This window comes from Gadus morhua, chromosome 2 (assembly GCF_902167405.1).
Source record: "Gadus morhua chromosome 2, gadMor3.0, whole genome shotgun sequence".
Classification (NCBI taxonomy): domain Eukaryota; kingdom Metazoa; phylum Chordata; class Actinopteri; order Gadiformes; family Gadidae; genus Gadus; species Gadus morhua.
The window spans coordinates 25310302-25382390 of record NC_044049.1 but is presented as its reverse complement, the minus strand read 5'-3'; the positions used below and the strand labels follow the sequence as shown (position 1 = coordinate 25382390).

Genomic DNA, 72089 nt, shown 5'->3' with positions numbered 1-72089 from the left:
GTCCGGAGCAGCAGCACTTGGCAGAATATGTCCGCAGACACGGTAACTTGAGTTGGTTTTGTTGTTTGATACCGGAATTAATGAATGATAGGATACTGAAATGTGCTGTGCTCTCCCAAAAAAAAAAGTGCTTTTACAAAAGTTTCATGTTCTCTAATAGTTAACGTAGATCTTCTAGGTCGGAGTAGTTTTAGTTTAGTTTAGTGGAGTTAGTTTAGAGTTGGATTTCATGTCGGCGTCCAACTAGGCTACCACTGCCAGTCACTGACCTGTCAAACAATCATGTTCAACTCTGTCAATAACGGGAGGCAAACAACAAATAGACTACGTCAAATATTTTTTGGCTTTTCAAATAAGAAGAAATATCACTCTGGCATCGTTAATATTTATTTATCCATTTATTTACTTGGTCATCTTTACCTCAGACCCCGCGGCCTCCTCGGCCGACTCTATCGGATTTCCACGGAGTCTCAATGGTCCATTACTTCACAGACAACTGGGAGAAGGTCCAAAACTTTAAGGCCAGACCAGATGATATCCTCGTCGCAACATACCCAAAAGCAGGTTTGTGTAAAATAAATCCGAGGACGTAATGAGTTGGGTGATTAGGCCTCCATGGTTCAGTTCTGTGACCTAATTCTTATCCCCTTTATTCATTACAATGCCACCGTAAACTCATTAACGCCGTCTCTCCCTCTCCGTGTTTTTTTCAGGAACTACATGGGCCTCCTACATTCTTGACCTTTTGTATTTTTCTCTGAGACAGCCCGATCGTATGACATCCGCCCCTATTTATGAGAGAGTACCTTTCCTGGAGATGCAAATACCAAACTTCATGACCGGTGAGATTGTGATTATTTTGAGGATTAGTTATTTTAATAAAAACTAGATTGTATTTATACGTTTTCTCTATTTATGTTTTGATAACTCACATTAATTAAGGGGAAAGTGTGTGGCTCTGATAATAGGCCTAAATCTTAAAATATTCAGACGCAGATTATTCCTTTTGTTGTTCAATGTCTTGCAATAGTGTAATGTAATTTACAGTAGCATCAACCATGATTACTGTGAATAAGTTAAAGAGCAGTTGAGTTTTCATCTCTCCATGTAGGAACCGATTTTGCCGACAATCTGGACACTACTCCTCGTCTCATCAAAACACATCTACCTGTCCAGTTGGTTCCAAAGTCCTTTTGGGAACAGAAGTGCAGGGTACGATGTTTAATTTCAAATCTCAAAGGGCGCACATGGCACAATGTACTTTACACTGAAATCTGAAGCTCTGAGCTCATGGTGCCACAACATTTGACAAAAGGTTTTAAGTAGGGTCCAACCGATTCAACGACCTGCCGATTTAATCGGCCGATTATAGCCTTTTTGAAAATAATCAACATCTGCCAAAAAGACGCAGATTACAACCGATTTTTTTTATTTTTTTTTATTTAAATGTTATTGCGCTTAGTATCCTGCAGATTGCGCTCCTACTCGCCTTGCTAACTAACAACTTTAGCTGGAGTAAAAAAGAGAAGATTGAATTTTACCGTACAACATGAAAGCACGCTCACCTCACCAATGTACACAAGACGCGTTGTTTGAGCATGTTGTGCCTGTTTTTCTTTAGGTCCCAGGCCATGTTAATTTGTTATACTGTAGACTCTTAACGGTGAGACTGCTCAGCACGCATGTGTTAGTCACTGCTCACGAGCGCAGCACATTGGGAGTTAGTTATTTATTTTACATTACACTAATTTTTGACTGTATATGTATTCTAAAACACTCAAAGGTTCTGCCTTCAATTCACATATTCGTCACAAGTGTTTAAAGTATATTTAAGGTTCAAAAACTAAGTTTTATATGCTTTTTTTTGTTTTGTTTTTAATCGGCCGATTAAATCGTAATCGTAATTTTTCTCTGAAAATAATCGGCATCGGCACTCAAAAATCAATATCGGTCGGGCCCTAGTTTTAAGTAACTGTTAACTAAATTTCACCTCATTAAATTGACTATACCTTAGCAATACATTGTCAATCAAGTAAATACTTCAGCTTTATTGTGATCAAAGAAATTCAACATTTTACTGTAATAGTAGCTTCTTTTTTTGTGTGCATTGATTCATCTGTGTAGTTATTTACAAAAGATGCCTTCACCAATAAAGATCAAACACATATCGTTTCATGATGGCGAACTGAATGCAGAAACCCTAATGGGACCTCTCTCTACAGGTGGTGTATGTGGCCCGTAACGCTAAAGACAATGCTGTGTCTTATTTCCACTTCGACCGCATGAACTTCGCCCATCCAGAGCCAGGAGACTGGAACAGCTACCTCCAGAGATTCATGGATGGAAAGAGTCAGTGGAAAGCATATCAAAGCAAAGTCTACACACACAACCCAATATAAATAGGCTACATTCTCCTATGCTTCACCTTCCCTAGAAGTTGTTTGATGGATTCCTGTCGGTTTTCTAGTGGTGTTTGGATCGTGGTATGACCATGTGACCGGCTGGTGGGAGAGGAAGCAGTCATGTCCTGAAATCCACTACATGTTCTTTGAAGATATGGTCGAGGTAAGCAGTGCTTGTGTGAGAGCAGCACTTCTAAATCAGTAGAACCTAGAGGGTAAAGCATTCACGTGTGTGTGTGTGTGTGTGTGTGTGTGTGTGTGTGTGTGTGTGTGTGTGTGTGTGTGTGTGTGTGTGTGTGTGTGTGTGTGTGTGTGTGTGTGAGCGCACACGTGCGTGCGGTTCAACAGGACACTGGACGAGAGATAGAGAAGTTGTGCTCCTTTCTGGGTCTGGGTTCGACAGCCGAAGAGAAGCAACAGATCCGAGACCTGGTGCAGTTTGATACCATGAAGAAAGATGACATGGCCAACTACTCAACGGTGCCGGTGATGGACTTCAAGGTCTCTCCCTTCATGAGAAAAGGTAATAGAAGACGAATTTAAAGTTTGACGTTTATTTTGTCCTCACTCTTGACTCCTCCTCTTCATTTAACAGGGAAGGTTGGTGACTGGAAAAACCACTTCACTACGACCCAGAACGAACAGTTTGACGAAGACTACAAGAAGAAGATGAAGAATACCACCCTACAGTTCCGCACTGAAGTTTGAAGGCTGGCAAGGCTTCTCCCGCATCGGGATTCACCTGAAGGAGGAGGAGACATGTTGGAGCTACAACGACATAGAGAAACAGTGCCCAGCGGGCCTAGATAGATCGATCACTTTTTATAACGGCTTTATTCAGATTTGGAGAGCTTTTCAAACACATATGATCAACAGTCCCACGCGACAATAAACGATCTTATAAGAAATACAATTGACTGTCGAGTTTATTTTTTTTGTATGCTTAGAATCAATAACGTCGTATATTGGGGAAAGATAACAAGCGAACAAGTCTTGTTTACGTACAATTAATAAATAACTTAAAATGTTATATTAAAAGTAGACCAAAATCAACACATTTCTGAAGGTTCCCTTCCTATCTGCATACATTCACTGACCCTGACGGTCACTCATAGATTATGATAAATGTGTTAATTCCTTGTACACTTTGAACACTATTTTTGATGAATACAACTTATTTGTGACTTGGCCCCTTACTACATTGCACATGGCTGTATCATGTGCATTCTACTTAGTGTTTATATTATCATAATGTATACCTTTTATAGCTTTCAACCTCCCTGGAGATAAAGCGTTGGCCTTCTTTGGTCTAAAGAGAGTGGATATCAGTTTCTGCACTTACTCATCCTGTATCCAGAAAATGTTACTGAATTCTTGTCCCAAATTCACAACGTGTTGCCAGGAAAACAAATACCAATGAAGCACTTTGTTATTTACTACTCTCGACTCCTGATGGTTTACGGCCCACTTATTTACGTGAAGCGAAAAGGAAACGGTATTTTAAAAGATCGCACAGGTCGTCTACGACTACAATAGCATCGCAAAAACACCAGCCAGAAGATCAAACAAGGCAGTGCTTGGATGAATCAAACACAAGTTCAGCCAGATTACTGCAATGTGCAGAGTTGGTTTCATTGCCTGCACCCCCTGTTGCTATTGGCTCTGCCTTGCTGTCAAGACTTGGGCAGAGTCTTGGTAGATCGCATTGTCAAGCGACCTATAGAGTAGGCCTATACATTATAAGAACAAACATGTTGGCCATGAATGCTAAATGTAATGGATTGAACCAACACTGCAAAATGTGATATGTTGATTAATTTGTGCCAGCTGTGCTGTGCTGGCACTGTTGAGTTGTACACGTTTAAATTAATACCTAGTCCTATTTTCAGTTCAACTGTAAGTACAATGTTTGTCCTGCAGATGGCGCAGCCGTGCTAGTTTTAGAAATTGACAGTCCTCATTTATTTTGCTACCGCTATTACCTATACTGTTCCTAGGCTTACTCATCTATAGTGTCGATCACTACAAGACCAAATTATGAAACTGCAGCAGAGCTTAAATTATGCAGTTCAAAAATTGATATAATTCATCATAACCAATCGATTGGTCAAACCTCGATGGCTACCTCATGGTTGTCCCTTATTGCAGATTAATTTATCGGATTTGTGGATGTGTGTATAGAGTGGTTGGGCAACGTCAACCACAACCGTGCTATCCTATAACTATCCCTTCCTAGAGCGTTGATCCATTATGACAGGTGTTCTTCAATGTCTTGCAGTGTAACTTTTTTATTCTGTCTATTCATTGACAAAAAATGTAATGCCCAACATTTGTGTTTTGGGGTACTATCTTTCAAAAACAAAGTAAATTAGAGCTATCATGGAGGCAAAAGGTAAAAGGACCAATAAGCCTTGTGCTGGATGCACACACTGACACACAGACACGCACACGCACACACACACGCACACACACACACACACACACACACACACACACACACACACACACACACACACACACACACACACACACACACACACACACACACACACACACTGTGCACACGGGCAAACTCATTCTACTCTGCTACTTCTCCACCCGTTATATCCTCTACTCTCTTCTATGCCACGCCCCCTCGTCCCGCCCATTCTGTAAACCTTAAACCTCTTCGTCCCCCTCCTCATGTCCTCTCGCCAGCCGTGGACCCCTTCACCCGGGCCCCACAGCTTCCCTGTCCCCGCCTGACTGGAGCGGTTTAGCTGAGGACACATGACGCTTGCATAACAATCGTCTTTGACCGAGGCGGGGGAGGAGGGGGAATGAATGCATGCATGCATCCGCTGGCGGTTCAATACGAGTGTGTGTGTGTGAGTCATGTGGAGTGGATGATCCAGTGTGCGTGCAGGTAATAAAGAATGAGTCACGAGCGGGGATAGTATGTCACGTGTAATTACCGAGCGGATTAAGTGGCGGGCCGTGTCATCCTAGTGGATCGACCTCGAACGGCGAATAGGCATCCGTGTTGCAGGGCATTCAGGACACATAATGTTACGGCCTATGTCAGTTGTTTTTTGTTGTTTTTGTCAGAGATGAAGATACACGTTTTGGGCCGAAGACAGTGTTGCCAGATTGTGCCAAATTTCCCTATAATAACTCAGAATGCGTGATCACACGGTCCTCATCAGTAAGGCCATGAATCTTCTATAGGCCTACTGCTTTAACAGAAAGTCTGACACAAGGCGTGAATGAACCCGCTGTCACACGGAGTTAGCGTCCAGTGGCGGCGCTGGGCTATTTAAAGCCCTCCGCTCGAAGCCCCCATTCCCCTTTCTGAGCAGTAACGTCTCGAATGCGGCTCTCTGTCTGTCAACTGTCTGTCAATCGGTTTTGACTGTCACCCCGTCCACGTAGCACGCGCATGCAGTTCCTCGAATATGTTCATGCACTCTTGACATCTGCAGCATGTTTCCAGTCTGTCTGTCTGTCTGTCTGTCTGTCTGTCTGTCTGTGTGTGTGTGTGTGTGTGTGTGTGTGTGTGTGTGTGTGTGTGTGTGTGTGTGTGTGTGTGTGTGTGTGTGTGCATGCGTGTGTGTGTCTCTCTGACATCTGCATTAAACATCTGTTTAGATGAACTGAACTGGATGGGTGGGGTGGGGGGGGGGGGGGGCTTGGGGAGGATTTTGATTGGTGGAGAGCAAACCTGCTTGTTACATCATCTCCTACCCAACAACCAAAACAATTTAAATACAAAAAACAACTACATCCAGGCTTGCTGAACAATGGCCCCCACATAAAATAATCTGTAGTTTGCTTAGCAACTGTTTATTTGTGGCTAACCCCGCAGAAAAACAAGAAGACAGCATGCTTTTCATCAAAAACTCAAATGTTATGAAACCGCATGGAATCTAGTATAATCTATAGGTTAAAGTAGTGACATCTAGCGGTGAGTTTGCAGATTGCAACCAACCCGTTAGATGGCCTGCTCCCTTTGTATAAGTAAAGGGCTTAATAATAAGCAAACGACTTTTATCTTCATTGGATTTTGCAAAATTAAGTATGCTAAATCCTTCACACGATGATTTAAAGGTGCTTGCAAAATGGCCGTACCCCTAGGGTGTGTTTGTGGGCACAGGTTGGGTCTGTGTGCAAGTTATGCTAAACTGAAGCCTGTAGTTCCTCAGGTCTATCTCCTGGGTTCTTTGTGATCGGTGAGATGTTTGGGTTGATTTTCTGGGATCTCCTCCCCTTTGCAGAATGACCTCCGACTTTTTAAGCAACCCTATTTTACCTCCAGGTGTGATGAGTTGATTAGCCATTTCATAATGAACCCCGTAGTGACATCACACATGGACCCCCATATGATGGACAACAAGATTAGCCCTCCAGTTGGCACGGTCCATTTGGTAGGCAGGCAGGGGGATCTACTGCACAGGTGGGTGATCATACTGCCATGGATCAGGAAATGGCTAGTCAGCACTATGAAATAGGGGCCTAAAATGATTTCCATTCCTAATAATCAGTATTTTTATATATACAATTATCAATTGTATTTTCTTCTCTTCTCTTGTTTTGCTTTACCGTGTCCCTCATGCGTCTTTGCGTAGAGTCGGTAAACGTTGTCTGTGGCATGTTGCTTTAAATCTTGCCGCCGTAAAGGATTATGGGATACCACTATCTCCTTTCCTTTCAAAAAGGTTGCTCAGGAGTAACCTATGCTAAAGGAGGGTTAAAGGATGCAACAAGGCTCCTTTCCTAAGCATTTTTCCTAAGAATTCAAACCACCTTTCCTCCAAGTACTTCCGGGTCATTTCGTTATGAAAGGAAATTTCCTATGAAGAAAGAGAACTCATAGAGGCCCCGGGTTGACTTGTAACCCGTTGGTTGCTAGTTCGATCCCCGGCTCATCCTAGCGTCGAGGTGTCCCTGAGCAAGACACCTCACCCTAACTGCTCCCGACCTGCTTGCTGTCGCCTTGCATGGTTGACTCATCTACAGTGTGTGAATGTGTGCATGTACCGTTGTGAAGTCACTTTGCATGTCTGCTCTGTCTGCTAGTGTCTGCTAAATGCCCTGAATGTTTAACACATTAATGACATTATAGGCAGAAGGAGAAGGATTGATAAAAAAGATAGCGTGTTTTATCTGAAAATTAGTTTGTTACGAAAATTCATTTTCAAAACTAAAATTCACTCCGAGTATGAGTGGAGACTGATACTCTCTAGCATTCCCAGTGTCGAATCCACGTGTCCCGGAAAACCAAAAACTAAACCCATCGGTCATCCTAGACCTCTCCTCCACCATCACGCCCCTCCTCACAAGACGCAGCAGCTCACCCCGACTTCCAGTCAGCACGCTGCGCTCTGCCAGTGAACTCCCTCACGTGCGTCTAACCTCCCGCAGAAAGGAATCCAGCCACAAATACCCCAGACCTGGAACCACCCGTTTCTCCTTCCACTGGAAGACTAGCCTGAACTGAACCCTTTAACTCAGGTTTCAGCTTCAAAGTACAGCTTCAGTTATTTCCCTCACTCCTAATTAGTAGTGTCCATTAGGAGCAGAATAATAAGGAGGTTTATTCCATTACAGATTTTCTTGTATCTTTGTTTGAATATTATTTTCAAATGTGCTTAAAGCTGCAGTAATCTATCCTTGCTTGGCCCACTTTTGTTTTGTTTTGATTGAGTCTCATGGCTCTCATGCATTCCCTTGGCTATTTCTGTAGATCCGGATGTAGACTCAATACAAACATTGCAACTTAAATAAAGTAGGGCGAACAATAAACAGCCGAAAGCGACAATAACTCCATACACAGAAGGGTTTGTTTCTTAAAGAGTAACCTAACACTAAACTTTATCCAGCGGGCTTTGCAGCTAGCCAGTTATAGCCAATCAGACACAAAACCGTTCCTTCTTCAGAGATGGTGCTGTCTTTGGTGAGCTTAAAGTCGAACAACGATAGCCTATTGTTATCTGCACAGGCGGGCCGACGCATAAACATAAGCAGTTTTCAACACAAGTGGAGGATCCGTGAAAAAAAAAAAAAAAAAAAAAAAAAGGATTGAAAAAAAAGGAGGATTGACATTGATTTTATTCAGACAACTCTGGGTTTGGTCGCATTTGACTTGACATGGTTGAATTGCAGTGACGTATTCCTATGCCTTGCCTTTGCGTCGTCATTTCAGCCATTCACTATAGCCCCCCCATCGTCATTTCAGTAACAGAGTGTCATTTGCATATCACTAAATATAATCAACAGTGAACACCAAAGAGATGATGAACGTTTGAATAGTTGCGATGCGAGCCAGCGGGGGCTTCGGGGGGGGGGGGGGGGGGGGTGGAGTGGGGTAGCCAACGATGCACCGAGGGTGACCTGAAAGTGCATACACAGCCGTTTTGTCATTTACAAAGACATTGGGTTTTTTTTCTCCAATAAAGTGAGGCAACATTTTTAGAAAATGACGATAATAAAAATAAAAAAGCTTGACTTCTGTTTCCACCTTTCAACGACACAACCCCACATATTTTCGGTTTAGTTTTCTCCGTATGGCTGTAGAGTCCCGACGTCCATTTGAAAAAACATCATCCGCGCTTTTGATAAAAGGGTAACAAAAAACTAGGTTCAAAACATCGACATGTAAAAAAACAACAACAAACAAACCCCAAAAATAATTAACAAAACAGAACCCGATCACGTTATGGATCTTGGACTTCACGATGTTTCTTTAATAATACAATTTATTTATATATATATAGATATATATATATATATATGTATGCATACATATTTATATCTTTTTTTCTTTTACATTCCTCATGTGGACAGACCTCTCGGGGTCCGTCTCCTCTTGATTCCTCCACCACGCCTAAGTGCTAGGATGGGCCTAGGGCAGAGAGACCGTCGAGTGACTGGTGTGTCTGGATCAATATGGGGGTACGGCGTTTATGGAGATGGGGGGGGGGGGGGGGGGGCAGGAAGAGGAGGGTTGTGGGAGGGGGGTTCTGGCTACTAAACCACAAGACGAATCACAAACACCTAGGGGGAGGGTGGGGATGGAGAGGATGGACAGCGGTACAAGAGAGAGTCGTGGAAACGAAGAAGTGCATTCCCTGGGAAAGTGGCGTCAGTGACTCGGGTTTGGTTTGTTTTCAGCAAACGCAAGTTTGCATAAGAAGCTGTGTGTGGTTCTGCCTGCTGTGTGTGTGCGTGCGTGTGTGTGTGTATGGAGAGAGAGTGTGTGTGCCCGTCTGTGTGTGTGCGGTTGTTGTTTTGGCAAAAGAGGTAAGAGGCCGGGACCTTGCGAGGCCGGCCTCTGAACGCGATGCTCTGCGGTTCCTTGGTGACCGTCAGATCACTTTGCGTTCACATTACAGATCTGCACATTAATATCAGACATTTTACGTGTGCAATAGATCTGACCTACCGCCTGGACTGTTTACATTGCAGTGGCCTTGGCCAGAGATCAGTTGTTGTGTCGGATCTGGAACCACATATGGGGCTGTCCATGATAGTAGCGAGTGGACTGCGAGCGGATCACACGTGTGATGTGTCTCACTGCTCCTGTTTTGATTCTCCCCTGTAGCAAAAACAATAAGGAGCAATACAAACTGATTTCGGGTTGTGTGATCCCACGATTATTGTTATTTTTTCCTCTGTTGTGTTGTGTTGTGTACCACCAACCACCACCCCACGATGACTTGATTTAATGGCTTCTGCATGCGGATGGCCACTGAGATTCGTCTGTCCCTCGTTTTTGCTGGTGCGTCTGATCATGGCTTTGAAGGCAGTGCGCTCGGAGGTGCTGGTGCGATTATTCTAGTCTTAGTAGAAGTACAAGAAGAAAGAGGAGGAGTCAATAAGTGGCTGTGTTTGTCTGTGAGAGAGAGACACCCGGAGAAGCTGCGCAGCCCGCCCCGATCTGATCTCCTCTTCTGGAAGGGAACCCGAAATGTGCTGGAAAAAGGGACGATAAAAAAGACAACCGAAAGAGGAGGAAATAGAAAATGTTTTTTCGTATAAAACTCGGTTGGTGTAAGAAAGGTTAACTAGAATCCTCAGATTTGGCTTAACCGTGTCGTTGATTTTCGTTGACGTTTTTTTTTATACTTTTAACAAACATAAAAAGTACCTTGCGGGCGTCAAACCAAATGAGACGGATTATGGATCGATTTACAAATAGCTTTGATGCGTTAGCTTCGAGGCTAGCCCCAAGCCCAAGAGCTCCACGACCATATTCTCCCAAAGAAAACGGAACAGCCAATCAGATCGAAGCTGGGCGGCGCAGCGTGCATGTTGTACACCCGGGAACGTAAACCCTTTGTGAGGCACACAATGAAACAATACTGAGCAAATCGAGTCCCTCTGGTGGAGCCCGCCCTGGTCATTACAGCACGGCTTGTAGTCACAGTGATCGTGAGAGAGAGAGAGGAACAACGAAACAAGGTAGGTAGGTTGAGGTTAATAGCCGGCCAGGAGCGAAGGCGGGAGGGGGGGGTGGGGTTAGGGTTGGCGGTGGTACAGACCTGCAGTAGCTTAATCCACGGTGTGTGTGTGTGAGTGAATGTGTGCGTGTGTGTGTATGTTTCCCTGCATAGTGTTTGACGGAATCAACTCTCATACCCTGCATGACACACTGTGGTGGTGGCGTTGCCGTCGTCCTGGTGGGTCTCCAGAGATTAGAGACACACAAAAGGTGTGTGTGTGTGTGTGTGTGTGTGTGTGTGTGTGTGTGTGTGTGTGTGTGTGTGTGTGTGTGTGTGTGTGTGTGTGTGCTTGTGTGCCTGTGCACATGTGTGTGCATCTTTTAGCAAAGCAAAAGACAGACGGATAGGTTGGGGGTCCTGGACTTGGATTGAGCTTGGGTAGAAGAGTGTTAACAGTAGTGTTTGGGGGGGGGGGGGGGGGATGGGTTGGGGAGGGGGGAGGGGAGGGGGGGGGGGGGGGGAGGGGGTGGGTGCAACAAGGATACAGACATTGTGGTTTCCTTTTAGTGCAACAGAACAAACAACCGGCGAGTGGCCCCAGACCGCCCCCAGACCGGCCCTTGAGTGGCCCCTGAGCGGCCCCAGAGGGGGGAGAGTGTGTTGGACCCCCGCGTCCAGGGACAGTCCGTCAGAGCACCTCCCGGAGCTGCGGCCCACCACAGCCAAACAAAAATAATAAGGGATCTGCAATGGAACCCATCCACAGTTCAACTCTTTGAGTGAGTTCTTTGTCTTTGTCGTCGAGCTCCATCTCTGCGTCTCTTCGCTGCTTCCCAGAGTCAGTCCTTCCTCCTCCTCCTCCTCCTCTCGGAGGTTCTTTGGCCCCGCCCACTGAGCCACAGAGGGTGTCCGGTCCAAGGCCGTCTTTCCGCAAAAGTCCCCCCTTATCGTTCCCCCTTCGGATCCCTCGCCCTGCTGGCACAACACCCCGGGGTTCTTGTCCTTGTCACCCCGTCATCATCATCATCATCATCATCATCATCATCATCATCATCAGAACTGAACCAGAGCTGAAAAGGGACTCCAAAGTGACTCTTGGTCCAGTGAGGTGTGGTTATCAAACACATTGTTCCTCATGGTAGAAGCAATACAACACAGACACGGACAGGTGTGCGCCTATGAAACACACTGTCCCTGTCGTAGAAACGATAAAACACAGACTGAGAGGTGTGTGGTACAGCGACTGTTTTGTTGTTGAGCGGTTTGACACACGACCGTATTTACACTTGATTGAGAAGCACCTCACTTATCTGCTCTGCAAGGTTGGTTGGTTGTTTCTGAGTGAACTGTGTGTGTACTGTGTGTGTAATGTGGTGTGTGTGTGTGTGTGTGTGTGTGTGTGAGTGTGTGTGTGTGCGTTTGTGTGTGCATGCATGCATCATATACATTGGGGACAGCTGCACTGAGTTGAGAGGTGAGGTAGAATATGTTGGTTCGAGGTGGGATATGGAAACACAATGCAGCCAATGGGGAAAGCCCACAGAGGTACATGGGCGGAATCACTGTGTGACGGACAGGTCAGGGCGGCCAATGAGGACGACACAGGCATCCGGTGAACAGAAATAAAGAAAAAAAAATACACAAAAGTAGAGGTAACTTAAAAATAAAAAATAAAACCATAAAAAAACAAGAACCGCCGATGGAGTACGGCCAAACGTATCAGAGTATGGATTGTTTGAATATGTAAGGATGTGTATTTGTGAGGTAAAGAAAAAAAAAAGAGGTATGTCTGACAGGAGAGGTATACTTTATAAATACATAGTGTGTATACTCAGGTAAACGGTACTGTGGGGTGTGCGTCCGTCGAACGGCACTATCTCCTTCTTCATTTTTTTTGTTGTTGCCCCCAGGCCCTTGCACAACAAAGACAATCCGAAAGCACCGAAAGTACTCGTTAAAAAAATACTTTGAAAAACGGAAACGGCCTTAACCAGTTGTGAGGTATTAGTCTGTGTAGTTCGGCATGTTCCACTGAGTGGGCGGTGTGTGTGTGTGTGTGTGTGTGTGTGTGTGTGTGTGTGTGTGTGTGTGTGTGTGTGTGTGTGTGTGTGTGTGTGTGTGTGTGTGTGTGTGTGTGTGTGTGTGTGTGGGGTGGGGGGGGTGTGTGTGCGGAGGAGGGATGTCGAACAGCTTGAAAAAGCTCCGTTGGTGGATATCCTTTATGTAATGACTTCTCTGCATAATGCTCAGTATGCACAATGCAGTGTATGTTCTTCTAGTTTACTTGTGTTTCTCTGTGTGTGTGTGTGTGTGTGTGTGTGTGTGTGTGTAAATGAATGTGTGTGTGTATGTGTGTGTGTGTACAAATGCGAGTGTGCGCACGTGTGTGTTGCTCTGAATGCTGCCCTTCCGTAAACGTACATGTTTCAGCCTCAATACTGTGTAGCACGCACCACACGCACACGCGCACGCACACACACACATCTTGACATGGAACTGTTTTTCACAGTGTCAGCTAGGACCAGCAGTGAACACAATGGAAACAGAGGGCAGAGCGTTCCCCTCTGCGGACAGACGCGCGGACACTGTAACACGTATTTACAAAAGAAGTCACCAGAAAATCGAACGACCAAAAGAAAAAAAAAAATCTCACAAGCAAGATTGTCAGTGTGTCTCTTGGGGGACAGTGCGAGTGTGTGTGTGTGTGTGGTGATTACATCTGAGGGCCTCGGAGAGAGTGTGTGTGGGGGGGGGGGGGGGGGGGGGCACGGCTTATTGTGCAACCCCCCCAGAGACAAACACACGGTTTCTTTTAGAATCCACCCCCCCGACGACAAACAGCCCCCCCCGTCTCCCTCTCCTCTCCTCCAAGTCCAATCCTCCTCGGATCGGATCGGAGGGGAGGGGGGTTCCTCCGTCGTGGTCTCCGCCGTCACACCTCCTGGTCCTCGAACACCTCCAGGAAGAGGGGCGGGAAGAGCTCGTTGGGGCACTCGACCTTCATGTGGAGGAAGCGGCTGGCGTGACACGCGCCGATCATGCGCAGGTCCGTCACCTTCATCAGCAGCTTGGGCCAGAAGTGGGGGATGCTGTGCTTGCGGCTGTTGATGTAGTGCTCGAAGGCCAGCAGGTAGGTCTCCTGGCACTGCTCGATCTTCTCCACGCTGGTCAGGCCCGAGCGGTCTGGAGGGGGGGGGGGGGGGGGGAGAAAGAAGTTGGTTTTAGTAAAAAAAAAAGAAAAGAAAAAAAAACTGTGTGTTTGTGCTCATTATTATCATTTATTTTTCTAATTAAAAGAATTTATTCCGAAGGTTTCATCCGTGTTGTTGTAGAGGCAGGAAGGTGCAGGCGAGAGGGAGGGGAGAACATGCAGGAAAGGACCGCGGGCTGGGAAATCGAACCCGGGTCAGTGGGGTCGGGCCTAAAGGGCTGATTGTGGTTCCACGTTGACGCAACGCAATGACCACGCAGACCCGTCGATGCAGTCGCGAACCGCCGTGAGCGGACCAATCACAGCCCTTGTGACGTAAGGACAAAATGGGTCCGTAAACCCCCTTGCGTTGCGTAAATGTGGGACCATAATCAACCCTTAAGCCTTAATGGTACACTCTCTGCCCGGTGAAACACCAGGGCAGCCCTGTTCTTAGTATTTTTATCACTTTTTGAGACGTTTTATTTTTTCTTCGTTCACAGCTGTTCCTGCACTTAGCCTCTTTTCGTTTCCCCTCCAAGTGGCTTTATGTTTTGACCCCTGCCGTGTACAAACACACTCCGTTTAAGGGTCTAGCCGGGAGATATTTTTAGCACAGAAAGGCTATGTTTGAGGAAAGAAGGGATTAGAGGCTAATTTGAGATTAGCGATAGATTACATTGGGCCGCCGACATTTTATACGGTCAGTCGGGTCAAGTTCTCTCAAACACCAACTGACGTTTACCGGCCCCATCAAATACAAATATGCTCATGTTAATAACCGCAGAGTTCTAGTTAAAGAGCCGGTGAGCCCACTGTCAAAGCTCGAACTCAAACACGATCAGATCGACACAAGGCGTTATACGTTAAAGGGCTGAAAAGCTAAACTAGGACCTTACCCCTTTTCTTTTCTAAATTCGGGACTTATTTCAGTAACATTGATAAAACTGCATCGATTACTACGACGACGGTCATATAAGACGAAATGACCACGTTTAGAACAACAACATAAAACCTGTTTTGGGTTGATTGTATGCGAAGTAGGCTAACTTTTTTTACCAAGTGTCGGTTGATCCCCTGCTGTCGTGAGGACCAACAGAGGTGGAGCCCGGATGAGCCGGCGTGGCGGGTGTGGTGTGGTGTCCACTGTCAGAATCACCGACACTGTTTCACTCCGGTATTTGTTGAGGAGGAGACAAGGCCTTCGTGTTCTGAGAGGCCCTGTTGTTTGTGTTTAACCACGCGCCAATTTCACGCCTCGTTTACCATGCAAATCATCCCTGCGCACACAGCCTTGTTTTTTCCACTGTGGGCTCGGTCCCCCCCCCCACCCAGTCGGCTCAGGGGGGCCGCACACCTCCCACAGGCCCCCCCCCCCCCCCCCCAGATGTGGGGAGGGGGGCTTTGGGAGGCGTGGGGAACACCGTTGCCAACATTGGCCGGACAGAGGATAATAAAACAAAAAAAAATTAAGACTCCCTATTAAGCCTCATTACAATTTTATAGACTAATTGATAGTATTAATCCATATTATGTTAGTAATCCAAGATGTAGTGGTCGTAGTATAGATATAGATATCTATATTTATCATAATGTCGTCTAGATGTTTACATAATGCATGCTTGGCCGTTAGGGAACAACATAAAAATAAAATAATAAAAGGAGTTCTCCCACGATGACAATCCCCACCACAAAGACGGACGTGTCTCTATGTGTGTGTGCGCGTGCGTGTGTGCGTGCGTGCGTGTGTGCGCGTGCTTCCAGGCGCCTGCGTTCACGTGCGGGCCCCCCCCCCCCCCCCCCTCACCGGAGCTCATGAGCAGCACGGCCTGCATCAGCGCCACCTCCGTGTCGTCCAGGTTGAACTGCGCCAGGCTCTTGCCCAGGTCGAAGATGGCGTCCGAGACCACGCCCAGCCCGCCGTTCTTCAGCTGCTCGCGCTTCACCGCCATCTCGCCGCTGAGCGTCAGCGTCTCGCTCTCGGGGTCGTAGCGCACGGCGGCGCGCAGCGACATGATCTCCATGCAGCAGCCCTTCAGCAGGATGATCTGGTCCTCGCAGGGCAGCTGGGGGGGGGAGCACACTGTTAGCTTCAGCTAGCACGAGGAGGTTAGCACGACGCTTAGCATCAGCTAGCAGGAGGAGGTCAGCACAACGCTTAGCTTCAGCTAGCATGAGGAGGTCAGCACAACGCTTAGCATCAGCTAGCAATGAGGAGGTCAGCACACTGTTAGCTTCAGCTAGCATGAAGAGGTTACCACAAGGCTTAGCATCAGCAAGCAATGAGGAGTTCAGCACAACGCTTAGCATCAGCTAGCAATGAGGAGGTTAGCACAACGCTTAGCATCAGCTAGCATGAGGAGGTTAGCACAACGCTTAGCATCAGGTAGCATGAGGAGGTTAGCGCAAGGCTTAGCTTCAGGTAGCATGAGGAGGTTAGCACAAGGCTTAGCTTCAGGTAGCATGAGGAGGTTAGCACAACGCTTAGCATCAGGTAGCATGAGGAGGTTAGCACAAAGCTTAGCATCAGGTAGCATGGGTAAGCACACCGCTTAGCATCAGGTGGTTAGAACAATGCTTAGCATGAGGAGGTTAGCACAACGCTTGGCATGAGGAGGTTAGCACAACGCTTAGCATGAGGAGGTTAGCACAATGCTTAGCATGAGGAGGTAAGCAGAAAGCTTAGCATTAGGACGTTAGCACAACGCTTAGAATGAGGAGGTTAGCACAACGCTTAGCATGAGGAGGTTACAACGCTTAGCATGAGGAGGTTAGCATAATGGTTAAAATGTGGTAGCCCGAAGGAGTATAGCACAAGGCTTAGCATCAGGTCACCATGAGGAAGTATGGTTTCATTAGGGCGGGGGAGATCTTAAATGAAAAGGGCAGAGTAGAATATAGTGGATAGATAACACTGCAGTTTCATGGATTGATTCTCGTCCAAATCTCAACCTGAATCCATAATGATCCAAAAATAAATGTCTATGTCAAACACATGCGCGTCAAATGTTCACTGGAGAAGATCGATTTAAAGACGTTTAATAACCTTGGATCCCAATTTCATGGCGTTCAAACTGAGTATGAGGTAACAACAGAGTACGTACGGATAATGATTGTTTTACTCATCACATTAGTAGGTAGAGCAAGTTTCACCCACCCTCCCCCATAACGATGAGACTGGAGAAACCGCCTTACATTAATTACCCCGAATACTGAAAAGCTCTGAATACGTCTGCCACTCAGAAGCAGTCAGAAGCACCCAAGGGCTGAGAACCAATAGGAATAAAGCGCTGGTGATGGCAATGACCTTCGTTGCGAGGCGCTGGGATGATTTGAGTGTTTTGCAGAAACAAAGGATAACATGTCATTATGGACTTAAAGGGCTCTTGCACGCATGGATGGTTACAACAGCCAGTTTTGGTATGCCAAGCAACGCTAATCAACTCTACAGACCACAGTGCGCCCCGAATCGTATCGTAGCGAGGGGGGAGGAGCCTAAACACCAAGGTAGCCCCGCCCATCAGAAGACGAGCTCCACCAGCCTGTTTGGTTTTAGTTTTAAGCCAACAGAGATCTGTGGAGAGGTTGGTTTAGCTCCGTAGGTAGAGGGCACTTTTAACCGGAAGGTTGCTAGTTCGATCCCCGGCTCCTCCAAGCTGAGTGTCAATGTGTCCCTGAGCAAGACACCTCACCCTAACTTCTCCCTACGAGCTAGAGCTCGCCTGGTATGGTTGACTCCGCCGTCGGTGTGCGAATGTGTGTTTGAGCCGTTGTTAGTCACTTCCGTTAAAAGCATCTGCTAAATGCAAGCAGTGTGTTACAAACTTGACCCTTTGTTTGATCAAAGGTTCCTCCTACCCAAAACCCTAAATAGACACGTATCTTTTATGCGGTTTATCCGTTACTAATAACGCCGAAGGGAGAAACACAGGAACAAGAACTTCCCCTAAAAATGAGTCATAATCCAGGGCAGTTCATTAAGTATTCATGTGTAGTCAGAGGAACACTGACACATTACATTTTCAGGACTTTAAAAAACGTACCTATTCTGAGAGAGAGGGATTCAATTGTTCATTTATGGAAGATATTTCAAGTATAACAAGTTTTCTGTACCAACTAAAATGTTTTCAGATGGTTGGGAAAGGATGATTGTTTGTTATGGGGTTTATCCCGTGCCATCGGTTATGTAACCAGACACCTCCTGCAATATGCATGATCACTGCTCTCAGCTATAGTCTACCCACACCGTCATGTCTGCACACACACACACATACGAACGCACACACACGCACACAGATACGCACGAGGAACACACACACCCGCACACGGAACACACACAGACACCCACACAGACAGACAAACACACACGCACACACACACACACATGCAACCAGAAAGACACACACACACACACACACACAGACACACACACACACACACACACACAGACACACACACCACACCCGGACACGGCACACAAACACACAACCAAAGATAAACACGCACCCACGCACGCACACACACACACACACAGACACCCCCACAAACACGCAAGCGCACACACACGCACGCACGCACACACACACAGACACACACACACACACACACTCCACTCCATTAAAACCCTCCTCTAACCAGACATGCTCTTCCTCTGAGGTACCGTCTGGCTCTCGCTCCTCGCCGGCCGTTACACGGCTCAGACGGAACAAAGAAACGGGGCAGAAGACGTCCCGACGACCCACGTTTCTGCTTCTAATCGCGCGAGAAGCATTGATCAAAACTGGTCTTGACAATCAGAGCAAAACACAAATCCGGTTTGGGGGACACACCCCCTACGTGGGCACACCCCCATCCTGGAAAATGGGGACCAGGCCTATGAGAGCAAAGGCAGACAACACTTTTATCCGGTTTGGTGGACACGCCCCCGTACGCGGGCACACCCCCACCCCGGAACAGGGGGAACCAGGGCCTTGTTCCCGATAACGATGGATCTTCGCTCGTACGATCATTCTCACGGTGATTCTTGCGAACCATCGTGAAGTTTCCCGAAACTCCTCTTAACATGAACGCGCGTTCGCTGCACTCACGACGTTCGTAGAATTGTACCTGTCCACTGATAGGTGCTGAAACGGGCTATGATGCAGGGGGAGACGCAGGAATGTCGCAGGAAAATGAGGTTTAAAAGGGTTAAAATATCTCCCCATCGAGGCCAAGAGCAGAGTAGCCTACAAAAATAATAGACTACAATAATAGGAATGCTAATGATATTAGCAAACAAATTGATTAGGCCTAGGCCGACATATGCTATATCAGTCCTAATCCTGAACGCACTGTGCATAAATCTTTTTCACGGTATTCCCCTTCTCCCGAAATAATTAAATATTACACAAATCCAAAGTAGCTTGTGTGACAACTACATTTATCTTAATGTGCTGATTTCTGAAACCTACTTTGCGCGGCAAAGAGAGCCGACTTCATCTGATTCCGCATAAGGTTTCATTGATTGGCCCTCTAGTCTAGAAAATGTGTAGACATTAAAAATGCAACGTTCCATTCATTCATTATCATTCAAACGCAGAGGCTAGGCATTGACACACGGCTATTGCTGACCCGATTAGGAGAGCTTGGTCTAGATCCTGCCCATATTGTTGGGCAGTATGTAGTAGGCTATAGGTAGGGTTCGGGTTATGATTCCATCTCTGCGGGGGTCTCTTAAAGTTGTTGAGGAGGGGGGGGGACGTAAACAGGGGCTATTATGACACGGCTCTTCTCCGTGCCGTGGAACGCTCCGTTCACTTGCATGGGCCCTTCACGCCAACGCCAACGTCTTCGGTTGCTTAGCGACGTCAACGTCTTTGGCTAACTATTTCTCTGCTGATCAACAATACGAATGGTAACAAATACATTTATTTTCCCGATAATGACCTGCGTTTTATTTTCCCTTACTTAACGTCAATATTACTCTGCATGTGGAAGGGAAAATAGCTTTATTTGTAATTACAATATTATGCTGCTGTTCTCAGAGACCCCCACAGATACTTGAGTTTGCTGCTTTCATGGGAGCCAGACCTCTCTCTATGGGAGCTCAGCTCCCACCTAACTCGAACCCTGGCTATAGGTCTTTTTACACTGCCAAGACGTTTCCTGTGTAAAACTGAGGGGGTCAACCCCCGGTCGTCTCGTCACGGTGTGGGCTTTCTTGGTTCACTGGAGAAGGCGGGGCTGCACACTGAGTCTCTGACCTCTTTAGAATAATTTGTATTATTGCATGCTCCCGATTGTTTTCATTTTCTTTATGAATGACGACACCCGCATGCAATAATGAGTTCACGTCTGAGTGTAGACTACAAACGCGGTGATCTATGGTTAGGGATGTTCATTACTGTCTAGACACGGCCCAATAAATAGTGAACTTCAACACAGCCTCACCGAAGCGCCTACAGTGCTTAATGCAAACCATCGCAACAAAAAACGCCTGCAGAAAAGTAGCCTTAGCCTTCAGTCATTGATCAATATGAGGACATTTTAACCACGATGGTTGAATTAAAATCAGAGGGAGACGGCAACTGCAGCTCGAAAGCGACCTCCCACACAAGAGCAATGGAATCATTTGATTTTATTACATGCCTTGTGACGTGGCGTTTGACATTTCGGCTGCGCATGTATTTTTTGAATTTTAAATTGCTGCAATAAATTATGTTGTTGTTGACTTCTAACATGTCTCTATCTTTGCTGTTTAAATCTAACACTAGTCTATGAGTAATATATCGGTGGTAACCACTGTTTTTGGTTGCGAAATTGTGCCAGCTGGGCATTCCGTGGTATTGGATGTGTTTATACATGGAATGTCCGCTGGTGACGCCACTGAGGCTATAGTAGGCTAACGATGCTCTTAGCGTCCTACGCGTACCCCTGGAGTCCTCGTTAGCTACGAGCGTTTTCAAGACGTTCGTTACCAACGATGCCTTCGGGGAAACGGTGTCAAAACTGTACGATGCTCGTACGACGCACTTCACGATCCACTTAGGGTAACGATGCTTTCGGGAAACTGGGCCCAGGCCTATGAGAGCAAAGGCAGACAAAACAAGTAGCACACACCACCCGCTACGCTACCATTGGGGCCGGGTGGGCCTGGGCCCACCCATTTTAGTTCCGGGCCCGCCCATTTTGACCCAGGCCTATAGTGAGTAGTGAGGGATTTTCATTCTAGCTGTTCATCCAATAAGCAGCCTGAGGAAAGCGTTCAGTAAAAGCTTCTCAGCCAATCAGCGGCTTCTACTCCCACGTGTGGACTGCCTGCCCACAGGCTGCAATACGCACGTTGATTCTACTGGGCAAATCATCACCTGTACAGCAGAACTCGGACCTACAGAAATTATGGAATGACGTAATGGACAAGCAGATGATGGAGCCAAACACTTTTCCATTCCGGTGGAAGACGCAGAGCACCCTGTGTTTGTGCAGCAGCTTAAAAGAAAGGCAAAGGCCAACAAGACCGTGAACGAGAAAAAAGAAACACTCGTAGAAGTGCCCGACGCATGCCTCCCCGTGATATTTCCCCCAACAAGAACAGCCTCCTCACATTGCCCATGGCGACAAGTATTGTCTTTTCAGACTCTTTTCAGCTGTCAATCGGATAAATACAGGCACCAGGGCAGGAATGTTGACGGATAGACTGAACTCGTTGTCCCTGCTTTCATTTGAAAGGGAATTGACAGATTCACTGGAATATCAAGAAATCCTTGCTGTGTTCAGCACGAAACCCCGGCGTCTCCTGCTGTAACAAGCCCCAAGTCCCACAAGCAAGTTTTAATGATTTGTGTTCATTTGTGGTTATTTATCAGTTTTCTCGGATTGTTATGCTGTTGTTTATATTGTTAGCTATGTTATTCATCAAATTATTAATAAGCTACAGGGGAGAAATAATTTTGGATCGTTTTCCTGCTGTTTGTGTTTAGCAACTGTGTCAGATTCAATGCTGCTGTTATTTCATGTCCATGCAAATAATTGTGGACAGTTCCCTGCCCGCTGTGCTGGGTCAATAAATGGAAAGAGAAAGAGACCCTCCAAAGATATAATTCAATTTCAGTCTCTTTGTGTAATGAACGTTCAAAAAAGATACATGAAGTTAGGCTTACAGCCAAGGTGTATGTTTTTTTTATCCGCTTCAGCTCTGAGCCGAGAACAGTGACACAAGAGCCACACAGGTACTAGTCTACTGAGTCGCTTTCCTCAGTGCCGCAGAGAAGCGCTGAAACGGAGACGAAGGGGAACCCGTTTTTATTTTATTTTAACTGGCCCATCCAGTTTTCTGGAGGCCCGCCCACAATCAACATCCTGGCGCCGCTAATTGTACGCGCACAATGACAACTGAAAGGCCAGTGTGGCCTTCACAGCGGCCAATCAGCAGCCGGCCGGGGGTGGTGACGAGCCAAGCCTCCTGCGCTCATTAGCACCTCGTCCCTCAGCTGGGGCGAGAACTAAAGAGAGCGGGAGAAGTTGGAGAGCCCGTCCAATCGGCTGCCTGCAGTCCCACTAACGAGCCTTCGTTAGCGGAGCACAATGGAAGCCCTGGAGTTCCAGGCGGGACGCTTGGCAACACGCTGACGGAGGACACCGGCCGACACCAGCTCCTCCACCCTGGTTAACACACCGAGCTGACGGAGGACACCGGCGGACACCAGCTCATCTGTCCTAGCTAGAACACCCATCGGATGAGTACACCACCCACCACCCACCACCCACCGTTTCATCCTAATTTACACCACCAGCTGATGGAGGACGACGCCTGACGCCAGCGCGTCGATCCTGGCTAGTTCAGCCTGACGTAGGACTCCACCTCAGCCCCTCCTAGGGAACACACCCAGAGGATGTAGTACACCACCTAACACCACCCCATCCATCCTAATGATGGCAGAGGCGCACCTAATTGGGGCCCGGGCCCCTGGTGAGAGGGGTGGCTGCTCCAGATTTAAAGCCGAGCGGTTTCATTTGATGCTCGCGGGGAGGACGACAGACGGAACGAGAGGGACGGAAATAACCCTGACACGCACGCTCCCGACACACACGCCCACAGACGTGCCCCCCACACACACTCTGACACACACACGCCCTCTACACACACACTGACACACACGCTTCCGACACACACTCCTGACACAACCACGTTCCTAACACACACACTGATACATCACTCACACACACGCTCCTGACACACACGCTCCTGACACACACGCTCTTCACATACACGCTGATGCACACACTCCACACACACGCGCTCCTGACACACACACGCTCACACGCTCCGCGGCCCCCGGGCGGGGCCGGGGGAGCGTTCACACCGGCCCCCCGAGGGCTCCAGCGGGGGAGGAGGTTCGGAGAGGACAGGGGCGCTGGCGGGCGCCCGGATGACGCACACAGGTCATGAACATCGCGGTTAAAGACAGAGGGTCGCGTCTTGACCTCCGCAAGTAATTAGACCGCGCTATAGTACAACGCAATGCAACACGAGACACCTGAACACACACAAGACACGCTGAAACGAGATTGATTGATGAAGAAGGCGGTGGGACGATTGAACGCACGGAGGGCAGAAGGGACGAGGCTTTGGCTAAAGCATACAATTGTAATTGTTTCATTGGGATGACGCATACAGAGATGTACTCAAACCCACAGAGCCCACCCCCCCCCTTCCCAAGCCCCCCAACACAGAGCCCCCCCTCACAGCCTACCTCGGAGAACATGGGCAGCTTCTTGGCGAAGTCGACCACGCGGGTGATGGCGGGGGTGATGATCTTGGTGAACTCGCTGAAGGCCTCCAGGTCCACCTTGTCCCCGTCCGGCGTGGGCACCATGGGGCCCTGGCCGATGTCCTCCGGCTGGACGCACACACACGCGCACACACACACACACACACACACACACACACACACACACACACACGCACACACACGCACACACACGCACACACACACACACACACACACACACACACACAGAACACACACACACACACAGAACACACATTCACATACAAACACAAAGATACATGCACAAACACACATACACACATACACATATACACACACACACCGAGACACACACACACACACACACACACGCAAACACACGTGGACACAGAACACACATTCACATACAAACACAAAGATACATGCACAAACACACACACAAACACACACACACACACACACACGGACACATAACACACACACACACACACAGAGACACACACAGAACACACACTCACATACAAACACAAAGATACATGCACAAACACACATATACATGCACACACACACAGAGACACACACACACACACATAAAAAAACAAACACAAACACACACACAGTAAACGTCAAAGGGTTTCATTTATCAAATGCAGTGTAGCAAAGGCTCATTCTCGATACCTACAGTAAAGTTGTAAGACATTTTGACAACCCAAATAAATAATAAAATGGAAATATGAAATTCAGCCTCATTATAAATCAAAGCAGTACACATCAAACTGGGTGCCATATGAGGGCACACTAGGTATTCACACCATAACTAGGTTATATAACATTACCATTAGTTGGGTTTCGCACCATTACCTCATCAACTATGAATCCATTCTAATGTTGAAAGCTGTTGGCAGTGACTTTGATATCCTTCTGCTATTCAATATTAACACTACTACGATTAATAATCCAGCGAAAAGTAGAGACAGCTGATGTGCCCTTATACCTTCACGCATCTCAATATTTTCACTCAGTAATTTGAGATGACGTTAACTATCTGAACTTTATGAATGGATTAAAGAGATTTAATACACAGCTTTGTTGAATGCTTGATTGTGATTGGTTTATGGTTTACTTGGAATATCAGACTGCTGCTATGAATAACAGACTGTTGCTATGGACGCAGGCCAGTCAACTTTTTTAGCAGATTATTTTGGCGGAAGTAATTCAATTACTTGTAAGTCAATAAAAAGAGTTATATTTCTGTCAAATGTTATATGTATTTAATAAGTAGCTGGATAATAAGCATGATAATGTTCAGTGAGCCAAATAAACCCCTTCAAGGTGATTCAATACCCCTCAGATTGGCCTCGTGGACCTGCATTGTGAAACCCCAGTGATCCCGATAATCCCAATAAACTAAATTATCCATAACTAACATCCGCGACTGTACTTTAAAAGGCAGATCAGCTGCAAAAGCACACACGGATTCACAGTGTGCTCAGACCGTGATTCGGCTCCTCGCAACGAATAGCAGGAGGCAATAGGTATGGCACCCTACCCTTAAACGATGAAACCGGAGCAACCGCCTCAGGTTAAGGACATACCGACGACCCGCACAGCCCAGAAAATGTCTGCAGCTCAAAGGCAGACAGAAACACCTCAGGGCTCAGAGTTCAGAACCAATCAGAGTCAAGGGCTGCAGGTGATGTGGTAATCACCCCCAACATCACCTCAGCCCCCCCCTCCCCCACCCCCACCCCCACCCTGCGAGTTTCTGGGATGTCTTCAGAGAAGAGCAACATGTGATTCACATGCCTTTGTGCAGCAATGGTTGCCAGGCAACTGTCATTGACCTTTGTGGCAAGGTAACTGCCGTCGCCGGGAGGCGGAGCCAACGGGTAGCCTCGTGGACCGCGCGCGATTGGTCGAAAGGGAAAACAGTTTTGTAAGAGGTTTTTCATGTTGTCGTTTCATTTTTTCTCTCCTCAAACCCATTACGGCGGTCTTCTTCCCCGCTGTGAATTATTAATGTTGCCAGTGTTGTAATGCTGCAATCATGAATAACCCTCATTCTGAAGCCGCTGTTGACAAATACGTACATTTCCAATTCATCTTGCCTACACGTGAATGCAAAGGCATCTGGGCGGTTGCCATAGCAACTTGGCGTCCTGCAGCGAAAAAGTTCAGTCGTCCGTGGTAACTACGACAGTTTCCTTCATCTTGTGAAAGGAGGAGGGGATCTGTCCTCCCTCCTACCAATCAGCCACAGAGTTCCACACAAAACCACAAGGCACCACAACGCTGATGCATATTTAAAGAAGTGCAATGGAAGTAGGGTTCAGCAGTGTAGACAACGGAGGAACGCATTTTAGAAATGAATATTATATCACTAAAACCCGTAGGCTTGGTGGTCGGCCCTTGGGGGTCCGTCTGATCCACGGTGTGGGTGTATAGGGGAGACGATCCGATTGATTCCCCAGTGTCATCACATTAATGTGGAGCTGGTCATTCCAGATGAACTCCCACTGGGGGAGAGACAGTGAGGGCTTTATAACACGATAATGACCGGCTCGCTGTGCATTTATCTCCCTCATTGCACGGCTCCTTACTAAATTAATCAATAATACAACGTTGTTTTTTTTAATTTAATTGTTTTTGTATTGCTTCCGCAAAAAAATAAAAGTTTGTTTGATTCTAAATACACATAGCAACCACCTCTTATTTATAGCAGCGGTCTGCGATTTCATATTTTATGATATATAATTTTGGGTGTTTAGCAGACTCTTTTAATCAAAGCGACTTTCAACGGATTATACACACAATCCAAGGCCATACAACGCCACAGTCAGGAGCAGCCAGGGACAACTCGATACTCGATATAGCTAAGAGGAGACAGGGATCCTCCATCATTAGACATACCCCAGTTGCTATTCAGAAATAACAGTTCGTAGGATGCAGTTGCAGGTCGACTTTTAACCGGGAGGTTGCTAGTTCAATCCCCGGCTCCTCCCAGCTGTGAGCGTCGAGATGTCCCTGAGCGAGACGCCTCGCCAGAGATGTCCCTGAGCGAGACGCCTCGCCAGAGATGTCCCGGAGCGAGACGCCTCGCCAGAGATGTCCCGGAGCGAGACGCCTCGCCCAAACCTGCTCCTGACGAGCTGGCTGTCGCCTTCCAAGGCTGACTCTGCTGGCGGTGAGTCAATGTGTGTGTGAGTGGGTCGCTTTGCATAAAAGCGCCTGAATGCGAACGTAAAGAAAACGCATGGAGAGGAAAGGAGCGGCATTGGTTACCAGGAACTTGCGCTTCTGCTTCCAGCTGGCGCCCTGGGCGTTGGTGTGGCGATGGGCCTCCGTCACCATGTGGATCAGGTCCCACTCGCCGTCGCTGGGCTCGGGACGGCTCTGCAGCGTCTTCACCAGCTCCTCCTTCTTCCTCTTCTCCCGGTTGGCCTCGATCAGGCGGCGCTTGGCCACGCGCTTCGAGTCGTCCAGCACCACTGTGTGGCGGCGGCGGAGGAGGAAGAGCAGGACAGGGTTAATAATAAGGGGGGGGGGGGGGGGCAGCGACCCGCGTTCGACTCCTGCCTGTGGTCATTTGCTGCATGTCCTCCCCTATATCCCCCATACCTTCCGAACTGTCTCACTCTATTATAAAGCATAAAAAATATAGATATCTTATGAAAAGAACAACCCTGAAACTCGGCACAGAGTTTCCGTGTGACGAAATGTGGTTGAAAACAAGTGCTTTTAAAGTGGAAATGGCGGTGGAAACTATTCAGCGTGAGCATCGAGGCTCCAGCGGTTGATCTTACCCAGATAGTGTTTTGCTAGGAACAAAAGCGTGCTCCGGTTTTATGTTCAAGACGCTAATTAATAATTACAGCTCTGAGTAATGACCGGTGAAAGTTGCCTCGGAGCAAATTTGGGCCGGGGACAGCAACCAGTTTTCTGATGCCTCGAGACTCGTGAGCAGACACGAGATGCAAAAGGACGTCGATGTCCTCTTCCTGACTGCGTACGCACAATCTAATGAATTATATTGAGCTAATTTGGTATTGTGGGAGAGGGTTTGTGGCCGACAAAAGGGTTTCAAATCTCACAAAGATGAAAATTGGCACGTGACTTGGCCCTGTACCAGAGAAATCTATCAGAAAAGGCCCTCCTGGGATAAAGATCATAAACCATAAAAAAATGCTGTACTGTGTATTCTTGTGACTATAGTTACGAGAAAAATTTACGAGAAAAGTTACGAGACAAAGTTGCGAGACAAGTGAGCGTGACGTGTTTCGCTACTCATTTAGGAGCACAGCACTATGTTGACTAGCGTCACAAGAGGGCAAGCTAGCAAGCCTTTAAAATTGAAAAGCATGCATGCATATGCGTACATAATTATCATAAATATGGATCATGTTTGACCACATTTTGCTTTATAGGAATGCGTGACTAATCTCTGCTTTGGAAAAAAACAACACAAAACGTATGTTTTGAAAAAGTGGGGTTTGGCTTCAGAAGACTTAAGAAGCTGGGAATGAAACCCTGCAGTTGGCCACGAGGCTGTGTTTCCACACTTAATTCTGCTCTAGGAAGGGGGCTCAGACGCTGCTATGAAGTCAACTACAAAGCCTCGAGTGTAAAACTTTATCATCGGTGTTAAGATAGTTTCTGGGCTCATGCTTATGAAAGGCATTGCACCTGCCAATGTCCACAACCCATCCATCCCCTGTGCGGAGCACACGAGATCCCAGTTTCCCTGTGCACTGTGCCGCTGCTCTTCCAGTGCAGCCCCCCCCGCCCCCCCTGGTCTACTAGCCCCGATAGTGAGGTTAAAGCCTGTGGAATTAGCCAAGCACCGCCAAAGCCTCGTGTGGCGAGCTCACACAAGTGGCGGTTGCAGTGATCCACCTTTTGGGCGGTGGGGGTGTGGGTGTTGGGGGCAGGGTGCTTCCTACTGGCTGGCGGGTGTTGGTCGCTGGGTGCAGGGTGCTGCAGTGACTCACGGTCCATGGCCATGCCCACGGCGATGCACTTCTTGAAGCGGCACAGCTGGCACTGGTTGCGGGTGATCTTGTCGATGACGCAGCAGGCCTCGTACTTGCAGGAGTAGGCCGGGTGGAGGTTCTTCTGGATGGTCCGGCGGAAGAAGCCCTGAGGGGGGACGGACGGACGGACAGACCGTCGGACGGGGAGGAGGGACGGTGGGGAAAAAACGACAGCGGACTCTAACTCATCCGTTTCACCCCCCCCCCCCCCCCCCCGCGACAATCACAAGCTGATTCGATTTCTGGACCTGATTCGATTGCGGATTAAAGAGGAACACAGGGTTATTAATTAGCAATTGGCCGAGCCATCAAATGTTCCAGATCACATGTCACATGACGGCTGATAACGTCTCGCCTGCCCCCCCCAAGCCGGTCCAACGGCCCGTCGGCCCCCGGGGGCTGGCGGTGTTCCTCTGAGAACGCACGCCAACCGCAGGCAACACTTCCTGCTAAACCCAGACAGTCACCACCGCCGACGTCGTAAATTAAAGGGTTTGTTTTGAGGAAAACGTAAAGGAATACTTTTGAGAGATCTTTTCCGATTACTGACACAGATACTACAATACTATACTACAAAAAATAATAATGGCTTGCATTTATTCAGTGCTTTTCAGACACCCAAAGCACTTAGATAACGTGTGTGTGTTTGTGTGTGTGTCTGTCTGTATTTGTGTGTGCGTCTGTGAGCGTGCATGTGAGTGTGCGTTTGCATGTGCGGACTCTCCGTCTAGAAACCTTTGGGACTTCTCTCCCGCTACAATGTCGGACTCGGACTTTGCGACTTGGACGAACTGGAAGCGCTTTCTACTCGCGCTGGCTCACCCAACCCCTCAGAGGGACGCAGATCTCTCTGAGGGGTGCAGATCAGGGCCTCGGGGAGTGTGCGTCTCACGAAATTGAGGGCTTGGAACCCTTCATTTTAATTCCATACGTTGTGGCTTCGGGCAAAAGGAACGCTGCGCCTATATTTAGACACGCATGTACAACTCACACAGAAGAACAAAATGTTTATTTTCCCCGCTGGAAACGCCCACGTTACATCGTGTGTTCTCTCCGTGCTCCGCTGACAGGCTCTGGTACCTTTCCACGCGGCGCTGGGGAGCGTGTTCGGGCCCCTGGGCTGTCCCGGGGCGTCTCGAGGTCACCTCCTGATCTAAGAGGAGCAGCTTCTGCTCCACAACGAGCACTGGCTGCTGAGCGCTAACGAGGCGTGGAGAGAGGTAACCTCTCAGCCACATGCATTAGCTTGTTTGACGTGGAATGTTTGCGTACACACCCTCGACACCTTTCCAACCTCAAACAATAATAAGAAAATTCCTACCTACACATAGGTACGCATACACTAGGTGCACGATTGGGGGCGTGCACGCGCCCTTTCTCTCTGCTTCAGTGTCGGAGTCTTTCTCTAAGAAAGGCGTACGGTGTGTCCCGTCCAAAGGCGAGGCAGGACCCGACACGTTCCCCGTCCGTTGTACCCTCCCGGTAGTACCCGCCCCCAAGGGGGCGGGGCTTACCTTGCATCCCTCGCAGGTGATGCAGCGGTAGTGGTAGCCTGTGGCCTTGTCCCCGCACACCACGCAGGGCTCGTCCTTCTCCAGGTAGCTGGGGATGTACCCTGGGACCGAGGCGCTCAGGGCTGGGGGGCGGGAGAGGAGAACAGCATTAGGAGACGGGAGAGAGGGAGGGAGGGAGAAGAACAAGGCATTCGGAGATGGGAGAGAGGGACGGAGGCATTAGGGGAGGAAGGGAGGGAGGGAGGGAGATCAGAAGGGAGGGAGAAGAAGGAGATGGGAGGGAGGGACATCAGAAGGAGGGGGAGAAGAACAAGACATTATGAAAGGGAGGGAGGAAGCCATTAGGAGATGGGAGGGAGGGAGGGGGATCAGAAGTGTGGGGAGGGTGATGGAAAGAGTAAGACCAGAAGGGGAGGAAGAGGATGAGGAAAAACAACAATGTGTGTGTGTGTGTGTGTGTGTGTGCGCGTGCGCGTGCGCGTGCGTGTGTGTGTGTGTGTGTGTGTGTGTGTGTGTGTGTGTGTGTGCGTGCGTGCGCGTGTGCGTGTGTGTGTGTGTGTGCGTGCGGGGGCAGAAAGGGCTCAAGGGAGGGAGACGGATAAGGACGATTACAGCGACAAAGAAGAAGAAGAGTCGGAGACAGCCAGCCGAGAGAAAGGGAGAATGCCTCAGCAGGGGGGAGGGAGAGAGAGAGAGGGAGGGGGAGAGAGAGAGAGAGATAGAGGGAGAGAGAGAGAGAGAGAGAGAGAGAGAGAGAGAGAGAGAGAGAGAGGGAGGGAGAGAGAGAGAGAGAGAGAGAGAGGGAGAGAGAGAGAGAGAGAGAGAGAGAGAGAGAGAGAGAGAGAGAGAGAGAGAGAGAGAGAGAGAGAGAGAGAGAGAGGGAGAGGGAGAGAGAGAGAGAGAGAGAGAGAGAGAGAGAGAGAGAGAGAGAGAGAGAGAGAGAGAGAAGGGCTGAGACAAGGAAATAGGGAACAGGAACCGAAGAAGCAAAGTAAGGAGGAAGGCGGAGTGTTGTCACAAGGACCCCGCGCCCGCACAAAGACCCCTTTGTGCGGGCCGACGCACAAACGCTCTTAATGCTACACTCTTTTGTGCGTGAGCCGTTCCCGAGGCGAACGAGGCCGCGGCAACACACATAATTGTCATCGTGAAGCGAATCCAAGCGCACACAACCTGTAGTCGCCAAACCGGGATGAGCAGGCCGGACTACCAGGGGGTAAGAACACGGAGGATTAACGTACGGAGTGGACAGAGGGAGGGATGAGGTCGGGGAACCTTCTGATGGGTCAGGGAGGACCTGACTACAGGTGACGACAAGTGATATCTTGTGATTTAATAATTGCATTCATAACGATCATCCATCCACTCGACCGCACCCCATTAGCAATTTGTTCCACGGCCGTGAAAGTGATTTTATGAACACAAATCATAAATGTAAAAAATATAAATAAAATGTGTGTACACTCCCCCCCCCCCCTACCCTCCGAATCAATAAAACATCAACCCTCCGGTATCAATCAACTTTCCTATAACGCCAAAAAGTCAGATCTTGCTTAAGTTATCAAGGCCTGCTGTTCATTTAGGCCGAGCTTCCCTCCCGCTCCTCCTAAAAGTCTCTTAATCAGAGACACATGTTGCTACGGCGTCCGGGGAGAGTTGGATAGACCCCTCGAACACAATCGGCCCCAAACACGAGACGACCGCCGCGTTCGTGTCCAAAAGAGTCGACTTGTTGTGCCGCGAAGTTCGAGAAAAACACGTAAAACGATTTTATTTTGGTGTAAACCTGAGGTTCACAGCAGAACCAAAGGGATTACGGCACGGACAACGTTCTTCAGAGAAACCTGGGACAGGGCAGAATGGGACAGAGGGGGGGAGCTCGGACCGATTGTTCTGTCCCCCGCTGGGGTCGGGAGAGCTCCGAGCCTACCTGACATACTCTTCACCGAACACTGGCTGTTCTTCCTCTTTCTCTTCGGTCCATCTGGCCACCTGCAGGGCGGGCGAGAGGCGGTGAGAGAGTGGGGGAGAGGGAGAGGAGGTGAGAGAGAGAAAGGGGGAGAGGGAGAGGAGGTGAGAGAGAGAGAGGGGGAGAGGGAGAGGAGGTGAGAGAGAGAGGGGGAGAGAGAGAGAGCGAGAGAGGAGGGAAAGGGAGGGAGGTTGGTTAACAGAGAGAGACAACAACAAAATGCTAACTCGTCCTATATCTTGTAAATCACACTTGTTTAGACACACTTGTTTAGACATCCATCATCTATCCAAGGGGGGGGCATTTAGGGTAAAAGTGTGTAGATCCTAACAAGACTCGCATGACAGTGCTTTCTCCCTCTCTCTCTCTCTCTCTCTCTCTCTCTCTCTCTCTCTCTCTCTCTCTCTCTCTCTCTCTCTCTCTCTCTCTCTCTCTCTCTCTCTCTTTCTCAGTCTCTCCATCCCTCGCCTCGCTCTCTGCCACCACCGGGGGAAATCAAACCATCTGTTCTCAGAGCAGAGACCCCGGCAACACGACCGAGGCAAGCCCAGAGGAACGGAGCCGACCAAGCCACAGTTCAGATCGTATGGGAGTCCCGAACACACACACACACACACACACACACACACACACACACACACACACACACACACACACACACACACACACACACACACACACACACACACACACACACACACACTTCAGAGCCCCTTTAAAGAACTATGTGTGTGTGTGTGCATGTTTATTTAGGCAGCAGTAGTTCTAGAAATAATGGGGATTTACATCATATATATAAATATATATATATTTGAACTCACAGACATGATTCATATTTCAGCATTCATTTCATCTTTCATGCCCCTGGTAGACACACACACACACACACACACACACACACACACACACACACACACACACACACACACACACACACACACACACACACACACACACACACACACACACAGACACACACACACACACACACACACACTCCTACAATGTACACACAGCCAAACACACACACACACAAACAAACCCAAAAAGGTTCAGAATAGTTTCACATGGATCCAAGTGCCGGAAAAAACACACACATGCTCACACACACGCACACGTGCGCACACACAGTCACACACACACACACAGACACACACCAACCTGTTGATGCAGTAGGGCTGTAGGATATGCATGACTGCGGTCGTCTGCAGCCGTTCAAACAGGTATCAAAGAGGCTCTCCGAGAGCCTGTGTGCTTCCCTCCTCCCGCCCCAGCAGCAGCAGCGGCAGCGGCAGCGGCAGCGACGGTCGGCCTCCGAGTCTAGCTTCCTACCCTCGAGCGGCTCCGTGCAAAAAAACTATTCTCAGTCGCGGAGGGATCAAGGTGGTGGTAAGACACAGCCTCAGTCTCGACCCCCGGCCCACAGCCCCGGGGTCACCCACTCTGCCGGAGCGTGAAGAAGTGCCCGGGAGCGAAGGGTGCCAGCCCTGAGATGCCCACCGTGCGGGCCGGCGGAGAACGCTTCGGGCTGTGTCCGCGCAGGGAGTCGCGTGCGGGAGAGAGACGTTGTTGTGACAGCGAGAGAGTTGAGCTGGCGGGCTGCGCTCTGACGCGATCTCTCTGAGCACTGTTTTATTCCCTCCCCCTCGCCCCCTCTCTCCGGCTCCTGCACCTCTCTCTCCCTCTCTGTTTCTCTCCCTCTACGTTTCGCTCTGTCTCTTGGTTTGCTCTCTCTCCGTTTCTCTCCCCCCCCTCTCTGTTTCTGCCTCTCTCTCTGTTTCTGTCTCTGTCTCTCGCTCTGTTTCACTCTCTCTGTTTTTTACTCAGTTCTCTCTCTCTCTCTCTCTCTCTCTCTCTCTCTCTCTCTCTCTCTCTCTCTCTCTCTCTCTCTCTCTCTCTCTCTCTCTCTCTCTCTCTCTCTCTCTCTCTCTCTCTCTCTCTCTCTCTCCTCTCATAATAAGTCATTTAAGGTGAGTGCCGGCAAAGTATCAAGTACACTTGCCTCAAGACTCGATTATAGACATAAGGATGACCTTTCTGAGAAAACAACGAAGCAAATCCAAAATTATGACTCATCCTCTCCAGAGACACGTGTGTGTGTGTGTGTGTGTGTGTGTGTGTGTGTGTGTGTGTGTGTGTGTGTGTGTGTATGTCTTTGTGTATGTGTGCGTGTAGCACGCCAGGATATTCCAAATCCACAGCAATCTATCATAACACGCTACACTGAGGCTCCATAAGACCCAGTTTGATCTTCATTCACCAAATTGCTGAAAGTGGTGTCACTTTGCAAGCCGAGTCGTCGAACGCTCCAGTCAATTATTCGAGTGCTCCGCTTCCTTATGTCCTCTCATTCCCCCCCGACAACACAAACACCCACGCACTGAGTCCACACTTTGCTTTTTTTCCTCGTCTTTCCCTCATCAGATCAAGCACCCAAGAGAGCGGGGAGGTGGAGAGAGGGAGGGGGAGAGAGAGGGAGGGGGAGAGAGAGGGAGGGGGAGAGGGAGGGGGAGGGGGAGAGGGAGAGGGGGGGGGGGTTGGGAGGGAGAGGGAGGGAGTGGGAGAGGGAGAGGGGGAGAGGGAGGTGGAGAGAGAGGGAGGGAGAGGGGGAGAGAGAGGGAGGGGGAGAGGGAGGGAGGGGGATGGGTAGAGGGAGGGGGAGGGGGAGAGAGAGGGAGGGGGAGAGGGAGGGGGAGAGGGAGAGGGAGTGGGAGAGGGAGAGGGAGAGGGAGAGGGAGGGGGAGGGAGAGGGAGAGGGAGGGGGAGAGGGAGGGAGAGAGAGGGAGGGGGAGAGGGAGAGGGAGGGGGAGGGAGAGGGAGGGGGAGGGAGGGAGAGGGAGGGGGAGAGGGAGAGGGAGGGGGAGAGGGAGGGGGAGAGGGAGAGGGAGGGGGAGAGGGAGAGAGGGAGGGAGAGAGGGAGGGAGGGGGAGGGGGGGGAGGGAGGGGGAGGGGGAGGGAGGGGGAGGGGGAGAGAGGGAGGTGAGGGGGAGAGGGAGAGAGGGAGGGAGGGGGAGAGGGGGAGAGGAGGGAGGGAGCGGAGGGGAGGATAATGCAGCCGGGCTGCGCCCCTCCTCCTCCTCCTCTTCGTCTCAGCCCCCTCTAACGCCGTTACGTAACGCGGCCGGTCTGCGCGGCCCCTCCCCCAGCATGCAGCGGGGCGGTCGGCACGGGCGTGACTGTACACGCGGGTCTTCTGAGGACACGCCGACTGGAAGCAGCCAGACCCCTCTCTAATCAACCCCATCCCTCCCGTCTCCTGAGAGCCGGCGCTCGCAGTGAGTGCGGTGGGACGAAGGGGGTCTTGAATGAGGGGGGGGGGGGGGGGGGTCTCTGAAGAGGGTGGATGGGGGCTGTTAATTGGAAAATGGACTGCTTTTATACAGCTCATTATTGTAACCAGTGGCCACCCAAAGTGCTTTACAATATTGCCCGACGTTAACCCGTTCATGCACACTTAAACAGACCGACGGCGACGCAAAAGCTCGCCGGAGGCAGTCAGGGGGGAGACGCCTCGCTCAGAGACTCCTCGACACTCAGCTAGGAGGAGGAGCCGGGGATCCAACTAGCAACCTCGACGGTGACCAGCCGACCCGCTCTACCTCCTGAGCGCCTGCCGCCCGGCTCGTGACACGTGAGCTTCACTCACAGCAGCAGCGCACCAGTCACGCCACGGCGCCCAACCGGCCACGCCCCTCCTGTCACGTACCGCTCAACCCCCGTCAACCCCGTTCCACCACTTCCTAGGAAGCGTGCGTGCGTTGGGGTGTGTGTGTGTGTGTGTGTTTGTGTTTGGTTCAGCGCTTTGATCAGATGGTGGGAGGCGATGGCAGATGTAGTAGACACCTCATGGGAGGCGTCTTGTTTGACACAGGCCATTCCTCCCCGGACGAGCTTCTGTGAGAAACTCGAGTAAACCTGCGTTACGCAGGCGCCATTTCGACAGGGACCTGAGAGTCCCTGCTGTCCCGGGGCATTGAGGAACACCCAAAAAGAGAGGGGGGGAGCCTACTGGCCCCCCCAACACCTCTACAAGCACCACCTGGTCACGCATCCAAAGACGGAGCAGACCGGCCTAGCTCCAAAATAACCCTTCAGAGTGAGGTAGATAGCCCAAGGGATGGCTTTATAATCCTAATAGGTATCATTGTGCTGGGCGAAAGTTTAGGACCTCAAATTGTGAAGCCATCTGGAGAAAACAAACCCATCCATACTTTTGGGTTTTTCAAAGCCGTCTTTAATCGGTAAGCTGACGGGGCAAAGACCATATGACTGCCGCTCCGGGGGCCTTCTGCCGCCGTTGGCGTCGCGGCTGTCAAAGCTACATCTTTGTTGTTGCGTTGGTGTCGTTACGAGTTCAGCTAAACCGTGGCTCAATGTTTCTTTCTTTTCCATGGCTTTAGGGATGGCTCGATTTTAAAATCCTTCAGATAAAGTTATCGCTGGGAACAAAGTTTTGCGCCGTAAACACGGTACCCAGTGAGACTTCTCAGTCGGATTAGGGGTCCTTGTTTTCTTGGCAGGGCCAGTGTTGGGGGTAACGCGTTACAGTAACGATATTACTTTTTTGGGTAACGAAGTGAAGTAACGCATTTCATTAACTATTGTAACGCGCTTTCCTGCGTTACCCAAGTCGTGTTTGCCTGTGTGTAAAGTTCTGTTCTGTTGTGGTGCGAGCGTGCGTGCTGTCTCTGTGTCTGCAGCTCCTGCTTGCCTCGGCACGTTGCCATAGCGGTCGATTTGAGTGACGTAGCTGCTTGTGCGAAGGCGTGTTCAAGGGTTGGAGTGCAGAAGCAGGTGACACGGAAAGACCGGCTGGTTGCAGGGTTCATTGTAGAAGACATGCTTCCCCTGTCGACTATTGAATCGCCCAGATTTAGAAAAATACTAGATAAAATACCCGGACTCGCAAGCCTACATCTGACCTAATGGGAAAACATTATCCCATTAGCCTACTGACCTGGAATCGAAGCTCAAAATTATTTTTGAGTCCTTCCTGGATCATGTGTCCACCACCGCGGACATTTGGTCCACCAACAACAAAAGTTACTTCGGAATAGGGTTGAGCACCGAAACTCGGTTTCAATAGGGGAACCGGTTCCGACGTAAACGGTTTCTAACAAGATCGAATAAGAACGCAAATTTCGGTGCCTCATAAGGAATGACGGTGCACTGGATAGACAGCATTACTTTAAAACTTGCCTGCAATAGGGTGAGAGGAAGACACATTTACGATGTCCTAGCTTGCGAAATAGATCAGGTTTGTGGATTTTACAGTGATGCATTTCTTTGTGCAGACAGGGATATTGTTCTTTCATATGGTTTTATATGCTATTCTGTATAGATGTATACAATAAACACTAAGTGATGATAGGGTTATGATGTTTGTCCATGTGTCTACACTAAATTAAGAAACGGGAAAGTAAAGTAATAAGTAGTGAAGTTACTTTTCAAATGCTCATTTCAGTTTACAGAAGTAACTAGTAATAAGTAACTAATTACTTTTTTTGAGTAACTACCCCAACATTGGGCAGGGCTGAAGACAAACATGCTCTACTGGTGACACTAACTCTTTCATTCGGTAGCAACCGCACACGTTTGGTCGCATCCTTTTTTTCAACGCTTTGTCACATGAATTTGCATGTTCTTTGTAAATGAACATCCGTCTGTGTACAATCCTTTTAAAGAATCACTCACTGTATATGAACTTTAAACAAATATATTGCATAGTTTGTCCTCTCCTCCCCATCCTTTGCCTTCACATCTCTGTCCTAACGAACCAACTCTTGGCTCTCCAACTCCCATATCAAATATCTCTACCTGCTAATTAGAACAGGCTGCTAATTAGGTAATATACTGCAAATCTATCCATCTCTTTCTTCGAATGCCCTTGAATAGCGCTAGTGCTGCGTTGCAATTTAAATGAAACTTTGCACAACGTACAAACCCCCTTTTAAGTTTTACGGTCATTTGAAGTACCACCTCACAGTGCAGTTTGTCCTCATTGGCTCATAAGTGGGTCTCGTTTTCCAACGAGAGCTCTCGCACTGGCTGCACTTTAGCTTCCAGCGCTGCTCAAACTCTTGGTGCGCATCCCGGCTCCATCCTTACCCCTCATTAAATCAAACACAGAACAAGCCCTCCACGCCGCTGCCAGATGCGACGCTCCTCGGCTCGTCTGGTGACCCGCTTTACATCGGGGCTCTGCTGTAACCCAGTCACTCGGGCCGAGAGTGGGTACAAACTGAGCCACTGAATTCCGGCACACTGCACTTGCAGGATATTACAGTTTGGCCTTTGATTCCTTTCTCCACTAAGCTATGTTATTGGGATTGTTTTTAACCAATGGGACCGTTTCAGAAATGACATGTCTTTCATTTAAGTATTTTTTACACAGAGGCGCAGAGCCCTTATTACGTTACGTTATAACATCCACCACAACAAGCACTCTGTGATTCGGAAATCCGCGAGAGGGAGGGAGGGAGGGAGGGAGGGAGGGAGGGAGGGAGGGAGGGCGGTGGGAGGCGGGGCTGAAGGCATTGGGCGCCGTTCGGCGGGACACGTGCTCGCTCGCTGCTCAGTAACATGACCACACACAATCCACAGTTTGCGTCACATATATCGAATCGTCCTGAGCTGTGCCTCTGCTCTCTGTGACCCCCCCCCATCTGCCTAATCTCCCTCTCCCTCTCCCTCCCCCTCCCCCTCCCCCTCTCCCCCTGCCCCACCCCCCCCCTCTCTCTCATGACTACCGATGGCTACTCCAATCCCGATTAAGTCCCTGCTCCTCGTCTCAAGTGCAGCGAACATCCCAGGTTTTCCTGCTTCCAGGACGCGGTTCGACCGCTCTCCCCGGCCCGCACGCTACACCCCTGGACTGACAAGCGGGCCCTTACCCCCTCACTAGGAGGAGGCCCCCCCCTATTGAGGGGTTCCTGGCTCCCTAACGGTGGAACGACACCCCCCCTCCGCCTGGCATAAGAGAGCCTGCTCGTCTCCCCGTCGTAGCCGCCGGAAAACTCGTCTGCTTAGATGGCGACCTCGGCCCGTTAAATACCCTGTGAGGCCGTCCTCCATCGCAGCTCAACTCCTCCCCCCCCCCCCCCCCCCCCCCCCCCCCTCCCCCACACTCATCCATTCATGCGCTCCTCAGCCTTTCGTGAGCTCCTCATCTAATTTTTATTTTTCCATCTGCTCATGCCCGCCATCCTTCGCCTGCAGACTGCAGCTGTCGATATCGGCTGAGTACACCATTACGTCCCGGCTGCCCCCTTTAATGTCTAGATCAAACATGGACACTTGTAGACGCACGCGCACACTCTGGCACACAGTCAAATTCTCTCACGCACACACACACACACACACAAATGCATGCATCTACACACTCACAGGTACCCACACACGTTTCATAACACCTTTCTCTCTCGATTCGCTCTCTCTCTATCTCTCTCTCTCTCTCTCTCTCTCTCTCACCGTTTCTCATCTCCCTCTGATGAGTTGGTGTCCTGCTCATTGGACATTGGCTCCATTCGGCGTCAGTCCCATTCAGCGGCCAATCACAGGATACCGAGGCGGGCCACAACCTCGCCTGCCGGCCTAGCATTCGCAGGCGGCCGCGTCAGTCGATGGCCATCTCCATGGCGTCAGGCAGTGATTGGCCGGCAGTAACGCGGCGGGCTCAGGCATACGCAGCGACCGGATGATTGGCTGAGAGAGAGAGAGAGAGAGAGAGAGACAGGGAGAGACAGGTCAGAAATCGTGTTGATCGATAGTGCACTTTTCCATGTTATGATGAACACTGACACATATGTTAGGGTGACGTGCCAGAAGAAAATCAAAGCCACTATTCTTATTATCATCCAGCCGTTCTCTTCCTGCCCCCACAAAGGACAGGAAAATACAGAGCTTTGCCATTGGTCCTTTTTGCTGTACCGAACCGCGGCGCGTTAGTTTGCGTTTTCACGACCAGTCTAGGCCGTACCGTGCCGTGCCGTACCGTACCGTACCGTACCGTACCGTACCGCACCCGAGATGGACCAGCTCCGAGGTCGGGCCAGAATGACCCCGCCCCGCCTCAGAGAGCCCTGCGCTGACGTCAGCAGTAGCTGTGTCTCAGAGTGTGGGGGCATAGACCGATAAAAGTATAATAAACTGTATGGTCTCGTGTGTGAGATGGATCCCCCTGGATGAAGAGTATGGCTGCTGGAGTCCCCAACAGCTTGATTCTTTATTATTCGTTCATTCCTATAACTAAATACGCCTTATTAAGAAGGGTGATGAAGGTTTAATAGAACAGCGATGATGTCAGTCTGACGGTATCCTCTTGCAAAACAAAATCACATGTTAAAGATTTGGTTCAGATTAGCCTTGGTGTAAGGAATGGACAATGGACTTTATTTCACACTATAAGATCGCTGATTGATATCAATGCATTTTTCCCAAATAGGACTTATATTAAGGAAACAAAACCTTCACTCATTCCTTACTCTGTTTCAAGGGGGCAACAGATTTTACAATCAACAAAGGGGAACCGTCTTAACTTAAATCCTCAATGCCTCCTTAGAGCTTCTCAGAAGTCATGTGTGCTGTTATTGCCCTTTTTATGATTACCACAGCCAAACATTTAATGAATTAAACCAGTGTGTCCCAAGATGGGCTACACGCAGACAGACGCATCCCTTTGGAAATGCAGGGGTTTGGGGGGGGGGGGGCACTTTGAGGTGGGACGGGAGAGAGAATTAAATGTATTGTAGCGAGGGGGAAAAGCTCAATTCCACTGAAGTAAAGCACAGGAAAAACAAACTATCGGTAATGTGTTGCACACAACGACAGTAAATATAGGCTGCCCTACCCGAGTGCCGACAACAGTGCCAAACTCTTATTGAGCCGCTGTGCATGGAACGCCCAAGCCAGCCGATGTGACCTAGTGTTAACCAGAGATGATGTAATCAATGCCCTCGTCCAGGGGTCAGAAGGTCATTGGACGAATGCCACGCGTGTCTGACATGTCACAGCGCCGCAAGAACAGTGAGGGGGCGGGGTGTGTGGTTATGAAAGTGCCTTGAGCGGTCACCGGATACACAAGCGCTCTATAAACGGAGTCCATTTAATTTCCTTTTAACCAAAGGAAATGAAACAACTTGAAATAATTGAAAGAAATAAGATAGAAGAGATTCAGATTTGACTAAAACGTCCATCCACAGTGTTGGATGAAGGGACCGGGACAATCTCTGAAAGGGTTGTCCCCACAGTGATTCATTACAGGCATTGAAGCGTCTTCATTAGCATCGGCGGCGCCTGAGTACGGTTCACGCGCACGGACCACTCAAACAGAGCAGTGCCCATCGGTGAGGCAGCTACAACACCCCCCACCGCACAGCAGTGTACGGGCCCGTGTCTAATGAAGAATGGATGCGAGCCTGCAGACAGCCACATCACAGACCTGGACGTAAATAGACGTGTGCACTTAGGTTGAACCTCTTGGCAGAACTCTGTGTGATTATGTGGGCCTCGGTTGAACTGTAGGAGCAGAAGCTCCAGGCGCCACTGCATCTGACTCGGTCTCATCTCATTTATCTATTTTTTTATCCCCACAATTGCTCATCTGATATAAACTTCCCTAATCGTGAGCCACTACCAGCCCCAGTGGTTGAATTAGGAACTGATTTTAGGCAGTTGCCAAAATCGTTATATTTGCATAAACATACATGTTTGTCTAGCGTTTGAGGCTACTCTGTTATTCACATATTTATGAGGATTGTTTAATGTAAATGGTTCATTTGAATTAAATATACGAAACGCAACAGGAGTTTGTTAATAGGCTTTAATAAGAGAGTTGTATTAGCATGGGCAAAGACGGGTATAATTACGGGTCAGTAATACTGTGTCCACAGTCCACACACTGCTCTCACAATCAAAAGCAAAGGGGGGTGGGGGAGAGAGGGGAGTAGTGCTTGGACAGTGTGTATCTGGCTTGTTTGTTATCTACACAGCTATGGAAACGCATACTCGTTGCCTTTTCCTATAAAGCGAATTTCAGAACTCCAACTGGAGTGGACAAACAGCGCGGACCTCGTAAAGAAAACCACATGCAACATTCCTCCGGGTCCAAATCGGTTGCAGCAGAGCCTCGATGTAGCCTTATAAAAATAGGACAGACAGCCTGCCTCCCAGTGGCGTAACTATCGGTAAGCAGGGTATGCGGGTGCGTACGGGCCCGGGGCCAATCACCGGGCCCGTACGCACCCCCCCCCCCCCCCCCCCCGGCAACAATCGTAACGGGGGGGGGCCCGCCTTGAACATCCTGCATATACGGGCCCGTCGTTGCCTTGTTACGCCACTGCTGCCTCCATAGCATGAGCACCAATAAGGTTCGTCAACATCCTGCAAACCTGGCAGGGACCAGCGCTATTCACCTCCAGAGGAATCCCGCCGGCGCAATTCACGAATCTGGGGGAGCGGTTCTCCCTTGCTCCGACAAAAACGTGTTCACTGGTTTTTGAACGCCCTCATAACGTTAAGATCCCATCCACACACACGGTACAGTCATCAGCAGCTCAGGGCCGTTGCCTGACGTCGTCAGCGTCAGACGGACCCAGCGACCCGTTGCGGGTGATCCCATACAGCCTGATCCGGGATCCCGCCCTCTCCCTCGAACCCTCGTACCCGCCAAGCTGTCAAAGCCTCTTTCTACCACCTTTTGCATTATTGCAAAGAACAGGCCCTCCCCTTCACGTGCAGCTGAGACGATGACCCAAGCCTTAATTTCCTCGCGATCTTGACTATTGCAGCACACTCCTCTAAGGCATCTGCGCTGGTTGCATCGATAATAAACCCCAATGGGTCCGGGAAGGCATCCGACTGACACACACAGAGTCCTGGCACCACCTCATCCCTCTCCTCAAGAACCTCCACTGGCTGCCTGTCCCCCGCCGAATCCACTTCAAAAGACCTCCCTTACAAAGCCCCCCCCCCCCCCAAGACATCAGCGACTCAGCGTCCCTCCAGGGTTTCAAACCCAGCCTCAAAACCCATCTTTTCTCTACTGCCTTGTCTCAGCCCCCCCCCGTCCACCTCTGTGTTCGGTCCGTCTGCCCGTTGTCTGTTTCACCGCCGCCGCCCCCCCCCCACCTGTAAAGGGTCTGGGAGACTATAAAAGGGCTATTTCAGTCCCGTCGATTATTATCCCCCCAAGGTGCAGGGCTTATCAGAGAGGGCGCTTTGCAGGCCTTTCGTTTTGCATACAGTCACCGTGCCGCACAACAGCGCCTGAGACCCCCGGCTGAGGCCAGAGGCCCCTGGCTGAGGCCAGAGGCCCCCAGCCGAGGCCTGGTCCCTGGGGGCCACCGTCACACTACCTCCCTTCCCCAACACTGATTTCATTTATATACACGCGCTTTAAATAACGACTTATATACTTCGTCCGGACACATTGTAACTTCTTCCTTACTTACTTTGGACACGTCAGATATAGCTAAGTACACTTTTTTTGATTTGTAAACCACACAAATCAAAAAAAATCTCCTCTTATTTTAGTTGGTCTGCTCCTTTTATGTCACAGGGGCCGGGCTGGTAGGTTAATAGTAAACTAGTGAAGATAGCACACATACAGCATGGGACACATCTAGAGATGTCCGATATTATCGGCCCACCGATATTATCGGCCCACCGATATTATCGGCCCACCGATATTATCGGCCCGATATTAGCATAAAAATGTAATATCGGTCAATATCGGTATCGGATTTTTTTTGCCTTAAAACCGATTTTTTTTTTTTTTTTTTTTTTTAAATAGCTCAAATAAATGTTTTCAAAATTGTGCAGTACAGTGCACATTGTAATTGACTCATATTTGTGCATTTATTCAATTAAGGTTATTGAGTTTTAGTTAAAGAAACATACTGCTATGTTGTACATAGTTGTTCAGGTACAATGTTTTATCATTTGTGAAGTCAAGTTTGCCCTATTTGTTGTGGGCATTGTCAAGATTACCTCAGGGAGAGTGTAATCCAAACTGTTGTCTGAGACCATTAAAAAAATAAAAATAAACATGGCACTTTTCCCTTAAATTAAGTTGAAGTATTTTTCTTATTTTGCAATGTTAACATTTGGAAAGCCTTGTTGCATTCAAGAATGCATCCAGTGGGGCATCACAATAACATTAAGCATGTTGTGTTAATTCCACAACAGGAGATATGTAATGTTACCTAAATTAGGTTTGAGGAAAAATAAATAACCCAAATATCGACATCGGTATCGGCTGATATCGGAATCGAAAATTTAGAGTTGGACAATATCGCATATCGGATATCGGCAAAAAAGCCAATATCGGACATCCCTAGACACATCCCCTGGTTCATAAAACCAGCATACCCCTATTCAGTGTCATGAGCAAAACCTGTGTTGTAACTACGGCAACACCTCCCTGAAGGGGGCCTATTCTGGAGCAAATGATGCTTGGCTGCTAGATGCAGTGACCTGTGGGAGTTGTAGTGTACAGTCTTAGTGCCGGTGCCTGTGAGCACACGACCCCGCCACAGGAGGGCGCTAAGCTCCCCAAAACAGCCGTGAACCCAGAGTTGACGTGAGCTGACATGAGCTGGCCTCGCTAATCCATGGTTACACCTGGAAGACTTTGACCATGACTCCTGGGTTATTTCCGAAATAAGCTCATTGTATAGGTTTAGCATACTTTGTATAATGAAGTATATCTTATCCATATTTAAAGCATGTTGGATTATTTCATATGGTTAGATTGCTAGATGTGACATTACTCCAGACCAAGGTATCGTTGTGTAATATATCTATAGAATATATATAGAGAGCTTGACGAAGAGTTAGCTAGTCCTCAATCGATCATGTATCTTCAAAATATATTTAATTTTGCCTCATTCATCCAAGATGGGTAATGAGGTTCACAGCAGAAAGTATAGGACTGATATAGCTTACACTTACTGAATGTGTTGAATGCACTAAATAAAATTGATCTTTATACTTAATATCTGGTAGTACAATGTAAAAAGGAAATGTACACATTATAGACATCAAATTCAAACATCTTTATGATTGTCTATACGGTATGATACAAGTGTCTAAAGTGTCTTATGTGATTATAATGTAGTCCTGTACTCCGTGACTGTACTGGACTGGTGCTATTACTTGACCCTGAGAGCGTATAGCCCTCGAATCCTTCAGCGATAAAGGGAAATAATGTTGGTATTTCAAGTGCATCACTTCAAAATAAGCATAACAAACCAGAACTATCTTTAGAAAGATACCAAATGCCAGTGTTATGAATTAGGTGGAAAAAAACAAGCAAATTAAAAACGTGTAGAATATAGCATCTGATAAGCTGTAGTTATAAAGGTTCACCAGCAGAGGGAGTGAGAGAGTGGCGGCTGGGATATTGTTTCATGAACCTTGAACATAAGACGGTTGGCAGTATTATGAAAGCAGACAGACCAGTATCCAATCAATGGGAAGACATGTGACTTCATTCTTTTAAGACAATAATCGTTTCCTTGATTGTGTTAGGATCTCAGTGGCTAGTTCGAAGTCTTGGTTGATGTATAAACCGGGACCATGGATCGATCTTATATTTCATTTATTAACTATTAAGGTTTGAATATTAGTTAGTTAATCAATGAGAATATTAATGTCCATGTTTTATCTATGGTTGTGGACTCTTTGGCTATCTCTGAGTATCTATTCTTCTGTCATTAGAATCAGCCTAGCCTGTTTATAGAGATGTCATAGCCAGTAAATAGCAGACTGAATGCTGCTAGCCTGTGACTAGCAGACTGAATGCTGCTAGCCTGTGACTAGCAGACTGAATGCTGCTAGCCTGCTGTGACTAGCAGACTGAAAACTGCTAGCCTGTGACTAGAAGACTGAATGCTGCTAGCCTGTGACTAGCAGACTGCAGGTGGCTAGCCGTGACTATCAGACTCAATACTGCTAGCCTGTGACTAGCAGACTGAATGCCGATAGCCTGCGACTAGCAGACTGCATGCTGCTCCCTGCTAGCCCACGTTCCTGCTATACAGGACTTTTTGGCATCCCCTAAGTTTTAGCCACTGTGATTAATAGCAATTGATCTATCAACATAATCGTATATGTCTTTGACTTCTTTTGACTGTGAAAACACTTAATTATAACCGTTGCCTTGTGTTCTACATGTGTGAAAGGTTAATTAATTATAATTCTTTAATTGAAGGATAGGGCGGTACACCAACTTATCGTCACCTGTGTGATGGTGTGCCATGACATGCATTTTGCAACACCGTCATAACCGAGACAAAACGACAATAGCCTAACCCTTCTGTAATTGTCCTAATTTGTTACACTTTAATTACTTGAAGTCATTATAAAGCAGTGGTCACCAAACTGTCTATGGAATTTCAAGTAGATCACAGACATGACGCAGAAACAAAACAAACGTACCATGAGAAAACCGGTTTTGACAAAAGCAAGACAATTAACTTGAGAAACGTCCATGTGACACTTCTAACTGTGGTCAAAATATAACGGCTGCTTTGTGGTCCATTGGGACACTGTTCACAAATGTTCCTTTCTCATAGAACACATAAAGTGTTTCTGCACATCATATGTTCCCTGAATAACATGACCAATTTAATAACTAGCACTGAACTAAAGATACAACAAGAAGGTCTGTCTGAATGATCGTTTTAGTCATCATTTCATTACTTTTATCCTCTTTAATTTCATTCATCCAATCATTTTAAATAGGTTTTTTGCTTTGTTCCTGATTTGACTTCATGTTCCTTTCTGCTCACTAAAACATTGGCAAACTTAATAGAATATTTTCGTCAGAGTTCTAGTTAGCTTTTGTGAACAGTTCTGGTGTGGGAACCTTGCCAATTTTTGCTTTGTTGTACACCTTTAATTTCAAGTTGACAATAGATACTTTTAAGAATGCATAATACTCTCCCTGGTCTCTGGACACATACCATTTACTTTATATATTATCGAAATAGTACATTTAATGACCAAATGTCCAAAAGTACAGTGAAATAAATCTTATTTACTCATGCATAAAAGCCATGTAATTCATCAAAGGGTCAGGAATAACAGGAACATGTACAGATTACTGTCTAATAAGGTACCACTGAGTATCAACTTTATCACAGCGGATTTTATGGAGATTAATACTAAAATTGGTTTATCTTCCACCCCTACTTTTGAAAAAAAATTTGCTCATCGAACACCATTCGAGGAGCACCATTCAGTACTATTCACTCACTGTCCTGCCTGTCCTTATAACGCATCCTTTTACATGATTAATGATGGGTACACACAGAGGTCTTCAATAGGGGGTCCGCGACCCCTACGGGGTCCGCAGAGGTACTGCAGGGGGGGTCGCGAAAGTTTTGGTTGATTCGACATTATTTTTATATTCCCCCCCTGCAAATTTTTCCACAAATCGAAATGTCTTTAAATACACATTAACATGAATCCAACACACAAGCTGCGTTTACATGGACACTTCTGAACCGATTTCTAATCGGAATAGATCTATTCCTATCATGCGATCCGAATGTACTGTATATACGGCATTTCCAAAAGCGGTAAGTGTACGTTTGTGTGTCTCTCGCGCACAACTGACGCATCTGGACCGGCGGCGACATTTTTATGCATTTGATTTTAATGAAAGCCCAGCAGGGGATAGCTTTTCTCTGCCTGCTCCTTCAATTAAGAAGAACAGCACAGCGACGTCAGTTTCTCATCTGGTCTTTATATATACCCCCCTCCTCCACCGCAAACATGACGTATTTGGATGACAGTGCGCAGCCAAGACTGTTGGGATAATGTACAGAACGCCGGTCATTATCGGAAAAATAAGCGATCAGCAGAGAAATAGTTTGCCAAAGACGTTGACGTCGCTTAGCAACCGGACACGGTGGGGTTGAGGTTACTGGACTACTTGTAGAGGAGTAAGAAAGACGTGAATCAGGCAAAAAGATAACAGTAACTAGCATCACTAATTTTCGTCTCCACATTTATGTTTGAAAAATGTCAATTTGAATAGCTTTTATGCATGATTACATGCAATTGACAGACATTGTTGATCTTGGCAGGTATCCGTTTATTATGTTATGTTATGTTTATGAATGGCAGTGGCATGGCCACCCTACTCACTGTACCTCGCACATGTTTAAAATAAAAACATGGATATATGAACCTGTGTATTATTTGAATATCTTATTATTGAATGCAAAATAACAAAGTACATTTATACATGGCACTATAGGACCAGTTTAAAATAAAGCACAATTTTATACAATATATAAGTAGGGGGTCCCTGCTCCATCTTTCCATCAGTTCGGGGGTCCTTGGCCTGGAAAACGTTGAAGATCCCTGCACTAGATGAATTTTCAAATTAAGAAAACTCGAGAGACCATACACATTACGATAGATTAAGATACATTTCATCGGTTTGGTCTTTTAGTGTGTGGAGGAAACGATTTCTGCCAACAAACACTAAACGACTCCATTCTCAAACAATCCGATTCCCAACTCTGGAAATCTCAGGGGAAATTCTAGCTATTCTAGCTTTCCAAAAGTTTTTGTCAGAAATGTATAGAGGTAAAAACGTTGTTGCCACAACTACAAGCAGTTCCTCCATTCCGGCAGACCACCTCACTTTTGCTTTTGCTGCCATGGCTTCTGTTATGATAACCTGAGGAATTGTTGGTATTACGTTAAGTCAGCTTGGCTCCCAATTGGCTAACGTCTTTCCAACATGACAATAAATTGCCTCCATACTCTTTTGTCTCCGGGGTTCCCCCCCCGCTACAGGGTATCGGATTGTAAACAATGAACACGTTTAATATTTGTGGATTCGAATCAGTGAGGGCCCGATCGCTAAAAAAGACACTCTTAACATCTCCCACACCACAGTATAATCCGCGAAAAAATTGGGAACTTTGCTGCGGAGCTGGAAGGAGGAAATCAGGCCCAGAATCTGGCTAAATATCCTGCAGTGTGTGTACCCAGCATTAGCCGTTCTTGTTCTTTATCCTCGTCTCATTTTCCTCAATGCAAATCGCCCACATCTACTGCGGATGTCTGTCTTCTGCTAGCTGTGTGTGTGTGTGTGTGTGTGTGTGTGTGTGTGTGTGTGTGTGTGTGTGTGTGTGTGTGTGTGTTTATGCGTGCGTTCGAATGGTGGTGCAGCCTAGAGAATGTGTAGTGTGTAGAAAGAGAACGAGAGTGAGTCAGAGTATGACAGTATTGAAACGCACACAATTCATATGACCCCTGCGCTTATTAAAATCCCGAAGCTCAAATTCACAGAGTTTAGTAGGAGTATAGTAATGTCTGAACGAGGTGTCTATATGGAGTAAGTAGGTGTGTGTGTACACACACACACACACACACACACACACACACACACATACACATACACATACACACACGCACACACACACACACTATACTCACTCACACACACAGCTTATCTCCTTGCTATGATTAATTTCTTTCTCTTCTGGAGCCAAATAATGGCTTCCATTTTTCTCAGGCTCCTCAGCCCGATCTCTTTCGCAGTTTTTTTTTTTCCTTTCTTCCTCATCTCTCATGCCATCGAAAACCAATCCAAAGAACAGTTGGTAAAAAAAATAAAAAGACTTTCTCAAAGTTTCTAAAGCCATGAAGCCACACATTCAGACGGGGGGGGGACGGGGGGGGACAGGGGGCGTGTTCGCAAAGCTGGAACAGATTTCCATCCTCACGCAACACTGCAGGCTTTTAGTTTGTGGCTTTATCATTGGCCGGGATTTGCATGAGAAAGACGGGGCTGTCAGGGGAAGCCTTGCTCAATGGCACTCAGCCCCGGCACTGCCTCTCACCTGACGAGACTGACGGGGGTGTCAAGTCTTTAAGTACAGCAACCAGGTTTCCCTCGCCCCCATCTCTCTCTCTCTCTCTCTCTCTCTCTCTCTCTCTCTCTCTCTCTCTCTCTCTCTCTCTCTCTCTCTCTCTCTCTCTCTCTCTCTCTCTCTCTCTCTCTCTCTCTCTCTCTCTCTCTCTCTCCAAGAATCCTTCACACCTTAGACTGCAAGTTGTGTTTTAAGGACATGTCAGGAATGAAATAAACAATGACAACAATCACACAACCGACCACAATAGGTAGGATACGATATGAGATTGCATTGGCAAAACATTGATCTTGAAGTCTCAACATCTACAAAGCCTTCACTTCCCATTTGGGAGGAAAATTCATAATGACCTGTTATTTAATTCATTTCTGATATAATTAAAAATATATAGGAATAGAGAAAAACTGGGATGTGTGTAATTAAAACATCTCGTTCTCTCTTAAGGACAATAGCAACATGATTAAAATGTTCAGACTATATGCTTTTTATTTTTCTGCACCGGAGACTCTTCCCTCTGGATGATTCTGCCTCAGTGCCGTGGCATGAATAATACATGATAATTACATTCAATTATTCATGAGCAATGAGTGATTTCACAGTTACTGTTATTAATCGTCCATGCAAAAAGTACTGCACATAAATACATGTAATGGCTTATGCTACAAGCATTTAAAAGTAACACACACAGAATAGATTTTTTAAATCTGCATAGATGAACGAATCCCACGCATTATGAAAAGGCACATCCAAAACAAAGCATCTCTCAAATCGCATTTTTAACGAGGTAACAAAAACCGACCCAAACTCTTCAAAGTCCACATCAGAATTGTATTATTCAGACTCCCGACTGAAGCTCCCTAATTATGGGATGTGTGGTGATGCTGCCTGCTCTCTTCCAGAGTACATCATCTGCACGTCACGTGCGCTAACAGTAATCTGCTGCATTGGAAGCGCTTGGCGCGCTACCCAGTTTCAATTGTTGTATTTCATATTGACAGCTATTTGCTAATGTATTCGAAGATATAGAGATGCACGCACGCGCACACACACACACACACACACACACACACACACACACACACAAATGCATGCATCTACACACACACACACACATACACACACACACACACACACACACACACACACACACACACACACACACACACACACACACACATGCATGCATCTACACACTCACACACACACACACACACACACATACACACACAAACACAAACCCACACACACAGATTGAACGTTCATAGTATATTGACGTGATTTTGAATAACGTCTCCCTCTTATCCATAATAGAAAATATCCAATTGAATTGTGCTGTATTGCACAGGAGAACTCTATTGGGGTTTGCTCATGTCAAACAAAGTCTCGTAAATCACGAGCCCTGTTAAGTGGTGGATATTGCATCGGTTCCTGCGAACACGCAGACACGCACACCCGAATCACATTGACCTTCAGAAATCCACAAATTTAGCCATCTCCAAGCCCCACTTCTGCTCACTTTTCCTTTCCTGTTTTTCACAGTCTGTCTCTCAGGCCGGCTCTCGCCCTCCTCTGCTCTCAATTGGCTCGATTCGTTTGGAGGAAAGGGAGGAAGCGGTGCAGGAGAAAAGCCGCAGAGACTATTATAGCATCTCTCTCTCTCTCTCTCTCTCTCTCTCTCTCTCTCTCTCTCTCTCTCTCTCTCTCTCTCTCTCTCTCTCTCTCTCTCTCTCTCTCTCTCTCTCTCTCTCTCTCTCTCTCTCTCTCTCTCTCTCTCTCTCTCTCTCTCTCTCTCTCTCTCTCTCTCTCTCTCTCTCTCTCTCTCTCTCTCTCTCTCGGCTGGGCCGTGCAGTATAGGGTAGCCCGGATCGATGCCTCCGCCTGCTGACAGGGCATTCAATCTGCCATCTTTGTTCAGCAATCGCTTTTTCCTCAGTTCAGAGGAAGAGGAAATAATCAAAAGTGCCCCGGCTCCGTGTTCAGAAATCCATCGCTCAAACACCACGGCCCCGCCCTCTCCTCTCGCTCGGTGTGGACGTGCTGGGAATGACGGCTGAGAGATTTAGATCCAGCAGTTCATTGTTTGAGAAGAAATAAGGACCGCGAGCACAACGGGAACCAAACTAGAGGTGTGAATCTTCACTGGCCTCAGCCTCTAATCGCCGGAGCCTTCGAACCCATCAACGGTTCGATTCCCGATGTATTGCATTGTCAATGTTATATATAACTGCACTTGGCTACTTTTCATCAATCAACAAAAAAGTAGTAAGATACATTTGAACTATTGTTTTATTCAAAAGGAGCAGAATGCTTTCAAAAGTCAGACTACAACAGTTTATAATATGAAAAACTGCATTTTTCAATAGCAGCATCGGTTTGCATTGCAAATGTGCTGCATCTACAAAAATAAGCTTTTACATGGCAGCTCTAAAACATGGCACCTCCAGAATGTGGCTAGAATCACAAAGATGACTGAACACAAAGCACTGCCTGAGCCAGAAAACAAGAACATGACAGTGAACGCAACATGGCCTTATATCAAATGATAAAGTCTGGGCTACATAGTGAAGAATAGATAGTGCCATTTTGTGTTGTGTTTGTTCAAATGAATGTTAAAGAAAATGGTCAAATAAAGCCCTAGCCTACCTGTCCTGGTTCATCATGTTTATCCCGGTATAAATGAAAGTACATTTCCACCTTTGTAGTCGAAGTAAGAGACATAAATTGCTCAGTGCTCAGCAGGAATTGAGAGGATCTTTCCAAAGATCAACTGCTGATCCACATGCTCTGGTTTGAAAGCAATTCCTTTTGAAGTGACCTCTTCCCCCCCGAAATGGCGAAAGCCCTCTCTACAGAAACACTTATACCTGGGCTCTTTAAATGGCCTGCAGGGAAAATGTGGTCGCGTCCAAATGGGACCCCACGGAGACGCCCCCGGTTTTAAAGGACCCTCAGCGAGAGGCAGAGATGGGGCTTTAACAGTATCCCTCCATTTCCTCCACAACGCTGGCCTCGGTGGTCTTGGGGTGTACTGTACCTTCGGTCAGAGTACCTCCCGGTAAACTCAAGAGCATAATGAGGCCTCCATTTTTGGAGCGGCCTCATTATGTAGTCCTACAGTCCCCAACAGCCAGCACTACCTCTTCCGGAGTACCTGTTCCCACAGGCGCCTCATCCCCTTGTAGCCGTCTCACGCTGTGTTCGAGCCACAGAAAGAAGAACAGCGTTAGGTCTACAATTAGCACTTTCTCAGTCAATTAAATTAAACTCAATAACTGTTCTTCTCAGTCGGGTAGAACCTTCACACCTTGTCGCTGCTCGAGATTGTAATGAAAATGTGAAGGTGTTTTTATTGCCCGTGTTTTACATGAAACACAGTGAAATGACCTAGTAATAGGGCTTTGACTCCGAACTTTGTCATTCGAATATAATATATATAATAATAAATATAATTAATTAGAACGAATATTAGGCAGCCCTTAATATTGGAACCTGTTATGGGCAGGCCAAGAAGGAGAGACGTCGGAGAACCCCACGCAGTCTATTCATAATATTGTAAAGACCACGGAAGAGGCAGTGAATGAAGTATTGATTAGACAGCAGTTTATTAGAAACCTAATAAACCGTTGGAACACGCAAGACCGGTAACCATAGCAACGCCGGTAAACAAACCTCGTGAAGCCCAATCCAGGTCTTACGAATATTAATATTAATAAACAAACGAACTTCGAATATGATTTTTGTGCATAAGTCAAAGCCCTATAATGTAGTCAGCCCTCTGCAGGCCTTCTCTCTCTCTTTTCTACGATGAAAGCAGTCGTTTAAAGCGGGGCTCCAGGGCAGAGGCTGTGCGAGGGTGCCCTCCTCTGTCTCACCGTTGTACCGATGAAGGAGATCTGCTGGGCTCTTTGGAGCGTCTCCAATGGTGTCTGTTACGTTCTCGAGGAGTTGTTTGTTGTGGACAAATGAGACCAACAGCAGGATAGCTCTTCTCTGACATCAACGTAGTGGCATCCTTCAATGGCTTTAAATGCCTTCACAGCCCGCTCTGCATTCGACTGTTGAGAGGTTGGACTCTCTCCTGCTAACCGTAGGAGACAGCAAGGTGCCCCGAATCGCAGGTTGTTCTCAAAACCTGTGCCCCACATTATATGCGCTGTTCCAGCTGGTGCAGAATGCCAGTTTTTTAGTTTATGACCTGGCAGGCCAAGGAGTTACCATCTGCAAGGGGCTTGCAGATGCCGGTGGTTCGCGATATCTTGAAATCAGTCTTCTTCTTCAAAGAAGCCTGGAGAACGTGGATAATTGAGGCGCCCTGCTGTGATGTGAGATTCAGCATATGAGCGAAGCATTTCAGTAGGAGCAAAAATTCTCAGACTTGAGCTGCAACAAACGTGCTAAGATGTGTTATCCATCAGCAGCACTACATCTTAGTGGTTAGCCACCGTTCTTCCACCACATTATTCAGTTCCTGCCAGATGACATCCCAAGTGACTAACTGCTCTCGTCTGCAGCACATGGGATAAAAGATGCAAGTCCTCCTCGCTTGTATGATGTGCCGTTATTGCTACATAAAAGTCAGTAGCGACACGAGTCCAGAATCACATGTAATGGTTACTCAGCCTGCTCTACTCATTGACTCCATTACCTGTGCTTTGGTTTCACTATAAAGTGCCGGTTTAGCCGTTTCTGTCACCAAGGGATCTTTTGAAACTGTGGCTCGAGGGATTTCAGCAGGTGGCCAAACCCGGTGTTGTTTACGACTGAATAAAGCAGTAGATCCTTTGCTATGAAAGCTGCACCAGATTGGGTGCAGCCTTCCCGTTTCGCTTTCTCAGAACTGGAAGGCAAAGTTGAATGCGAGACTTCAGTTCATGGCTGAGGAGCTCGACTTGCTGTATTTTATATGGTTAGCGACGTTAGCTCAGGGGAAAATGGCTAATGTAGCGTCCTCAAATTTGACGTGTTACAAAAGTATTACAGTTTTGTGGGGAGCTTCTAAACACAGCGCATCTTGTCCAGTTCATTCTTCCCTCTAAGTTCATACAATTTGAAAAACTTGGCCCAGATATCCACTTTGAAAATACTGGGTGCATTATTTATCATTTGCGGTGGATGTCTGCCTCCCTCTGCCATGTCTCCCAACTGACGCAGAAGAAAGCCAAACGTTCGGCCCGATTCAATGCAAAAAGCGTTGCTCCGAATCGTCCAGGTCTGCATCGTGATTCATTTTAGACCCCAGACATTTCCTCATTTGTACTAACGATGAGAAATGAGGAATGTTTTATTTAAGAAAATTGTATAAGAGCGCTCTATTAACGAGGATTAATGCACCTGAACCAATGCATTTCTCCTTAAATCATCATCTTGTGCTTTTGCCATTATTACCCATATCTCATGGCATCTTAATATGTGCAAAAGCTGGGGGTATGAGACGCTTGCTGAGGTCCATAAAGCCTCGCTTACAGTAGGCAGTACAGTGTCTAGACCCTCCCCTTAAAGCGAGAGAGGCAGAGTGGTTGCCGGACAGAAAGAAAGCACTCTGGGTTTTAAAACTCACGCTGGCCACACTAAAACGACCGTCTCCTAACAGTAGCCACAGTTGTGCTCATCAATTAAACAAAAGATTTGTGTTTGACCGCGGTTCACGACAGGCTTTTAACGAGAACCAACCACAATGTCAAAGTAGTGTCTGGAACAAGAAGCTTAAGGTTTATGTGGGAGACAGAGCAGAGACATCGGCAGATCTCAGAGTCCTTCTTCCTTCAGTTTAGTGATGGTATCGGCCCCCTAAAAGCCTCATCAAAGCATCCCTCGAGGAGAGCTTCGGCTGCCCCCCCCCACCTTCCTTCGGTTTGAGCTCGGTCGAGACGAGTCTTCCCATATCTCTGGTCCTTTCACCTCCCATATCTCTGGTCCTTTCACCTCCCATATCTCTGGTCCTCTCTCCTCCCATATCTGTGGCCCCCTTTCCTCTCATATCTCTGGTCCTCTCTCCTCCCATGTCTCTGGTCTTTTCTCCTCTCATATCTCTGGTCCTCTCTCCTCCCATGTCTCTGGTCTTTTCTCCTCCCATATCTCTGGTCCTCTCTCCTCTCATATCTCTGGTCTTTTCTCCTCCCATGTCTCTGGTCCTCTCTCCTCCCATATCTCTTCCTCTGTCCTCTCATATCTCTGGTCCTCTTAAGTAGGGATGTCCCGATCCGATATTGATATCGGAAATCAGTCCGATATCAGCCAAAAAAGTGAATATCGGATTTTATCGGACTGAATCTAAAAACTCCGATATAAGCGCTCCGATATAAGCTGTCCATTTACCGCTCCAGGACTTCTATAATAGGTGACTCTGGTTTGATCACACTCCAACACAGTAGGTGGTAATGCCCCTTAATTAACGTTGGTGCCGGCCGCGGAAGAAGAGCGTCTCTGATCCAGCATGCACAGCCCACGTGATCACAAAAACGACAACGTGTGTGCCTGCAGCAAGGCGTAGTGATGTCGGCTGTGTGGAAGTATTTTACCGTAAACTCAGACAAAGACGTTGCAGCTAAATGCAACATTTGTCAGGCGCAAGTGTCCCGTGGAGGGACAGAACCGGGAAGGTTCAATACAAGCAACCTCATCGCACATTTGAAAAAACACCACAAAAAAGAACATGAGGATTTTCGCGAGAGCAGCAAGGCGAAGCAACAAGCCTCTGGCTCGCTTCAGCAACCCACGCTGGCCGAAAGCTTTGCAAGACGTGACAAACTACCACGGGACAGCAAAAAGGCAATGGCCATAACAGAAAAGATAGCCCAGTTTATTGTGCTTGATGACCAGCCCCTGTCGGTGGTGAGTAATGTTGGGTTTAAACGCTTAATGGAGCACCTCGAACCTCGCTACATTATTCCTAGCCGCCACTACATTGTAGACAAAACTATACCCCGGATGCACGAAGAGGTTAAAAAGTGTATTGCCGCACAGGTGGAGAAGGCAAATGCAATAAGCTTCACCACCGACATCTGGAGCTCAGACCATCGTCCGCTGTCTCTGTTGAGCCTCACTGCGCACTGGGTGGACACTGACTTCACACTGCAGTGTGAACTCTTAACTTAGAGCAGTTGGACAGTGAACAATATTGTGTTGTTTTTGTTGTTTTTGTCCCTGCCCACAGTTGTTTCCGACATATGCTGACAGTAGAAAAATAACTGAAGTGAACTTGAATTGTTTGCACTTTAAAATTTAATTTATTCTATTCAATTGTATAATAATGTTGGTAACCAGTGGTTATTTTGCATTTTAAATATAACATTTTGTTTTTATGGGATTTGTTGAGGTAATACTCTTATGTTGAAGGTTAAAATTTATGTAACCAATTGGTTAATAATAAATGGGTCAGTTTTTCCTATACCTACTGTTGCTGACTATTGTTTTCTGTTATATCACTACAACATCAGTAACAGTAACATCACTTTAGCAAGCCTTTTCTAACATTCCACACAACAAAATAAGGAATAAATATATGCATGATTTGTGCTTATATCGTATCGTATTGATATCGGTATCGGCCAATACTCAAGGCTACAATATCGGTATCGTATCGGAAGTGAAAAAGTTGTATCGGGACATCCCTACTCTTAAGGCAAGGCCTGCTATTTTAATAAGCTTTGAAAAAACAGTGATATAGTAAAAACTGAAAAGGCAGTGGGAGAAATCGTGCAGAAAAACATGAATTATAAGCGCAAAATAATCCTGAGTTGACTAATTCACCAGCTCCACGCAGCCTGCACAAGTGTCAACAGACTAGAGTACTGGATGATTTGGCCGCCTGCCGAAAAGACACGCGCCAATCGCGCACACCGCGGCCACCGCTGGAAACAGAGCGGGAAGGACTGGCACGGCACCAGCTGCCTGCGGCAACACCGAGTCCTCCCACACTCCTCATGAGCACATTGGTTATGGATGGAGAGGAGAGCAATACAGCAGAGAAATGATTCGTGCCTTCCGGTGCGGGAACGCAATGTCAGCCACTGCACAATCAACACACACAGAACTATAACTCAACTATACGTTAAATAAACTTGAGTGTGATGATATGTTTGAGCACCAAATGAAAAGCAGAGGTCTGGGAGGCGTAAAAATGTTAAACCACGTGGTTACAGTTCTGACTTTGTTCATTACAGAGCGTATGTGATAAATGGACATTTTTTAGAGCCAATAAAATGAAATGCTAAAATGCAGCAGGCTACAAATATTCAATCCTAATACAGATTGCTTATAGACATTGTGATACCACTATGAATGACTTGTAATGTTAATTATGCTATAATGCTAATTTGACACTATCCACAACCCATACATTTACTATAAATAATGTAAACTGAAATATATATAAATATACCCGTATGGATATGGATATACCATATTATATATACACAAACACACCCATGTGTTTGCTGGTTATAAACCCATTGCTATTTTAGGAGGCCAATGGAATAGCAGACCGCTTTCCCAGTTTGGAAACACAAGCAGGAATGTGTCCTTGTAGTCACACATGCAATGCAGGCAAGTTGCAGGGGAGGGGCGGAGCGAGCGTGTTGTGATGGTTGCGTTAAATCATGTTGTCACCACCATGTGGCTACTGCTCCGCTTACACCGCTCAAAGGCACAGCCAGACCACGAGACTTAGCACGGGAAAACAGACGAGGAGTGCCCAGCACAGCAGAGCATGTGTTTGGGATCGCCATGTGTTGGTAACTGCGGCCGCCAAGTCGTTTCACTCGGGGGCACACCGCTTTCCTTTTCAGCGATTCGCCTCTCGGCCCGATTGTTCGCGGGTGTTTTATCCTCCGCCACATTTTCCCACCACTTTTTTGGGCTTGTGTTACATTGCCTTGCGAGGCTGTTGTTGTGCGAGCATGGGCCGTGAGCTTCAGCGGCGGTGCTGTTGATAAGACGCCAACCCCAAAGCAATCTCTAAACCCAGGCGTCAACGCTGCTGTGTGTTATTATTGGCATGCTACGTGTGCTACATGGAGGACCTCGCACCCACATGCTACATGTCACAGTAGCAAAGAGTCCCGCATGACGAGTGCTCTGGCAGACGCACTGGGCTAGAAAACAAGTGGGGTTAATTTACATGATCGTTAATTCATGTTTGCGGAGGGAGGGTTGTCCACATTACTGACCTAGCGGAACAGCTCAATCAAGGCTCCTTGGACTTGGGAGAATTAAAACACTTCTCCTTGGGTCCCCTGAGGATGATCTGCACTCATTCAACATTTGGCGCAACGCAACACACGATAAATCAAATCAGTGAGGCGCCACAAGCGGGTTCAGTCAGGGCTGATGTGGAGCAGATGGGGAGACTGAGGACGGAGAAACAGGCAGGGAGGCGGTATGAAGGAGAGGTTGAACACGTCACAACAGCATGCCAAAGACAGAGGAAGAAGAGGAGGATATGGATGAGTAAGGAGTGGGCGGAGAAACGGCATGTGTGGGAAGATCCCCCCAGGGGAGATGGGAAGTGATGATTGTGGAACACCAAATAAACCAAACCAAGACAAGTGGTGTTCAGTGTGGGCGCGCGCACACACACACACACACACACACACACACACACACACACACACACACAGACTCACGCACATACAAGACAACACTAACTCAAGAGAATTGCTGTTAAGTGAAGACACACACACACACACACAGAGGAAACAAGATAACACTAACTCAAGTGAGCGTAAAGTAATCAAATCATCTCATATGGCAGCACAACTGCAACCACAGTCTCTTTGTCCCTCTTTAGTTTATTTCCCTGCCTTTTGATTGGGCCTGGGCTTGAGCAAAGAGCACCAAACAAAAGACGAAAGTCACCCAGATCACTGTGGTTCGGATAATTGAAAAAGTGTATTACACCAGCCCTCAGCGCTTGGATCCAATTAAGATAGACCCCAGAGACTCGTCTGGGGGCTCACTCTGGCAGAACCACCCATCGTACGCTCACACACACACACACACACGGCCACCGACAGACAGTTGAACTAAAGTCGGGTTAAAGGGTTGCGACCTGCGTCCGTATGGAAAGATGTTGTTTCCCTCCTACGGTGATAGCCATGGTAAACCTAGAAATGTGACTTTATGCGACTTTTCAATGCACCTTCCTGCTTTTGTCAGAGTGTGTTTAAGATTAGGCCACTGTCTGTGACTCGCTCACCCGAGGGGAATCAGGCTCTCTGATTGGATGTGAGCCGCCTCGACCCAATGGCGGGAAAACTCAACGAGCGGATGACAAAGCAACATTAATTAAAGTTGAAAAACTGTCAATAGTTAATTTAATGGCAACATCTTGCTTCGCACGCATAGTTGCTTCCCGTCTTGTCGTATGATTTTTTTTATCTCTTCCGTATCGACAAAAGAACAAACGCTCAACGAATCTCTCGTGAAACACAAATTACAACCCTAGACGGTTCTTTCCGCTCACAACGATAGAAACGCTGTCTGAAAAATGCCCTCAAGCATTTGGCAGCAAGAATGCAGATCTGCTTACCTGCTTTTGTTCAGTGTACTGGATTGAAGGGCAGAACTGCTACATTCTGATATTGTATTGCATTTATATAAGCCTATCTAGTAACCATAGGGGTTCCGTCCATTTTGTATTCAATATCATATTACTCAGCCACAGAATAAAGTGATGGAACACACCCACAGTCACACACACCCACGCACAAAAGACAGTGTAATTGGGTCTGTGAATGTGCAATGCTGCAACAACGACTCGATGCACTGTAGGTGTCCATGTTTCAATTTGTGTGTGTTTGTGTGTGCGCAGATGTGATTGTTAGGATTCCAATTCTGTGCATGTGTGTGCTCTCTTATAATTCCCCTTTCTATACTGGTGGGCTTGGGTTGACCACACACACATACGCGCACACACACACACACACACACACACACACACACACACACACACACACACACACACACACACACACACACACACACACACACACACACACACACACACACACACACTTATAAAAATAGTAACCAGCATCAGTTATCTTTTCCTAATTTCAGATAGATACAAATGTCACGCGACTACAATAAAGGCTGCTACGGCAACGCCGCTGCATGCTTATGGAACTTAAAAGATTCTGTTCTCCAAGTAAAACTCCCATGGAGACGTTGAACACAGCCCATCTCAGCATGTGTTGTGCATCGATAAGTGCCATTTCCCACAAGTGCAAGGCAACCCGTAGATTGGCCTGTTGAGTGAATACTAGTAATAGGCTGATCTACTATCTTATTAGCCTAGCCCGCCACTTGAGATAGCATAACCTACAATGTAAAAACACCACCAGTCAAAGCAGCTTTGTCTGCATAGCCCATCCAGAAGAGGAAGAGGAGAATATTAAATAGTTGTAATGGAGGTGGGCTGAAGACTTCTTTGTTGAGTTTGAAGTTCACTTTCTTAAGGACTACTGGGTTTTCCACGCACCTAATCCACTCAGAGACCCGTCCTAGTCTTGATGGCCTTGTCTCGATCTAAGAGGGTTAACGTAAAAGCTAAGTTCACAAGAGAAACAGCATGTTCTTTTGACTTTGTGTGCGTGTGAGTGAGCCCGTGCTTGTGTGTGCGTGCGTGCGTGCGTGCGCGTACGTGCTTGCGTGCGTGCGTGCGTGCATACCTTTGTGCGTGCGTGTGTGCATGTACGTCTGCGTGGCCGTGCCACGTTGCCTGCTAATTGCCTTGCACTTCTTTGCAGTAAAGACTCTGAATCCTTTCAGACCCAGCCTGACTCTAGACCCGTCCTTTCAGGGGATAACTCACAGACGGGCGATTCTAAGGGCTCCCACCGTGCCTTTGCTTTCTGTCTCATGTTGGACTGCGCAAAGTACATCTACATCCAACAACATTGCATGTGGGAATCCACACTAAAGAATGCATGCATTTATATATACATCTGTGACAATAAGTTATTGTAATAATAATAATAAATATAACCGCAAGCGGTGATTAACGGGGTCCGAGCAAAAATAAAAGTCAAGAACACACTAATGGAAGATTTATAAATATGACAAATAATTAGGAAGGAAAGATGTTGATAAAGATGTTCCACTGAATGCAATACTGTGCCTCGGCTTATGGGTGAGCTGCAAAGCAATGGCAGAATGTCATGTTCAGCTTGTTCATAATGCTATAATCGGGATTCGAACTCTCAACCTAAGGATCACCTGTGAAAGGCATTATCCCATTGAGCCACGGAAAAACCTGAACTTCATTCACACGGTGAAGATGTCTATTGATGAGCATGTTGTTAAGGCTGGATAAGATAAGATAATATTCGGATAAGATACAGGCATGCAGAAATATTTATATATATATATACACACAAACACATACATATAAATATATATATATATTTATATATACAGTATTGATGTTATGCTCAAGGACACCAAGACTTGAATGCTCTTTGAGTGGCTCGAAATTAAACATGGTAATATGAAGTCTGAAAGCGGGACATTCCTGACCTTCAGTGACACACATCACTGCACAATGAGCACAAACCACAAACCGGAGGGCTGCTTCAAAAGAATCCCTCCACCAGTGTCCACCCCGGCAGGCCTGAAGACATCAGACTGTGTGAATTAGGGATCGACCGATACCGATTTTTTAGGGCCGATACGATACCGATATTTTTTCATCAGCCTTAGCCGATACACCGATACCGATTTCCTTGAGCCGTTTTTTTTTTTTTTTTAAAGGAATATTTATTGAACTTCAATATAAAAACAATATTCAACAAATAGTAAAAACAGGTGATTAGAACAAGTAAGAACAAGTAGATGAAGAATATTTAACAAATATTAAAAACAGCTGAGGTAGAACAAGAAAAATAAAAATAAAAATCTGTGAAAATCAGCCGCGTATCGGCCGATACGATACACGTAAAAAACGCGAATATCGGCCGACCGATATATCGGTCGATCCCTAGTGTGAATGGGCCCGGTAGAGACTAGAGAGTCATTGTGTTGAATGAGTACAGAGTACGGAGCCTGGAGCCTTACGCTAGCAACGCCATGTGGTTCATATTCAAATGCATGAGTATTATTAGTGCTGATTTCCCTGAGCCGTCAGACAACCACTCAGCTGCTGGTGGATGAATGGGATTGGGGGATGTTTCGATAGAAGGGTATTTCATGAAGGTGTATGATATTGATGTGACTACCACTCTCTTATCATAGGTCTGTCGTTATCAGCACAGCCTATTTTTCTTCTAACTGATTCAGATTTTCTCACTGTCACTGATCAAGGTTGTGATTACGGTCCGCGCCTTTTCCTTTTGAGATGGAGAACATCATGACTTCCCCATTGAATGCCTGTTTCAATTATCAGTGTATTCTTCTCCCATAATGTGCCTTACATTCCTCACCTTATAATCAAGGAATGAAGTTCTGGCGGATTTCTTTCCTACTCAACGATCTCAAAAAGCAGGTTGAATGAGCACAAATGAATGAATACGGTAAAATGTCTTTCTGAAGCTAGCTGGCTATGTCGCTCCATTTCGTTGTGAAAAGCTGTAAAAATAACTATATGAATGTAAACCGATAGCCAGACATAACACTGAATGAATAACTCATTACAGCTCATAGGTCTAGCCTAGCCTACTTAGCAAAGTTATGAATAGCAAGCTTATGAAGGTCATAATAAAACACTATTCCTCAAACATGCCTAGTAACCTTGTGCCACATTCATTAATGGGTTTATTATGTGTGAAACAAGTACGGGGTGAGAAGTGATTTTGCAGACGATTGCTTCGAGCCACTGGCCGACGAGAGCAGCGAAGCTCAGTACACATCGGAAACAGACACCTCAGGGCCACTCTGAAGCAAGGGTTGAAACGTAAACCCTCGATATTTTTAGGGAGAAGAAAAGAGTAAAAAGGGTTTTGCCTAATGCGATTGATTATCCAACGGCAGCACACTAGTTGTCGCGCTGCTATGGAAACCACACCCACGTCGTTGAGTTTCATGTCCCCGAAATCCTCAAAGTGTTTCATTCCGTCTTTATTCAGCTGGAGAGAATCCGCGTGTGCAGGGTCAATGGGGGGTCGGCTAAATGCACGAGTTCTCCCTCAAGGCCGGTGCTTTCAACGCCGTCTCAAGGAAACGAAAGTGGGGCGATGCACAAAGGCGTCGAGGCATGGTGCTTTTTGAAAATATCCACACACAACAACATCCACAAGCATGTTTTTGTCCTAACCGACCCCCCCCCCCGCCCTCCCCGTCATCAAACTCACAAAAACATATTCATCTTTTACAGCCGTGAACTTCCTGGCCTCGTCGCTCTACCTCCGCATCCAAACCTCAGGTAGCTTCTTGTGAGGGGGGCTCTCTGCTTTTACCGTGGTAACGTGAGGGTGACGGGCTGTGGTGCGTCGTGAGCGGACCGTGAATGCCGATGCTGATAACACGCGTGCTCTCCAGAGAATGAGCAGGTTCAACTGAAGACTCCCCCCTCTTTGTTTCGCCATTTCAGCATCTGGGCTTCCTCCTCGTCTCCTCGTCTCCTTCCTTAGTCCCTGTCAGTGTTCCTTCCTGCCTACCCACTAGGTCCCTTTGTGGCTGGTGACCGAAGACGTTTTGGTTTCATGCGTAGGGAGGGATGCCTTTCAGCAATTTTAAAAGTAAACCGTAACCAATGGTGACGGGGATGGTGACCACCGATCTCTCAGTAAACCAATTGCAGTCGGGGGTTCACTTTAAATGAAGAATTTTCGGCCAGTGGGTTCAGTTGAGCCCAGCTCCGCGGGGTGTGCTCCCGTGGACACCCCTGGAAACCAATTCAGGTAAAATCACAGTGTTTCCAGACCTTCAAAGGACCACAGAATCAGGCTTGCCTGCCTGCATGTTAAAGGCACTGGATGGCTGGGCGATGGGGAGCGCAGTGCAAGTCGGTGGAGTGTCACCAAACGCACAGCCCACACTCAACTCTCTGACAATCACAGTTTGAACACAGCAGCAATCCAAGGTGAGGCCTCAGGCACTCAATTCCCCCCCCCCCCCCCACCCTACCAACCACCACCACCACCACCACCACCAGCAGCAGCATCTAAAGGGTACAGCTTCGAATGGGGGGGATCAGACAGCCAACAGAACACCTTAAGATTGGGAGGAAGATGAAAAACTCACCTTAGTGTGGCTTCTTTCCCCGTCTTGTGGCTTGATCCGATTTTCCGATAGTTGTTCCTCCGTTCCTCGTTTGGAGGTCTTCTATCTCCCCCTCTTTCTTATTCCAAACGCAAATTGTCTCCAAAATAAAAAGGTCAGGTGAACTTCAGTCAATCCACCCGCTTGGTGTTTATTTGGCACCACTTCCCCAAACACCTTCCATTGTTTTTTATTTTTTTCGACGGGGGAGGAGCGGATAAAGATGTCCCAGGATGCACCACGCCGGCTCGTTGGTCTCCCCCCCTCCTCGGGCCCTCTCAACAGGTGTGTGCGTCTGCGAGTGTGTGTGTGGTGGTTAACGGCTGCAGTTTGTAGTGTCACAGCAGCGGGCCCCTCCGACTGTCACGGCGGTCGTTCCGTGAGGATGAGGGGGGAATCGGGGACTCTCTCCCTGTATCGTCACCAGCCCTCCCGATCGCTCCCGTGTTTATTGCTGGTGTCAAGGCAAACGGGAGCTAGTGGTTGCGCTGTCGGCCCAGGTCGGCCTGCTGAGGGAAAAACCTGAACTAGCACGGTGCACGGTGCGTCGTGCTCGGCAGAGCTGAAACCGTTTATGGAAGCATTGCAAGTTGGGCTACGCTACTGCCTCTGGTATGGTCGTTATTGAGACAGAGAGAGAGAGAGAGACAGAGAGAGAGACACAGAGAGAGAGAGACAGAGAGAGAGAGACACAGAGAGAGAGAGACAGAGAGAGAGGGACACAGAGACAGAGAGACAGATAGACAGACAGAGTAAGAGTCAGAGAGGGAGAGGGAGAGGGAGAGGGAGAGGGAGAGAGAGAGAGAGAGAGAGAGAGAGAGAGAGAGAGAGATAGTGTTAACTGTTAGCGTAGTGGCTGGATCTTCCGTGGACCTTCCCGGCCGAGGACAACAATAATAACAGCGCTCTAACCCGTCCAATCAGAGGAGTCTCTGATGCGGGAAGGCGGGGCTAAGAGCGCCGGTGTTCCGGAGAGGTCGAGAGTTGGTTGCTGGTGGTCATCACGGCGGTGTTATCGTGCGGCGGTGTCATCGAGGTTTGATATAGAGGTTGTCACGGTAACAGCGGCGAGAGGTTGTTGTTTCTGTTGTTGTCGTTGTTGTCGTGGGTGCAGTAAACAACAGGAGATTGTTGGAGCCCCACAGAGGAGGAGGAGGAGGAGGAGGAGGAGGAGGAGGAGGAGGAGGAGGAGGAAGGCGCTGGGGTGGATTATCCCTGAGGTATCCACAGGGAAGTGTTTCTAACAATGCACCGTAGTGCAGAATAGCCGACACGCAGAAAAAGAAAAGGAGGCCAGAAACACAGGGGGATAGCACAGGGCTGTGGACTCCTCCCCGGCTGGCTCGGACGCAGGGGGGGGGGGGGGGGGGGGGGGGGTGTACCCGACGCCCAGAGGTATGGCAGAGGCAGAACGCTGCGGGTTAGAGAAAGACCAGGGTTTGCAGCGTGAGTCCACGGGCTGAGTGTGTCGTCATGGTACAGGGGAGCCTCCTTAGTGGCTCCGTCTGTGAGGGGACAGAAGCACAACAAAGAAGAAGATTGTCAGAACGTGATCACAGGTTTGGCAAACGGGGAAGTGAAAGGTAAAGAGTGAGCTGAGGAGGGAAGCAGACGTTCTCTCAGCGGCGTTTGTGACGACTTTGAATGGACTCAAACGTGAAACAACCACCTATCCCGCGGAAGGGACCGGAAATACCCCCCCGGGCTGGTGGTGTTGTGGACGGGACAGGCAGAGGTCACTAGGGAGAGGGACCGGATATCTTCTGTCTGCATCGCAACTGGGGGCCAGTGGGTTCAAGGACAGGAATCGGCAATGTCATCACCATTTGATTTCACAACCATTTTCCAGGGCAGATAATTATGTATCGTTTTTTTTTTATAAATATCGCGATACGATATTATGACACAGCGCCCTCTGTTGGAGGGTATAATTTATTCGCTTCCATCCACTTAACCAATATAGCCATTTAGCCCCAACCACATGACACTACCACCTTTAATGTGCACTATGAAGATAAACGCCACTTATGCTTCATTACATAAATGTATTGGTGAATGCAGTTGAAATATGTGGTCGTAGCAAAACCTTGCCTTTAGATAATAAGGACGAATCAACCTCGCTGTGGTCTAGCCCAAAAAGAAGCGTGTTCATGGAGGGCGGGCCCCCATTAGATGACATCAACGGTTGAGTATTCTACAATGAGTCTGGATGCCTGCGGACTAGGGATGGCAATGATTAACCATTCATCTATTAATCGCCATTAAGAATTAAACCGATTAAATATGTATTAACCGACATTGTATGTTCTTACCATTTCCTAAATAATGGGTTTGGTTTGATCCGTCTTGTTAGTTTAGATATAACTGAGCCCCATCTCAGAGTCAATAGTGTATGAAGAGTCTTGGACTCAATAAAGAATATCCGCAGCAATTTATGTTTCCATTCCACACACACATACACACCATAAAACTGATATAGCTCAGTGGCTATGGCCCTTAACGCCAAAATAAATTGTATTAAGTGTGTCAAGGACTGCGATTGAACCCCAAATTGCTATTCCCTACAACATTGTTTGGTGTGTAATAAAGGTTCATTAAAAAAAAGGAACTACTTGTTTAGTATGCAGATAACATGAAAATCTGTGGGTGTCCAGGTGCTAATGGCCAACATAGGACCACACCACGGGCATAAATGAAGCTGCACAAGCAGAAAAACACACACTTAGCAAACTGACTCACATTATACAAAGTCCAGTCTTTGTGTTTTGCATACACAAAAAAGAACACAATGTACATGGATGTGTCCATTACACACAGGCACAACTGCCATCTTCTTAAACTGGTCTTGGATCTTTCACTCGCATGAACTGCACATAGAAACAAAGATAAACTTGCAACTACATGCCAACCAGTCTCTGAAATAATAGTCTCTGAATGGTTACATCTAGTTGATCCTAACACATCATGAAGACACCATAGTGACAGAAAGACACACACAAACACATGCCATCAGTTCATTCAAATAAAAGGGAATGTTGATTCCCTAGCTGCTGCTATATAGCGTTTCCATACAGGTTGTACTATTGTAATATATATTAGGACTGTACCCAAAAGTAAACTAGTTTAATCATCGTTCAGAGAGCCCAGTCGACTGGAATACACTGATTTGATTTGATTTGATTGAAATTTATTTCGAACATGTAAAAGAAAACAAAAAAATATATCATACAGAAATGAATGATGTTAAACAAAATAGAAAGCATATTAGATACATAAATGATAAATACTTGATAATTGTAACACGTTCGAAAAGGAGTGGGAAGAAGTTTACACTTATTTAATCCCACCCCTTCACCGTAACTCATTGAAATTAAGATTCCTTAGTCATAATAATAATAATTATTAACATTTTCATTTATTATTAATAAATATATATATATATATATTAGATATATATATATATATATAATTTTTTAACGTATCCAAACATATCATTTTTTTTATAAAATGTCTAACTTATATGTTCATATCAGATAAACTAAAATTTCTTACACATTTGTCAAAAAAATGAATAAATAAATAAACAAAATAAACAAACAACATTCATCCAATGGAAAAACATAGTTTTTTACCTACTTCCATAGTGTGTTGTAATGCAAGCTGCATTGATCATTGCATTGTTCATAGAAAGTCATATTTGTGACCAAAGCTTTTTCTCGAATAAAATATTAGATAAGGTAATTAATCTGTTGATCTCTTTAATGATCATCACAAAAGTAGGAAGTGATAGCAAACTCTGAGCAGCAATTTCAGATGCATAGATATATTTTTGAAATTCCTGCATGAGAATGTACATAAAAAAAAATGCTTCGAGATGCATCAATAATTGTTTTAGAATCGAACCGTTGACCTCTGAATCTGAATCGGATCGAATCGGGATGTGCCTAGAGATTCCCATACCTAGTATTTTCAAAACGGTACTTTGAAAACAATAGTACCTGAAATGCATAATACTTAGTGGGAAATAAGGTAACAAAAAGGTTTCAGTTTTAATAGACTTGATGGTTTATTTTTAAATACAAATATATTACTACCGTTGTAGTTAACAGTATCATCAACGGTTATCAGCTCATCAGCCGTATCGTTTACACCCTTCCATTAGTAGGTCAGCCAGTCACACTCTTAGCCCGCCCTCGTGGGACCACGGGTCGTGCGGTTGAGCCCCAGAGGTGACACCCTTCAGCCTGGCTCAGGAGACGTCGTGACTCGCGGTAGACCCTCGCCACTACGACTACTAGAGTCTGGGAAGTGTAGCACAGGTGCTTCCTCCGAGAAAGGAAGGTAGGGGTTGGGAGGTATGGAGGGCTTTTAGATTGTGTGGTTTGTTAAATGTTCCAAATAAATAATAATGTTGAAAAAGAGAAGCCTCGACTTATGCTTTACAACTGGAGTGACATATTGTTTATTAGAGAGGGAAGCAGTGAAGAAAGGTACTGTTGGGTAGCCAGCGTTTTTACTGCACAGAGAATTACGAGGCGGCTATGCTTTTAAACCCGTTCCTCACTCGATGGATTTCTGTCATTTGTTGCCGCCGTTGCGAAAAGGCAGATTTCTTGGCGCTGTGTGGTAAATCAGCACCATGCGCAGGCACTGGCATATCGACCAAAGAGCGGCAATTCTCGTCAAGGAATTTCCTCCACGCGCACTTAATTCCCTACAGCAGGAATATCAGATGAGCCGGATATTTGGTGCGGGTCCAAACAGGGGAATATTGTGTTTGTTGCATCATACAGGTTTCATTTCTTAAAAAGGTTTCCTATACTAACGTTACAACCCGTCAGTGTTTGTAGAAAGGCTCCGGTCACGTGTCAATTTGTGTTTGAATAACCAGATATTGTGTTTGTGCGTGCCGTTGTATCGGATTTGTTTGGTGATGAAGCTGATTTGTTTGCTTATTTAGTGCTAATCTGTCATTTTTTTAATGTTGAATTAAATGTTAAATGGAGCACCTAGATTTTTTCCTGAAGAAAAATATACTCCCAGAATGAGACCACATTTTCCCACGGTAATGGTTCCAAGTCCAAGTTACCGGTTCAAATGTGAACGGTACACCCAGCGCTAATTAAGGCACACCTCGATCAAATCAATCAGCGTCAAAACAGCCTGACAGCCAGGGTACAATCGCCGTGGCCATCTTTGCGTGCTTGTGTGTGTTTGCTCAACACTGTTCACTGTGTTGAATAAACAGGGCGCCGCGATCTGTTGGCAGTTGATCTGTGGAACCGCTTGGCGACAGAGTTTTTGCATGCAGTCATCCACGCCCGCCGCTACGACCACACTCTTCTGACACTCCTTTTAAGTGTGTGTCCAACCGTTGTGTGGCGTGTCGGGGCGTGTCACAGCCGCGCACTCTTCCCGTCTCTGGCAAGCAAGACTTACGACCGCGCGGGTATGCAGAGAGACGGCTCCCATGCCATGTTTACAAGCATGTTCGGAGAGAATTCACTGCCGTGGTTATGGAGTGGCGAGGATATTCCGATCAGACACCAGAGGAAGTATTCGGGTCGTTAATGCATTTTGGGAAAACAAGTCTGTCAGGCTGTAACTGAAAGCAAAACAAACCTAATTAAAACGCGTAATAATGGGTGTTTTGGGTTGTGAGGCCTGCGTGTTTGGCCGGGTGTTTATTGGTCAAGCCCTGGAATGAATTGGGTCAGCTGGAACAAAGGACAAGTGCTTGGCCGTAAACTGAACCAAGCCCACACAAAGGGAGGCGCCGTCTTACATCTCACACTTTCGAACGGCCCTCGATTCTTGGCCCGAAGGCGTTCGTATGTTTTCAGTCACAACATTCTCTATAGAAGGAATTCCCGTGTTACAGGTTTATGTTTCTGAAGAGTTCATAAAGGCAAGCCAAACAACGAGGAGCTCTTCGATCAGGGAACTGAGGCGACTTTATCAAAGAGCAAAAGACTAATGGCATATAGGACATTTGATGTTTCTGCAAATAAACATTTTACTTTTGGTTAACCCTAACCCTTACGTTTTTAAACCATCATCAACCATCATGTGCTTTCATCATTTTTTTGCCCGAAAGCACATATGCAGTTGAATCAGAGACTTGAACCTGAAAATAATCCCCTGGACTTAACGAAACGTCGCCTAAGGTGCACTGCGTAAGACAACAGAGATGCTTCTGTTCTGCTCTGGCGCATGGCCTCCTGAAACAACGACAACAACAGCAGGTCATGCTCTTGACAGCTCCGCACTGGGACACAGGCTGCCTGGGTTCGCTGCTGCTATCCTGCTGTGTCAATAGACTCAATCTATAGCCAGGTTATATGCTGGCTATGCCAACAATAACAGCACGCAACCCAGGATAAATCGACCTGACAGTTGGAGAACCGGCGGGCCAGTTCTCATGTACCATCATGACCTAAAGAAGTCTGTATGTGGGGGGGGGGGGGGTACAGCTGTAGGGTACAGCTGCAGGCTACAAGGCGCGCACAGTACTAGCAGGGCGTCCAAAAATATCTCCCATGTTGCACATAGTGATCTTTTTTTTAGGACATAAAAAGGACAGCCATGCTTGAAGGTGCACATGCTGGAATTTTCAAACAATCAAACATTTTTCCGCGATTTCTATTCAGTTGCCTCCGTAGCAATAAGAGTGTGCAGCATGCACGGAGGGGGTTTAATAATACACTTATTTAGCAGCTATTC

General features: G+C 47.2%; 2 protein-coding genes across 4 annotated transcripts in view; one reads left to right on the top strand and one right to left on the bottom strand.

Annotated features, from left to right (window-relative positions):
• The window catches only part of LOC115558959 (cytosolic sulfotransferase 3), a 3686-nt gene extending 371 nt beyond the window's left edge, over positions 1-3315 (top strand). The window contains exons 1-8 of one of the 2 annotated variants that reach the window (XM_030377530.1): positions 1-42; positions 426-564; positions 714-842; positions 1112-1212; positions 2223-2349; positions 2468-2565; positions 2751-2903; positions 2998-3315. The exon at positions 1-42 is cut by the window's left edge and continues 371 nt beyond it. In XM_030377530.1, the coding sequence (XP_030233390.1) occupies positions 28-42; positions 426-564; positions 714-842; positions 1112-1212; positions 2223-2349; positions 2468-2565; positions 2751-2903; positions 2998-3075 (840 nt within the window). In that variant the 5' untranslated portion in view covers positions 1-27 and the 3' untranslated portion in view covers positions 3076-3315. Of the gene's footprint in view, positions 43-425; positions 565-713; positions 843-1111; positions 1213-2222; positions 2350-2467; positions 2566-2750; positions 2926-2997 lie in introns of both variants that reach the window. The other variant, XM_030377523.1, reaches the window with a different exon arrangement.
• A 10380-nt stretch (positions 3316-13695) lies between these two features.
• Positions 13696-66077, bottom strand: LOC115558949 (thyroid hormone receptor alpha). 2 transcript variants are annotated; one of them, XM_030377502.1, is made up of 9 exons: positions 65349-66077; positions 39745-39978; positions 32236-32297; positions 30306-30427; positions 28750-28897; positions 27044-27249; positions 23744-23890; positions 15820-16078; positions 13697-14005 (listed from the first exon to the last, which is right to left on the bottom strand). In XM_030377502.1, the coding sequence occupies exons 2-9, from the start codon at positions 39798-39800 to the stop codon at positions 13755-13757; spliced, it is 1251 nt and encodes a 416-aa protein (XP_030233362.1). In that variant the 5' UTR covers positions 39801-39978; positions 65349-66077; the 3' UTR covers positions 13697-13754. The 2 variants fall into 2 exon arrangements, with proteins under 2 accessions (XP_030233370.1, XP_030233362.1); XM_030377510.1 differs by lacking the exons at positions 39745-39978; positions 65349-66077 and adding an exon at positions 33436-34024 and having other exon boundaries at positions 13696-14005.
• Positions 66078-72089: the final 6012 nt, after the last annotated feature.

Coding starts and splice junctions, on each gene's coding strand:
- LOC115558949 (XM_030377502.1), bottom strand. CDS start 39,800: ATGGAGCCAATGTCCAATGAGCAGGACACCAACTCATCAGAGGGAGAT. Junction 16,079..23,743: donor AGCTGCCCATGTTCTCCGAG/GTAGGCTGTGAG, acceptor TCCCCCCCCCAG/CTGCCCTGCGAGGACCAGAT. Junction 14,006..15,819: donor CGTGCTGCTCATGAGCTCCG/GTGAGGGGGGGG, acceptor CCCCCCCTCCAG/ACCGCTCGGGCCTGACCAGC.